At 49.5% G+C, this 70,933-nt stretch overlaps 2 protein-coding genes across 3 annotated transcripts; both read right to left on the bottom strand.

Moving 5' to 3' along the window:
• Positions 1 to 114: 114 nt before the first annotated feature.
• On the bottom strand, positions 115 to 5,527 carry PPP1R15B (protein phosphatase 1 regulatory subunit 15B). Its single transcript, XM_079697632.1, has 2 exons — positions 3,608 to 5,527; positions 115 to 418 (listed from the first exon to the last, which is right to left on the bottom strand). The coding sequence occupies exons 1-2, from the start codon at positions 5,510 to 5,512 to the stop codon at positions 197 to 199; spliced, it is 2,127 nt and encodes a 708-aa protein (XP_079553758.1). The 5' UTR covers positions 5,513 to 5,527; the 3' UTR covers positions 115 to 196.
• Positions 5,528 to 14,976: 9,449 nt separating this feature from the next.
• PIK3C2B (phosphatidylinositol-4-phosphate 3-kinase catalytic subunit type 2 beta) lies at positions 14,977 to 54,417 on the bottom strand (the record flags this gene model as incomplete). Of its 2 annotated transcripts, XM_079697791.1 has the most annotated exons (33): positions 14,977 to 15,165; positions 15,871 to 15,999; positions 17,607 to 17,713; positions 18,116 to 18,197; positions 19,509 to 19,626; positions 20,846 to 20,970; positions 21,444 to 21,645; positions 22,557 to 22,666; positions 23,008 to 23,164; positions 23,663 to 23,832; positions 27,710 to 27,846; positions 28,676 to 28,805; positions 29,629 to 29,721; positions 30,365 to 30,472; positions 31,364 to 31,544; positions 32,003 to 32,097; positions 32,235 to 32,328; positions 33,491 to 33,537; positions 33,622 to 33,679; positions 34,981 to 35,123; positions 36,514 to 36,625; positions 37,184 to 37,351; positions 40,775 to 40,897; positions 41,969 to 42,164; positions 43,004 to 43,037; positions 43,679 to 43,825; positions 45,301 to 45,364; positions 45,746 to 45,825; positions 45,977 to 46,088; positions 49,071 to 49,191; positions 49,407 to 49,561; positions 50,150 to 50,250; positions 53,485 to 54,417. In XM_079697791.1, 33 exons carry the CDS (start codon positions 54,415 to 54,417, stop codon positions 14,977 to 14,979), a joined length of 4,821 nt encoding a protein of 1,606 aa, XP_079553917.1. The 2 variants fall into 2 exon arrangements, with proteins under 2 accessions (XP_079553917.1, XP_079553916.1); XM_079697790.1 differs by having other exon boundaries at positions 33,491 to 33,679.
• Between the last annotated feature and the right edge of the window lie 16,516 nt (positions 54,418 to 70,933).

The following is a 70,933-nucleotide window of genomic DNA, read 5'->3' as shown; positions in this document are numbered from 1 at the left end:
TTTCAGGGCTTGGCTTCAAACCTGTACATTTCTGAGTGGGATATGTTGCAAAAAAAATATATTAAACTAGGTCACTGGATCCAAGTTGCATATCCTCCAAGAAAAAAGTCAAAGGACAGCTGCCAATTTTTATTTTTAAAAGAAACCTCTCAAGTAAGAGGTAGTGTCTGCTAAGGCCAGAGGCTGTCACATCATCTTAACATTGCTCGAAAACATTAAGTCCTTTGAAGCACATTTCCTGGAGTCTATTAAACATTTTTTCTCTGTGCTCAAATGTCAAGCAGTATCCAATAGCGTCTTCTGTTTCTTGAATTCGTTTCTGGAACCTGCATCCATCCCGTGCAAATTCTTCCCATGGTCCTTTTCGATCCTCATCACCACTTATATAATACTCAGTAACTTCTTCAAGGAAGGTTACCTATAAAGATATAGACTAATTTTAATCTCAAATATAACAGAAGCAAAAGGAAGGAATGAAGGGAGGAAGGAAGGGAGGGAGGGAGGAAAGAAGGAAGGGTTCTAACTGACTAGATGGCACCTGAATAAAGCAGTGGGCAAATGTCCCTTTAATTCCTTTCTCTTTCTCCTTCTCTCTCTCTCTCACACAACACACAACACACACACATAGTCCCATCCCGCATCCATTATCCGGTCAACCCCAGACTACCCCCTCCTGGTTTTGGTGTTAAAAATGAATCTAGATGGGTCAGTGAAATTCTCCTTATGTTATTAATCTTTACTTTTTTTTTAATCTTTAGGGAAATCAATTCTGTGATACTCTTCCAAATGACAAATGTTTCCAAACAAAATATTTCAGAAATATATTCCTGGAGTCAATGCTTTTATTACAACACAAAAGCTTTTAACAAGACCGTCACTTATTTCTATTCTTCCTTTTTCCAAAAAAAATTCACTTTTCCAATTCTTGAATCATAAATATGTAGTATTATTCTTATTACTTTTGTAATAAGAATACAGAAGAGAGTTACTTAGTAAACAAACTGCAGCAAAATTAACATATCTTTAAAGTTAGGTTACTATAAGAGAGACTGTAGTTAAGATAAAAAACTCTCTTTGTATTCCTCCTCAATATTCTATCACTAAATATACATGAAATTGAGAATATTACAATATACATCATCACATAGAGTGACAGTCCCTTTTAATCCCTACTTAATTTCTAATATAGAAGTTTCTTTTTAAGATATCAAACACCAAAAGTAAAAACTTGTTTTAAAATACGTTCAATAGTTACATCAGCTAATCCCACTGTGACCTACTACTTGCATTCCCTTTACATCACGCCAAGGAATGCCCCTGAGGACAATTAGTAGGTATGTAATACCTTAAAAGTTATTGCATTCTAGTGTTACTCATTGTGTCACCAAGATAAATAACAACAAACATTTATATAGTGGTTATCATATGCCAGGCTCTTTTCAAAGTACTTAGCAATTTTTATCTCACTTAATCATCATATCAACCCTACAGGGTATGTATTACTATCATCTCCATTGTACAGATAAGGAAATCAAGGTAGGTAGGTTAACCGACTTGTCCAAATCACACAACTTCTATGGGTGCAATAAGGACTCAAACCCTGAGTCTGGCTCCACAATCTGCACAATGTTATGCCATGACACAAAGCATTTTAAACTCCCAGATCTGAAAGCCTCATTCTAAGAAGTAGGCACTATCCATTATTCCCATATACCTAAAGAATGGCATGTAGTCAAAGGTTATAAATAATTTTACCATATCGCAGACATCTTTTATAAATGTTGCTTCTAGTTCATAGTAATGGTTGAGACACATCTACTTGACTCATCTCAGTCTTATTCAGTGAGCAAGCTAAAATGAGGCATGAGATTGGCCTGAGGTCCCTGAACAATAAAGAGCTACCATTTTACAATTTTTTTTTTTTTTTTTTTTGCGGTATGCGGGCCTCCCACTGCTGCGGCCTCTCTCGCCGCGGAGCACAGGCTCCGGACGCGCAGGCCCAGCGGCAATGGCTCACGGGCCCAGCCACTCCGCGGCACGTGGGCTCCTCCCAGACCGGGGCACGAACCCGTGCCCCCTGCATCGGCAGGCAGACTCTCAACCACTGCGCCACCAGGGAAGCCCAAGAGCTACCATTTTAAAGGCAAGGCAACTAACTGTGAGTTTTATCTACTCACCTCATTTAAACCGTACAATAATTCATACAATAGTTATTATTATTATTACTTCCATAAGATAAATAAGTGAATCAAAGCCATGAAAGGTCAAGTTACTTCCTAGCTCTGGCTGTCTTCCCAAATCTCTTGGCCCTAACTACTCAGGGGTGGGGAACAAAGGTCTCCAGGTGCCAAGTGCTCGTTCCATTGTCCCATTTCGCTTCTTATCTATTCACTAAATAGGTCATTTTGTCAGGGACCCTTTAAAGATATAGAGGATAACTCTTTGATGACAGCATTTACAAAAGTGTAAACTGAAATTTAATTTTTAATATGCCTTATTCTGCTTCTACGGCTAAGACATAAGATTACCACCATTTAGGGACATTTTCTACCCCTGGAAGAGTTTCAAAGTATTAAGCTGGTCATTTGGAGCCAGTGGATGGTTCTTTCCACTTGAAATTTTGATGCTGCAGAATCTGAGGTCAATAATAATTTACCTACACTTTTCTCTTTCCAAATATAAGTAAAGGCAACTGAAGAGACTTTCCCTTCACAATAAAAGATACCCTGTGTGTTTGGGGGGATCACTCTCCAATTAATAACTTCAGCTGAATAAACAATAGAGAAAACAAAAAAGCAATTCAAAAGACTCCCAAAATAAGGTTAACTTGACAATGTGTTGAAAGAGTAAAATAAAATGCTCCATGAAGTTTTAAGACTAGCCTGGGAACAGGAAGCAACTACTCAAGAAAACCAAATAAGTGATCATCATTGTTACAAATGATTATTAACCTGTAGCTGGCCAATGATAACTAGTACTGCTTTCTCAAGAAAAGGCAACACTGTTTTCTGTATTGTTTTTGACTGTCAACCAAAATCCCCAATGTCCAAAAGTTTTTAATACTGAAATTAGTATTTTCTTTCATGGCAAACAACCAGACAAATATGACTTGCTACTTGGTACCATCATCCCTTTGGGTTCTAATGGACAGGAATGAAGACACTGTTATCATGTAACTACAACACTAAGTGTCTGCAAACACCACATTTATTACCATTTAAAACTCTATGGCTATAATAGGACCTTCTCAATCTCTAGAATTAAATCGTGTACACACAAGGTTTAATTTTTGTTTCTTAAAAAAAAAAGTGAAAAGTTGAAGCTTGGAGGAAAACAGCCCAGAGCTGCCAGTCCAAAAGAAAACAGCACCTTCGAGCTAACATCTATACAATGGCACCTTCAACTCAGACAGGTACAACACTCTAATGAGGGAAGTGGAGGGTGGGGTGGGGGGGAGGAGGCTCATTTCTCAATCCAAGTATATGAGCTTGCAGTCCTTCCTCAAAAATATGCACTATTATGCCTCCAGGAAAGTCATGCTGATATCCTTAACCACATCAGAAAAGGCAATACAAATTATCAGGCATGTTAAAAGAAAGAAACAAACCTTTTTTCTCTGGATATGTGTGTGTCTTCCTCCAGAAAGAACCCCACCCTGTACCAAGTCTGGACATTCACTTTCTCGGCTCCCTGACAGTTTCACCTTACAGGAAAGTAAGGTGTGACACTCAGAAATGGCCACAATAGACTCAGACGGCCTCTCTGAGTCTAGACAGCCTTTCCAATTTTTCCCTGATGTTTGAAAAGGAGCCTTAAAATTTAGAAGGTTGTAGGGGTCATCGGAATTACAGAAAGAGTTCCACAGTTTGAGACTCTCTGCTTCATCTGCACTAGATTCCCAGTCATCTTCTTCTCCAGAATTATGGTCAGGAGACTCAGGAAGGCTTGCAGTCCGGGGAGGATTTTCTAAATTAGACTTGTCAGACAAATCCGTCTCTGAGTCAGAAGGGTCTCTGGGAAGAATTTTGGCAGCAGTCTGAATTGTTGCTGTGAAGTTTTGGGGATTATAAGGATCGACACTATAGAAAGAGTTCCAAAGGTGGAGCCCTTCTGAGTCTTGTTCAAGGTCTGATTCTGAGAGTGAGCTATCGCTATCAAAACCATCATCCTCAGCGTCGTCATCCCAATCCTCACCTTCTGAATCAGAACTTGTTTCCAGGTCACTGGCTGCACCTCCCAAAATGTAATCTATCAATTTGTTGCTACAGGCTGGTCTGGCAGAAATGGGAAGGTCATCGTCTATGTCTGAGGAGTCAACTACACTTATTTGGTCCTCTCCAGGCTCCTGCTCCGTAGGAACCTCACAAGATAGACAGCCTTCCGAGGTGCCCTGTCTTTCCAAAGCAAGGGGAACCTCTTTAGTCAACAATTCTATTTTCTCCTCAGTGGGCTCCTGAGCGGTGCCGGGAACGGCCCCAGCAGCGGGAACACACTGTGTTGCACTATCTCTGCGGTGCTTCAGATCCATCCGGAGCAGGCTGTGCTCCTCCTCCAGGCTGTGGTAGCCATGATCTTGGTCAGGGGTGGGTAACGCTTGGCCCTTGCTGGCCTGCTGAAGGAATTCCAGCCGCTTCATGCGAAGATGGTGGATTTCGGGCAGCCCTTCTCTAGAGAGAGGTGCACATCCCTGCAACGAGACGCAAGCCATCTCCGCGTTGAGCGGCTGGGGATGAGACGGGACCTCATCCAGGCAGCCGCTCTCTGGGCTCAGCGCCTGGAAATCGACCAGCTCGCCACTTCCAACGCTGCTCTGATAGCTCAGCTCTACCCGGGGCAGGCAGTCCAGATAGGAGGGGTTCAGCAAATAGGAGACGACGCTGGCATTGCTTAAGCGCTGAACGTTGAGAGGCCCGGAGGGCGAAGGGCCAAGTTCCCGGCCGGAGAACAGATTGGCTTGGAGCTCCACTCCCCACAGCTGCTGCTCTAGGAGAAAAGCGTGGGCTGCGGAGTCCAACGTTCCTCCCTTGGCTTTAAGTTCCAATTCTAGATCTGGGGACGAGCACTGACAATGGATGCCCTCCTCTAGCCAACTGAGGGGAACGGCGGCCGCGTCAGCCGAGGGGTCGAGCCGCAGCGAACTCAGAGATTTCGGCGCCGTGGGGGGGTCGGGTTCCTCCCGGGCCCTCAGGGCTCTCAGCACGCTGTAGCCTCCAGCAAAATCTAGCCATCTGGTCGGACTCATCCCACCGAAAAGCTGGCTCCAGATTAGCAGCTTCTGAAACAAGCCGGGGAGCGGCGCAAAGAGTTGGGAAAGCAGCTGCATCCACGAGCTGCGCCGAGCCTCAGGCGGGGGACAAGAAGCCAGTTTGAAATCCCCGGAGTGTTCCGGGGCAGGAGGTGCGGGGAACTGGGAAGTGCCTGGTCGCGAGCGCCGAGGGAAGAAGGGCAGCCGGAACCGGGAGTCCGCCCGCGGGGCGGCCCGTTCCCGCGATCCGTCTGCTGCCGGCTCCATCTCCGCGTTCTCGGCAAGTCTCTCAGGGAGGAACGCGGAGCTCAGCGGCGGGCGGCCGGGAGGGACTCCAAAAGGCCTACAGAGTCTCAGCCTTGCCCAGTGGCGGAGTTGATGCCCCAGGCCGATCCCCGGGCCAAGAGAAGAGCCACAGAGGAGAGCGGCTTCGGCCGCGGGCGGCAGACCACAGTCCTGAACGGCGGGCAAAGGACGCGGCGGCCGAGGCGACATCCATCCTGGCGGAATGGAGGTGTCCTAGTCCTCTCCAGCCCTCTCCACCATAGATGGGAGCCCTTCCGCGCCGGCGGCGGCGACTTGCCAGGAGAGACTGACCGTGGAAAAGCCCCTCAGCTAAGCGACCCCGGAAGGGCTGGGCCGGCGGGCGGGTTGAAGCGAAGCTCAAAATGGCCGCAGGGCCAGCGCCGAGGCAGGAAGCCTCCAGGCAAGCGGACGAGACGAAGGATGGCGGACGGCTACGCCACCAGCTCAGGGCGGCCGAACGTCACTCGCAGGATCAGGCGGGCGGGCCTTTCCGCACTCTTCCTTGTGGCCGCTGATTGGCCTCGCTCAGGTCCCTGTCGGCTTCCTTACTCTCGGTAGACGCAGCTCGCACAAGAGAGATTGCATCAGCCAGGCCCAGGCTCTACGCGTGCGCACTTGCTGCTCGGCGGTCGCCTAGGAAACCGCCCCCCTCCAACCCCCCTCCAGCCCCTCCTCCCTGCCCTTTGGGCCAAAGGGAGCGGCTTAAAGAGGTGGAGAATTCCCTGGAAGCCTTTTAATGGCCCAATACACACCCAAGTGTATACAGATATCTTAGACTTGCATATATCTATACAACACTGGGTTTCCAGTGTTGTTGAGTGCTAAGTAGATCATCAACCTAAGATCTTAGTATAATAAAAGTTGGGAAACGCTGTGTAGATACATATCTGGTGTTAACACTAGTAATGTGGAGTGATTAATAAGTCTTAAGTGAAAAATGAATCATTATGCATTCCTGCCCCCTCGGTTTTAGGGTTTCTAACCAACAGTTTAGCTCTACCTAGGATCTAGCTTTGAGGTCTTTCAGCATCCAACCCACATATGTCTCATAAAAAAGTGAACTCATGTTTCTCAGGTGGTGTCCCTGTTAGACAATTCCCTCGGTGGGGCAAACTGAGTCACAGAGAAGGAAAGAAACGGAGCCCCCAGAACTGTTTACTCTCTTTTATACTTCCCATTCAAGTCATATTCAAGTCATATTTGTATCCTGAGCCCACAGAACCACAGGATACAACACCCAAAGAAGGAAGCACAGACCATTATCCTTTGAAAAAATTATGTCTCATAATCTTAGTTGCTACATTTGATTCTCTCTTGTGAGTTTGGTCTTAGTCCATTTCTTTATTTCTGCTAAAACTTTTTAATCGACACCTCTGAAGTCAAGTATCTGTTACCGAGGGAGTGTAGCAGTTTTGAGCACTGGGGACAGCAGTAAGATCTTTTAGCAGCCAAGAGGAGGCCAGCTGCTTCTCTTTGTTGGGACTGTTCAGAGAACAGCCACTTCTTTCTAGGAAACTAAGAGGTCCTCGATTTCTGTGGTTAACCCCTTTTTATCTTATTATCCGTATCTCTGGAAATATCTCATTTAAAATCCTAAGAACTTCAGAACTTCAGAAAAAATGTATTAATAGTAGGAGTCAGTTTAATAATAGACCAAGAGATCCAAGTATGCAAATTAAATACTCAAAGCTTCAGTGGGTTGGTAAGTGAACTAAATTCCTAATATCGTGCCTACCCTCAATAGAGTAGGGGCACAAACATCAGCTAATATTTGTTATGTAGCAGCTAACAATTGTTTTACATCACCTGCAGAATAAAGGCTCTGTACAGTCTGTCCTGCCACTATACTTTTCCAGCCTTCTCTTCAGTAACTTCCCTTCATGCAGGTTATACTCTAGGAACACTGGGCTTGTTTCATGCCACTATTCACGCTGTTCCTCAGCCAAGAAAGACATCACCTCCTCTGTTATATACCTACTCATGCTTCAAGGTCCAACTCAAATGGCAACACCTTCTTGAAGTCTTTGCTGACCTTCCCAGTCAGAATTATATTGTTATACTCTATTAGAGCACTACACTATATATCCCTGTAAATGTTCTTCTCTCTTGCTGGTCTCAGCTCCTTGAGGGCTGTATGCCAGTAGTTCCCAAAGTATGGTCTGGGCACCCCTGGGGATCCCATTTTAAGACCCTTTCAGAGGATCCTCAAGGTCAAAAATATTTTCATGATAATACTAAGCTGCTATTTTCCTTTTATTTTATAAATTAATTAATTTATTTGTTTTTATTTTTGGTTGTGTTGGGTCTTCGTTGCGGTGCGTGGCTTCTCATTGTGGTGGCTTCTCTTGTGGTGGAGCACGGGCTCTAGGCACGTGGGCTCAGTAGTTGTGGCATGCAGGCTCAGTAGTTGTGGCTCGCGGGCTCTAGAGCACAGGCTCCGTAGTTGTGGCGCACAGGCTTAGTTGCTCCGCGGCATGTGGGATCTTCCAGGACCAGGGCTCGAACCCATGTCCCCTGCATTGGCAGGCGGATTCTTAACCACTGCGCCACCAGGGAAGGTGATTTTCCTTTTTTTTTTTTTTTTTTTTTTGTGGTACGTGGGCCTCTCACTGTTGTGGCCTCTCCCATTGCGGAGCACAGGCTCCAGACACGCAGGCTCAGTGGCCATGGCTCACGGGCCCAGCCGCTCCACGGCATGTGGGATCCTCCCGGACCGGGGCACGAACCCATGTCCCCTGCATCGGCAGGTGGACTCTCAACCACTGCGCCACCAGGGAAGCCCTGATTTTCCTTTTTAACTCTCACTTTCTCATGAGTATACAGTGGACATGTACCTTCTAGAGGATGTGGGATCTGGCAACAGACTGAATGCAAAAGCAGATATGAGATCCTAGATGTCTTTTATAAAGCCAGATATTAAAGACATTTGGAAAAAAATGTAAACAATGCCACTCTTCTTGCTAGACTTTTTTGTTTTGAAAAAAATATTTTTTCATTAAGAGTGTTATTTATGTTGGGGCTTCCCTGGTGGCGTAGCGGTTGAGAGTCCGCCTGCCGATGCAGGGGACATGGGTTCGTGCCCCGGTCCGGGAAGATCCCACATGCCGTGGAACGGCTGGGCCCGTGAGCCATGGCCGCTGAGCCTGCGCATCCGGAGTCTGTGCTCCACAATGGGAGAGGCCACACAGTGAGAGGTCCACGTACTGCCAAAAAAAAAAAAAAAAAAGTGTTATTTATGTTAACATGTAATGGGTTTATTATTTTTTAATATTTAATAATATTTTTTAAATTCCTCAGGTTTGAGTTCTAAAACAATAATTATCCATAGATATAATTTACATAAGCAAAAGTTCTTTGGGGTCCTCAACAATTCTTAAGAGTGTATAAAGGAAGGGGTCCTGAGACCAGAAAGTTTAGGAACCACTGACCTAGCATGTTGACTGGCACATAATAGGTGCCAGTTTGTTGAATGAATGGAAGCGTAATAATACTTTAAAATAATAGCATCTTCCTTGTGGCCAAGACTTTTACATTCTACTCTCAAATTTATCACTAACACCATGAGCCTCCCCCCAAATATTCCTTAAAACATCTTGAATGGGCCTTTCCTTCCCCATCTAGTCATTGGATACATACTTTTTATCTTCCTTACCTTGGAAGTTGCTCTAAAGGGAAAAAATGCAATCATAAAGTACTGGAAAACTCTAAGAATATGTGACTTTGCCTTGTCAGTCTCTGCAGGAAACTAAAGTGTGAACCATCTCCTGCAGCCCGCTATCAACCAGGCAGCAGAGGGAGGGCAGTTCTGTTCGCAGAGATAGCGCTGTGTTGCCAGGGCTGTGTGAGTGCTGGTGAAGACAAGAAGTCTTTAGACGGTCCAGCTGACTGGCACTTTGGCAGAAGATAATTTAAACCTCAGCTAATTATGTTTATTTTTAAAGATTTTGCAGGGCCTGAGGTAAAGGGTGTATACCTTTTCACTTCATTTTTCAGTCAGTACCACCTCCAAAATCTTTTTCCAAGTATACCACACTCCGGAAACCACCTCCTATCTTTCCAGCTCGCTGCCTTGGAATCCCTATTCAGGTACTTATCACCGCCCCCCATCCCCCCAAACCTCCAAACCATTGCCATTACTACTTTTTTGTGGTTCATCACCCTCCTTCACTTCCCTCCTTACCCAAGCATGAATTCCATGGTTCAGTATGAAGACTACCCCCTTGCAAAGACCCTTCATTCTTGTGCTCTACACCAATATTCTTCTCTGGCAAAACCCCAACCCTAGTGAAACCCAACTATCCACTTATTCTGAGCCTACCCCCTTGCAGCTAGCCATTGCTGGAGAAAAGCACTCAGACATGCTGACTGACTCACTTCCTATTTGTAATGACAAATTTCATCCATGCCGGGCATTCCTGGATAGTTCCTTTTTTTTTTTGGCAGCACGTCATGTGGGATCTTAGTTCCCAGACCAGGGACCGAACCTGCACCCCCCTGCAGTGCAAGCGCAGAATCTTAGCCACTGGACCGCCAGGGAAGTCCCCCTAGATAGTTCCTTAGCAGCTTTGCATCTCCTACACTGAGACAGTTTCACAATGTTTATTCATTAAGCTGGTGGAACACTCACATTAACATGGGTTAATATCACCTATCTTAAAACAAACAAGCAAACAAACAAAAAACAAAAAAAAGAAAACCTCTCCTGCACCTCCGAGTTTCTACACCACTACAGCAAAAATTTCTCAAGAGCTGTCTATTCCCACAGTCTCCACTTTCTCCACACCTATTCTGTCGTCAGGCTACTCCAATGTGGCTTTCATCCCCAACACTCATTAAAACAGCTCTTATCAAGATCACTAAGAACATTTTGCCAAATCCAGTTCTCTGACTTGTGGGTTGATGTGCACTCCCCTAAAAGATATTGAAGTCTTAATCCCCCAGTACCTACGAATGTGACCTTATTTAGAAATACGGTCCTTGTAGGGCCTCCCTGGTGGCGCAGTGGTTGAGAGTCCGCCTGCCGATGCAGGGGATACGGGTTCGTGCCCCGGTCTGGGAGGATCCCATATACCGCGGAGCGGCTGGGCCCGTGAGCCATGGCTGCTGAGCCTGTGCATCCGGAGCCTGTGCTCCGCAACGGGAGAGGCCACAACAGTGAGAGGCCCGCGTACCACAAAAAAAAAAAAAAAAAAAAAAAAAAAGAAATACGGTCCTTGTAAATTAAGATGAGGTCATTACGGTGGGCCCTAATCCAGCATGACTATGTCTTAACACAAAGGGGAAATTTGGACACATGCGCACACACAGGGAGAACTCCGTGTGAACATGAAGGCAGAGACTGGGATGATGTACTTACAAGCCAAGGAATGCAAAAGATTGCCAGCAAACCACCAGAAGCTAGGAGAAGGCTTGGAACAGATTCTCCTTCTCAACTCTCAGAAGGAACCAACCCTGCCGACACCTTGATCTTGGACTTCTGGCCTCCAGAACTGTGAGACTGTTGTTTAAGCCACCCAGTCTGTGGTTCTTTGTTACAGCAGCCCTAGGATATTGACAATACTTTTCTTTAGACTCCCATGACACCATGCCCTTGGTTTCCCTACAATTTCAGTGACTCCTCCTCTTCCTCTGAATGTTGACCTGTATCAGAGCTCAGTCACCTGTGTCTTTTTTTTTTTAGCCTCTCTAACCTAGGTGATCTCATCCAGTTCCATGGCACTAAATGCCAACTAAATGCTGACCTCCACTTCTAAACTCCAGACTGACCCCTCCATTGGGTTTCAGATTCCATCCTCCTACTTCTCTACTTGGATGTCCAGACATCTCAAACTTACCATGATCAAAACTCTTAATTGTGATCCACCAAGCCCATCTTCCCCATCCCATAATGCCCCTACAGTCATTTTCGCCCAGTTGCCAAGGCCCTAAACTTAGGAGTCATCCTCAATTCCTCTTTGCCTCAACCCCACATCCAATCCAACAGCAAATCCTGTCAGCTCTACCTTCAAAATATATCCAGAATTTAACTACCTTTCACTATCCCCATGCTACTCTCATTCCCCTCCTAGACTACTGCTTCCATTCTTGCTTCAAACAGCAGCCAAAATGATCTTTGAAAACATAAATTAGAGTGCTGCCGTCCCTTTCTCAAAACCTTGTAATGGCATCCCCATCATACTAAGAATGAAATCCAGAGCTCTGATGGAACTCAGTTCAAATAGCTCCCATTCCACCTGCCCACCCCTCCCCTTTTCCACCTTTGTCCCTGAGACACAGCACTGTAATCATCTGTTTCCATGTCTGCTTCCCTAGCTGGACTCTGAGCTCCTTGAGGACGGGATCCACACCTTTGTCATCTTAGTAGGCACAGTGCCTGGTACTCACTTGACCCAGAGAAGGCCGTTAGTGTTGTGGACAGACACCTCAGACAAGTCCCAGGCACCAGAATTACCTCCCAACTTAAAATGTTGCCTTGCTTTTGACTTTTCAAGTCCAGTCTAACCCTTAGCTCCCAAATCCTAACAAGTCCAGTTACTTCATTTTTACCACCTCAAACGCAGAAAATCCAGTCTCCTGGGCTTCTTTTGTTTCTCTTCTCCCTGGGCATCCCCTCTCCCCCAGCTCCCCAGCTCTCTCATTCCCACTCCCTCTGGGTGGTTCAGATTTCTACCCCATTTGGCCAAGAGATTTCCTTAACTAAGACTCTTGCCGGTTTCAAGTTCTAACTTTTAAAAGGTCCATTGGGACTTGCCCAGAACTGCAGTGACACCTCAAAACCACTTAGAAACACAGCAGGTAGGTTATCACTTACTACTGTTATTACTAAAAGTCCCTTGGAAACCCCACAAAACTTCCCAGCATGAAATATGACTCCACACTGGAGAGTTTTGAAAACTTCTGGGTAAACTGCTTGAACAAGGGTCATGTCACCTCCAGCTTCCATTTGGGGTTCAGTTCTGGGCTACAGCTCTGCTCTAACAACGTAATCGTTGCACGGCATCTCAGGGGTTGTTTCTTCTCTTATGAAATGGGGTTGGTTAAATATCACTAGGCAGTAAACTTCTCAAATGCAGAGAACTATCTTAATTTATCTTTGTAACCCACAGCCGGTTACCTGGTACAGGGCCCAGGGCCCAGCTCCAAGGTCTGTATTCTTTATGAATGGAGGCACGCCACCAGGTAGCACTGGTAAGCACAGTAAAAGTTTGTCGACAGAATTAACAAATGAGCCATGTCTACTTTCCAGGGTAGTTGCAATGAAAAATGACATCATGTATATTAAAACACTCAAGAGTCAACTAAACCTGGGTTCAAATTCTAGAGCCAAGGCCGACTGGCTATGTCCTTAAGCAAATTACTTAATCTCTCTGGGCTTCAGTTTCTTCATCTGTAAACCGGGGATGATAATACTCACCTGATCAAGTTGTTTTAAGGAAAGATTTAGCTGACGCGTGTGAAATGCCAGGTGCACCACACCAGTGCATATAAAAGTTACCATTTGTAGAAACAACACTACTATCATTATTATCTTCATCTTGTATGTCAGATGTTTTAATCTAAACATTTAAACATCAACAAATCTTGAAAATGATAGTTTTGTTTTTCTAAACATCATTTATTAGAAAATACAATTCCAGAGAAAGTAGGAGATAAAGGATGTCTGGGAAGTGGGTACAGTACACAGACCTCTTTAACAGGGGCATAGAGGGTCAAAGTAAAATGAGCTACAGGCAAAAAGCCAGTAACACATCTCTGGTCCATTCATCTAGAGAAGTTCCACCTCTGTTCTCCACTCCCCTAACCCCTGCCCACAGCAGCCAGCTTTATCCTTGACATTTTTAATTTAAAAGTTTAAACTTCCTTGCTGCTCTGTGGCTTCAATGAATGGAGCTTCTTTCTCCAGTTATGGAATGAGTCAGCGAAAGGGGGAATTTCTGATCCTTGGAGCTGGGGAGGGACGGTCCACATCGTATCCCCACTTAACTCCATTCCCCAATCACCGGGCACAACCAGCCAATTTAGAAAGTTAATAGCAAATTCAAAGTCTCTCCTTTTTTCAAGGAAGACAACCTTTCGGAGTAAAGCGCACGAGTGAATTTCAAATCCATTTGGTAGGGAATGAAGAGTATTAAGAGATCAGAGACCCAGTCTCTCCCTTCCAGCTCATCTCAATCCAGCCTCCTCAGAACCAAAGAAAATCACTGGAAAAAACAACAGTTTTGATGGGATCCCCCACCCGCACCCCTTTTCTTCAGCTGGGGCATCCCTTTGGCTCCAGACAAAATAGGTTTATGGCCCCATAGAATGAGAGAAATTCTTATTAAAAAAATGTGACAGAAATGGAGTTTGGGAGAGAAGCAGCAAAACAAAAGGAGTGGTGGGTGACGAGGAAAGCTTCCCAGAAACCACCCAACAGCCAGCCACGCTGGCACCTGCAGCCTAGAGGCCCATTCCTAGGGCCAAGACACCCTGAGGTGAAACCAAACCTAAGGGCTGAGGCAGCAGTTTATCCCACCAGAGAAAAATGAAGGGAGAGACCTATGGGGGAGCACCCAGGCGTATTCACAGGGACCAGATGACCCCTAGAAGAGCTGAATGGAGGGGTAGAAGACAGTATTCAGGGCAAGTCCTAGCAAAATAGGGGAAGACGAGAGGAAAAACTCCCCCCAAAAGAGCCCAGGTCCCTGAACACAGGTCCTCTGCAGACCTCCATACGGAAGGCCCTTCCTTACACACGTAGGTATCACATTGCTCTCCTTTGGAGGCAAAATCAGAAAGGCCCAGTGGCACAGGCCTCAGTCCAGCACACGCAGCCCTCCTTGTCCCTCCCGACCTGCCTCAGAGACGGAGGGCACTAACTGAGGGCCCACTGGGCCCCTCCCCAAATAATTCCTATAGATAGAAATGCAAAAACAACGAACAAACAAAATCCTAGGGAAAAGTCCAATAAGAACCTCAATCATACAAAAAGTCCAATTCCTCTTTTGCCTTCTGAGGCAGATGTGAGTCCCTTCTCACAAGGCTTCCTGTCCAGTTAGGACAACGTTACTATTTCATTTTTTAAAAATAAAAATAAAGATATCCACCCACCCTCCCCCCAAATGCTACTTCTACAGCCCACCCCACACACCTCAAACCAGGCGTTGCTCCCTTGACACAAGGTAAACTTAAAACTTTGCTGCACCCTCACAGCCTCCAAGGGGCTGCTCATCACAACCAACCCAAATGCAGTCTGCAGAGGAGCGGATAGCAGAGAGTATCTTTACTCTCCTTGCCTCCTACCACGAAGGCCCGATCCGCCGGGACAGAGGGAAGCCCCACCAAGGGCCCTGCCCCTACACAAGGAAGGGACAAGTCAAACAGGGAGAGTCCTCTCCCCCGTTTCTGCCATGAGCCTGGGGTCCTGGGCCACGGCTCCGCTGGGCTCATAAAGTCTCATGACTTCGAGATCCCAGTGCGAACCAGCCGGTCTTCTCCTGGGCCAGGTCCAGCTCTCGCAGGCGGATGTGCACCTCCCCCAGCAGAACGTTCTCCCAGAATCCTTGCTCACTCAGCACACTCAGCTGTAGCTCCCGCTGCTGCAGGTCTCCCTTGGGGATTCCATCATATACCAGCTGCAAATGCAAAATTGGGAAGAAAGGGAAGTAGTGAGACAGGGAACATGGAAGGGGGAGATGCTTAAGTCTGTGGTGGTGTGATCTGATCTGGCTGAGACCACTTTACCTCCCCAACCAGACAGAGCCCGAGGGAACAGAGAAAGCATACAGAACCCAAGGGAAGCTTTAAAGAACCCTGCTCTTGGGGGGACTTTCCTGGTGGCGCAGTGGATAAGACTCCACACTCCCAATGCAGGGGGCCCAGGTTCGACCCCTGGTCAGGGAACTAGATCCCACATGCATGCTGCAACTGCAACTAAGACCTGGCACAGCCAAATAAATAAATAAAAAATAAAAAAAAAACAAAGACCCCTGCTCTTAGCTCAGAGTTCAAGCAAATGAAGGCTTGTCATTGGGGCCACAGCTCATTATCAGCAAAGGACCAGCAGGCTCTTCCTCCCCACAGACCATGCCCCAGCTGTGGAGTCCCTACCCTAAGTGTCAGCAAACTTTTTTACATAAAGGGCCAAACAGGAAGTATTTTAGGCTTTATAGGCCATACATTCTGATCTATGTCAGGATGACTCAACCCAGCTGCTACAACATGAAAGCAGCCACAGACAAGACTTAAATGAATAGCAATGGCCACGTCCCAGTACAACTTTATTAACAAACTGGCACAGTCAGCCAACCCCAGCCCCACCCAGCACCTTCCCCACATACCATCTCATTGTAGGTGGGGTTGCAGGTTTTCCGGGCCACTTTGGTTTTCTTCTTAGTGGTTTTCTGAGGGTCAGGAAGGAGGTAAATCTTGACATAGGGGTCGGGATCATTCCCATCCTGGAGAAGTTGCTACAAAGGGAATGAAAACCAAAAAAAAAAGATAAAGGTTTTTCTATTTGTCTCTCTATCACCATTCCTGTGATCCCTCCCTGATCCAGACCCTCTTCTCCCACACCTAGCTTCTTGCAATGCACAATAATTTATGTTTCCCAGCTCATTGCAGTCTGCTAGAAACACCTACCATGGTAACATTAGGTGTCCTCCTAAAACATCTATCAGATTGCCTATGATATCCAGGCTATACTTTGTATACGAATGCTCGGGGCACGCCATAACTTGGTCTGTTCTGAATGAACCATCATGTCCCCAGATATCTCTGCCCAATATCTTTTGTCTATTTTGATCCAAGTAACCCCTAAGAGGCAGAGAAATGAGTCAGAGAAACTAAGTTGCTTGTTCAAGGTCAGCCAATTAGTGATTCACTCAGCCAGATCCTTTTAAAACTTAACTCAGATCTTGTCACGCCTCTGCGCAAAACCCTCCAAGGGCTCCCATCTCACTCACGGAGAAGCCACACTCCTGACTGTGGGACCAAGGCTCTGGTCTGCCCTCTCCAACCTCACCCTCTGCTGCAGGGGCTTCAGCCACACTGGCCTCCTCCTGCGGTTCCTGACATGCCCCAAGCAGGCTCCTGACAAGGGCTTTTGGGTTTAACTTCTCCCTCTGCCTGGAACAATCCTCCCTCAGATGTATGTGCATGGCTCCCTCCCTCACCTCCTTCCACCTTTGCCCAAATACCTCATCAATGAGGGTTTCCCTGGTCACTCTGCAAAATTGCTGCTAGCTTCATTCCACCCCAGTATTCTTTCTCTGCTTTATTTCTCGCCAGAGCACTTACCACTATCTGACTTGCCATATATTTAACTTAACTATTTGTCTGTCTGCTGCTTCCTACAAGAATGTAAGCTCCCTGAGGGCAGGGATTTTATTTTGTTTACCCTTGTATCCAGAGCTAATGTATGAGTGCCTGGCACATAGTAGGCAGTTGATGAAGAGTTGTTGAATAAAATGAATGAATGATTCTGTAAGAGTGAAACCCAGATCTCTCTGATTCCAAAGTTCATGCACCTCCTGCTACATACTAATGCCCCAACCTGCAAAAGGCCAGCACATTGCAGTATTCAGTAAGAGTTCCCTTCCCCTTCCACTCACAAGGTTCTTAGAATCATACCAAAAATGTAGTGATTATACTCTGCCTTGATTATGCTTGAAGGATGTCACATGGCTGCCTTACCTCTATAACCAGGAAATAAGCCCCTTGGGCCTCTCCCTTATAATAATCACCATAATAATAATACAAGGCACTATGTCAAGTGCTCTACATGCATTATCTCATTTAATCCCTATAACAACCCTATGAGATAGGTACTAACATTATCCTCATTTTAACGAGGCTAAGAGTAATTGGGCTACTTGCCAAAGACCACAGGTAGTAAGAAGCTGTGTCTAGTATTGCTTGGTCATACCATAGGCCTAGCATGGTAGCAGGCCCACTGGGTATTCATTCAGTAATCTTTGTGGTTACTCTCACAAGAGGGGGGCAGAAAAGGTCTGATCAGTCAGAAAAGTACCAGAAGAAAGATAAAGATCCAAATGAGGACTGTGTATGCACTTACCAAGCCCCGAATATGCATCACCATGATGAAGAGTTTGTTGTTTTTGTAGGAGATGGACAGCTTCACCTCTCCCCCAACCTTCCCGACCGGCCGGGCCCATGTGCCATCTGTAGGGACAAAGGAAACTAAGAAAGGTCATGAGGCCAGCCCTGTCCCCATCTGGTGCCAGGCAGACGTTTCTGTTTTCTTCTGACCCCCTGCCAGTAACTCCACGTCAGAGTCCTGATACCCCCATCGGGGATCTGCCAAGTGGCATCCGTGAACATGACTCAGAATTGGGTTGGGGGTGTCTATCCAATTCCAGTGTGTAAGGATATCCAGTCCCTGGGGAATCTGCTCAAGGAGCTGTGGACCCACAGCCTGAGTGGGAAACCAGATTCTCTAGCCAGTAAGCAAAGGAACAGAGACGAGTCAAGGAAAGAGAACTGGGAAGAGGCAGGGGCAGGAAAAATGACCTTTGGGAATGGTTCAGAGAGGTTGGCAGAAATGTCACAGAGAAGGCACTGTACCTGAGGACTTGGGAGCCAGGCTGGTGCCCGCAGTCTTCTCATCCCGGGACAGGGGGTGGAAGAAGGTGTACACCAAATCACACTGGAATGGAATCAGAAAACAGGGTCATTCCTCAGTAAGACAATGGCCCAGTGAAAAAAGGAAAAGGACTGTTCCACATTAAAAGAGACCTATGAAATGTGACAACCAAATGTAATATGCAGTTCTTGTTTGGGTCACGGCTCAAACAAACCAACTGTTAAAAGAATTTTGGAGATGACAGGGACATTTTGAATATGGACTATATTCTGGGTGATATAATGACAGTGTAGTTATGTAAGATTATGTCCTTGTTTTTTACAGATGCATAGTAAGTACTTAGGGGTAGAAGTCACGATGTCTGTGATTTACTTTAAAATATTTCATAAAAAATAGATGACTCAAACATGTCAAAATAACAACTGTTTAAGTGATGGATATATAGGCATTCATTATACTGTTTCTCTATTTTCCTATATGTTTTGAAAGTTCTCATAATACAAAAGTTTAAAAAAAAGAAAAAAAATCAAATAAAAGTAGGTCACATCAGGTCAAAAGCAGTCTGTTCTTGGAATTCCCAGGCAGTCCAGTGGGTAGGACTTGGCGTTTCACTGCTGGCAGGCCAGGGTTCAATCCCTGGTCAGGGAACTAATGCCTGACCCAGCCTTGGACAAAGACCATGAATCCTACTTTTGAGAATGTTTACTAAGCAATTAGGGAAAACAAAAACAAAACCCAAAATGTGTGAAAATACCCACTCTAGCATTAATAGTGAAAAAGGGGGGGAGGGGAATGATCTAAATATCTTTCAAGAAGCGAATGGTTAAAGAGATTATGGTATTGCAAGTTGGTGTATTAATTTGGTACACATATTTAAAGTTATGCTTACTATAAACACTTAAGTGAAAAAAGAACAGAATATAGCATTATATTTAAGCTATGACCACTATAAAACTATAAAAGTCACATTTATATATGGATAAATAGGAAGGAAACATGTAAGTGGGGTTAGATGGTTTTTTAGGCTGATGGGACTCCGGATGACTGTATTTGTCTTTATGCCCGTTATAGTACCATTTGTTTAAAGAAAAATCTAGGCGGATACACACACTCAACCTGCTCAAAACCTTCCATTTCCTCAGGCTCTTGCTCACTACAAGCACGTAACACGGACATGTCTCTCCGTGTGCCCAGCTGCATGTTTGTGTTTCACTGCATTTCTGTGCATAGTCCCGTGGGGCTGGAGCCATGACCCACCCACCTCTTCCAGACCCAGAAAAGCCAAGTTCCCTCCACGATTGCCACCCGCTTCCGTCCGCATCCCCCACCCCCCACCAGCGCCAGGGACAGCCAGGAACAGAGGCAGCCACCCACCTCGGCCACCTCAGGGGCTGTGTGGATCAAGTGCCAGATGTAGCCATTTAACTCCTCCCTCCGCCGCTCCGCCACCGCCTCTCCCCGTGAGCGGCCAATCACAAAGCGACTAGGGAAGCTGGACGGCAGGTGGGCAGTGGCAGGTGGGCAGTGGCGACGCAGGAGGGGGAAGATGAAGAAAGATAATGAAGAGGCAACAGGATTTAGTCACATTTCACTTGCATTTTCAGTCACCCGATCTGCATTTCTCACCAGCCTCCATTCCCAAGGACCTTTCCCCGACTCCATGCCTCCCCCAGCTCCCCAGGTCTGTGCCAAGGACACACACGCAGCATCTCACACCAGACAGTTCCTAGGACACCGGATGAGAAAACCAAACTGTTGAGCAGAGTCCTACAGCTCCCCAGAAGTGCCTCAGTGGCTCTGGAGCCCCCAGTTTTCCCCATCAAGGTAAAAATTCACTTGAAAAATCGCTTTTTTAAATTGTTGTGAAATACACATAACATAAAATTTACCATCTTAACCATTTTTAAAATATATATATATATATTTGATATGGACCATTTTTAAAGTCTTTATTGAATTTGTTACAATATTACTTCTGTTTTATGGTTTTTTGGGGTTGTTTTGGTTTTTGGCCACGAGCCATGTGGGATCTTGGCTCCCTGACCAGGGATCGAACCCACAGGCCCTGCATTGGAAGGGGAAGTCTTAACCACTAGACCGCCAGGGAAGTCTCCCGTCTTAACCATTTTCAAGTGTGCAGTTCAGAATTAAGTACACTTACATTGTTGTGCAACCATCACCACCATCCATCTCCAGAACCCTTTTCATCTTGCAAAACTGAAACTCTATACCCATTAAACAACTCCCCATTTGCTCCCTCTCCCTGGCAACCACCATTCTACTTTCTGTTTCTATGAATTTGACTACTCTAAGTGCTTCATGTAAGTGGAATCGTACAGTAGAATAATATTCCATTTTGTATATACACTGCATTTTGTTTATCTATTTGAAACATACTTTTACTCTTTAGAAGATTAGAAACTTGGAAAAATCTTCAGATTCAGTCAATCCCCTGCCTTTAGACCCAGGTTGCTTTCCTGGCAGGTGGACCCAAGCTTATTTTCAAGGCTGGAGGAAGACCTCTTGAGAGCCTCAGAAGAGCATGACAAGCAGGGGGAGCACTTGTCATCAAACTCATTGCCAGGAGGAGAAAGCCAAGGACATAGGTCTTTTCTCCAAAGGGCAGTATCTCACTCCTGCAGTCCTGCCCAGCCCCCATCCGCTCTCCCTCCCCAGTATCCCTCAGTGCAGAGAGTAAAGGCAACAGCTACCTGGGCAGGAGGGAAGAAGGGAAGAGCAGCCGCAGCTTATTGTGTAATTCCTGGAACTCCTCAAATGTCCTCTGGATGTAAGTGGCCTCATGAGCATTCTCTCGCATCACCTTTACCACATAAATCTGCAAAATCCAAATCTTAGAGAATACTCCCTGCCAAACCCTCTACACCCAATGAAGGGGGTAGGTGAGGGGACAGAAGCGTGTGTGTGTGTGTGTGTGTGTGTGTGTGTGCGCGCGCGCACGCACGTGCACACATGTGTGTTGGAGGAGTTATGCTTTCCAGAATGAAGAGGATAAAAATGTCTCTAATGGAGACAAAGATAATATACATATGCAGCAAAATGAAAGCAAAGATTAACAAGAATCCTTGTTTCACAAGACCCTTGACTCAGAGGGAACAGCCATCCAACTCAGCTCCCTGATTGTAGGCAGGCCACTTGGGCAGTGGAGAAGGAAGGGGTGTGTGACTGCTCCCAGCACAGGGTGCTCAGTCAACTCCAGCGCCCACAGTGTGGAAGGGAAGAAACAGTCAGAACCCCAACAAGCTGGGGCAGTGGGGAGCAAGGGAGGGTCAGATCGGAGAAAACACTTACGTAGCCTTTGTTGGGGTGGAAGATCTTCTCGTGGCGGCAGAGAAACACATCAGTGATGCGGCCAGAGCTCTTGAGAGTGTGCGTGCGGGGAGCAAAGGAAAGGGTCAGCCGGTCGTCTGAGCCTGTGAACTTCATCTGAGCCAGGTTATGAATGAAAAAATTGAGCTTTGTGGCTACACTGCCGAGGCTGGACTCAATCAACCTGCAGGAGGATGGGAAGAAAAGGATGTGACCCCGCACCCAAGTCCCAACTGCCTGGCAGAACTATCTCGAGAAATATCCCCTGACACCTGAGACTAATACTCAGCTCAGATCAGATCATTTTCCCTGTGTGATATCCTCATAGAGTGCATGACTGCACACAATGATCAGCATACAGTTTATTTCTGTGAACCTGGGGGTCTTATCTCCCCCCACTGCCCACCTGAGCCAAAGACAGTTAAACCAAGGTAGGAAGGAATTAGGGACGCCACCGTGGGCTCACCATGTAAATGTCTAAATACTGTTGTCAAACTGAGTTTCAAGGTTCAGTACAATGGAACCTCACCAAACAAAGCTCAATCCAGAGATTTTAGTTCAAAAGGAAAGGTACTGTATTAGACCCAACAGAGAAAATTTAGCTCGCTAAGTTCCAAAAAGGGTGCATAATAAAATGGACAAAACAGTAGACATTAGTATCCAGACACTTCCCTGCTTTCACACAAAGTGTGTCTAAGAACGTCAAATATGGGAAAACAGAACCATGGAATTCCATGTTTTGACAAGGGGGAAGGTTCTGATCCAGAGAGCTAGAAACTAGTACAAAATCCCTACTATACATTGCCCCATAGACAAAATCCTTGACCGAGACATGGTGAGAATGCAAGTAGGGGATCGCAATACCTCTATATAAAGGTCAGCACCCAAGTGCAGACGGGAGACTGAGTCTGAGAGAAGTAAAATAATTTACGCAAGTCAAAGGCAAAGTTGGGACGACTGACCTATATTGTCAACTCTAAGCTCTGCCACCGGAGCTAAGCCTTTCCCGTTTCCCTAGCACTGCTCTTCCCAATCCGGCAGCCTGGAAATTAACTACCCAGAGTGGGCAGCACTGTTTCGTATGGAGAGTTTTACCTGGTGAAGTAGGTAGTTGCATTGGCCTCTGTGTCCTGAGGCCTCAGGGCATCATACACATACTTGAGGTCTTCCAGGTCTGAGAGCTCAGGGATCCCACAGGACAACATCTAGAAGAGCAAAGAAGAAGAGAGGGTGCCTGTAACAACCAGGAATTCTTGCTTCTTCCTTACCATAAGGCAAGATTTTCTACAGCTAGGCTCCCTAACCCTTCTAGAGGGTGGCAGGCAGATGCTGTGGGCAGTGGCTAGCAGTCCACAGGAACTGGGGGGGCTGGAGCAGGAAGTCAGATACCTGCAGACACCATTGTCCCCAGGTGGTCTAAGCCCTGCCTTTACCTAGGGCTCAGAGAAGTAGATCTCCAGAAATCCTTTGAAGCAAGACAAGGGAGTCTTAAAGATGGTGCCAGATGATAAGAAGGAGGGGTTCGGAAAGGGATGGAGCTCCTCACCAGGCCCAGAAGGTTGAGGAAGAGGTGGGTGTGCTTGCGAATGAGGTTGTAGGCTTGGCAGCAAAGGTCAACAAAATCATGGAAGCGGCTGGAAGGCTTGTCACCCCCGTTGATGACATACGCCATGTCCGAGGTGAAGACAAAGGGGGCACGGTCCCTGGGCCAAGGGGAACATACAGGTAGAAGGTCAACATGAAGGAGGAAGCCCATTTTGGGGGCTGCGTCAGGGGATGGTTCTCCTCATCCCTCAACACCTGTGTGAAATGGATAGATGTGGCTCCTCTAACATTTTCGTTTTTCTTTTCCTCCCTTAATCTTAAAAAATCCCCAAACACATCCTTCATTGGTTCCTTGCCTGTGACCTAGTGATATTTTCCCTGGATATCTAGTTGTATCCCGTTTTGCTGTGGTTTGGGCTCATTTCCCTTTGCTCAGTCCTCAGCAGGGAGGGACAATGGCTGGTGCCTGCCCTCTTCTGCAAGGCCCTGAAAGGACTTGACCTCTTTCTCAGTCTTCTCTTCTCCAAAGCTGCTCAGCCCAGGGACCACACTCTGCAGTGCAGGCCCTCCCATCACGGGCTCGTGTTCCAGCTCCGAACCATTTCCGCTGACCTCCCTGGCCTACACGCACATCCTGGCTTCAGGAGACCACTTACCGCTTGATGTTCCCGAACATCTGGGCGTGGCCCAGGAAACGGCCAAAATCTATGTGGAACATGTGGCCAGTCGTCTTCAGCATGATGTTGTCATTGTGACGGTCACAGATGCCCAAGACGTACGTGGCCACACAGCAGCCAGCACAAGAATAGATGAAGTTCTCTACCGCCTGGGAGAAGGAAGGCAGAGGGGAGGAGGGGACATAAAGCTGGTGTGGAGGGACCCCAGGGGCACAGCCAGACTGAATTCAGCCAGCCCTGCCCCTCTCTCATGAGTCCAACAGCTCTCATATCTGCCTGTTCAGCCTTCATCACATACTTACACACTGATGCACACAGAAACTTCTCTTGTATCTTATGGGGCAAAAGGAGATGGAAGGCTTATAAAGTATATCTCCACCACGTTATCTGCAATTCACCACCTTCTGCACCTTTCTTTCTCCTTGGGAAACTGGTTGTAAAGACAGTGCACTGATCCGGGAGCCCAGACTTGACCAGCCCATAATCAGGGAAGACTGATGTTTACAACTTTCCCAACTGTTTGTGGTGACCTTAACTCAAGCACAGCAAGGAGGCAGCTGACTTAAGGGCCTCTTCCTGACCCTGCTCAGAATTCTTCTGTCCTTCTCCCTGCCCCCAGTATGACTCCCATTTCCACTGTTCTTGGTAACAGATGAATGCTAATCTAATTAGTCACTTCACTCCAAGGAAGAGCTGAGGCAGCTTAACACTTCTAGGGGATGTTTTACACTCGAAAATCAGACACCTCTAGCTGGTAAAATGTGTTAGAGCAATTTCTGAGTTTAAAGCAGGAGGGCAGGGAGTAAGGGGTTGGATCTACCTTATTTTATCTGGTCAGCATTTGCCCCCTTATCTGTCTTTCCAGTAAAAAATGTATGGAATTAGTGAATAGACACCTTTCATCCTCTAAATCCTCTTTGTGAGGTTTCTGGAATTCCCAAGAACTCAAGAAAGACTCATCAGCAGAGGCAACAGTTGTCACAGCCAAGTAAGAATGGACAAAGTTGGGAATGAGAGAAATCTTCATAGAACACATGCCCTTCCCACCTCCCTCTGCAAGCTTCCCCCCAGCCTTCAAGGACCTTCCTTGAGCTCCACACCTTTCCCAGATCTTACCAGCCTGCACTGACTCCTCCCCATTGAGCCCCTACAGGCACCATTCACTCAGAACTTAGTATTCTCACTTTCCCAGGGTCCAGGGATCTTATCTCTCAGCAGCCTCTTGGCTGTTCCACAGGCTTACTTCAAAACTAGCTACACACAGGGCTTCCCTGGTGGCGCAGTGGTTGAGAGTCTGCCTGCCGATGCAGGGGACAAGGGTTTGTGCCCCAGTCTGGGAAGATCCCACATGCCGCGGAGTGGCTGGGCCCGTGGGCCATGACCGCTGAGCCTGCGCATCTGGAGCCTGTGCTCCGCAACGGGAGAGGCCACAACAGTGAGAGGCCCGTGTACCGCAAAAAAAAAAACTATCTACACACAGAAATCCCCTGGCTACTTGTTAAATTAAACCAGCTGACTAATCCCTAGGAAGTTAAGAATAGAAAGTTTGTAAAGAAATCACAGAATGTACCTTCTGGAAGAAAAAGAGATTTCTATGATAGGGAAATATATAATTGAAAAGAAACCACTCAATAAGTATAACCCATCAACTCCCAGTCTTAACCATCTCCATCAACCTGTCTTCGTGTCACAGGTGTTCTTTCTACCTGAAAGGCATCCTATTTTGACTTACAAAGCAGCTATATGCCTGTACTCTGCCACAGAGTAAATAACTAGCCTCATCACCTAAGTTATGCAGGGTGTTGGCTGCTTACTGGCGGGAAGTCTCACTGTATAAAGAGAGCTCTCCTGATTTAAGGGGTTTCACTTATAGGATGGAGGTACTCTGTTTGCTGAGTAGGTGGCCAAGAGACAAGTATCTCTAGTTCTTTCCTCCTGGAAGGCACCATAAGAAACTACCAGCATCATTCTAACAGAAAGACTAGAAGAGCTGAGAGCTATTTTTGAAAGACTGATATTAAACATTGAGACACTGAGTTAGCTTCTCTCTATGTGTATTCTTGTTGTACAAGCTTTTATAATATTTATTATGACTCTTTATTACATTGGCAAGGAGTAATCATAATTCCAGCACCAAGCACAGTGCTTCTGTATGGTGGCTGCTTAATACCTGAAAACTACATGTTAGTATAAATAGTATATAGGGTTGAGGGAGGGAGGAAACAATATCACTCCTTTCCAAGGGTAGAGGACCTTAACATTTACAACATACAGGGGATGGGTTTTGAGGGATGGGAAAGGGAAGAAAGGGCTTTCCAGGCAAAGGAAATACTATCGTCTAAAGGTATTGAAGAAATGCAAGTAGCTCCCTAAACTACAGCATAAATTATCATAAGATGAGGAGGTGCAGTGGATAAGATCACAGGGGCAGGCAGGGCTGGATTACAAAAGGCCTTGCGGCATTGTTGTGGATGACGGACTCATCTTTTAGGACACAGGGAGCCTTTGAAGAATTGAGAGCAAAGGAGTGACATGAGCAGTTTGCGCCTTATTTTAAAAGACTCTGGGGGCTTCCCTGGTGGCGCAGTGGTTGAGAGTCCGCCTGCCGATGCAGGGGACACGGGTTCGTGCCCCGGTCCGGGAGGATCCCACATGCCGCGGAGCGGCTGGGCCCGTGAGCCATGGCTGCTGAGCCTGCGCATCCGGAGCCTGCGCTCTGCACCGGGAGAGGCCACAACAGTGAGAGGCCCGCGTACCGCAAAAAAAAAAAAACTCTGAAATCCAGCAGAGGATGGTAATGGAAGGAGGAGAGGCAGTCCAGTAGTTCAGGGGACAGAAAGCAAATGGCTGAAAGAAATGGTAAGAAGAGGACAGATTCAAGAGACATCTGGGGAACAGGGCTTGGTAAAGCAGAGGAGAGGCAGAAGGAAACATCAAGAAGACTCATGGCTCTGTCTTGGGTGACTGCACAGAGAGAGTCATACCATCCAGAAACACAAAAAGCAGGTTTCAAGAGGACAAGGAGAGACAGAAAGCTCGGTTTTGCCTATACTGAGTTTGACGTACAGGTGAAACACAAGCGGAGAGGTCCGGCAGTCAGGTGGTGAGAGAGGGAAAAGGGAATGGCTTTGGAAGTCATCGGTAAGTGGGTGGTAAAGTAATAAGAGATGATGAGCTGGCACGAGAAGAGTACAAAGAGCACAGCAGGCCAGGAATTAAACCCTGGGGAATGCAAACATTTAAGGCCTCGGAAGATCATCTAATTACATGTTCACTAAACAACATTCTGATTATAATTTGGCTGCCCACGTAGGTTCTCCTTCAGGGATAAAAGCCATTGATCAATATAAGTTAGTATATGGATCGCTTCTGATTTATGGTCATTCTCTTATGAGCTTGGTTATTATGATTTATTCCTTCCCCTAAACTTAATTAACCCAGAGGCAAGAGCCATGAAGCTGTGGACCAGCCACAGAACACAGCAGGTCACCAAGGCCCTACCACCCAGTACAGACCCGCCTGAGGAAGGTCAGCTACCTTTTCTATCATCTCTGTCTCATATCTATCCTCAATCCTGGCTTCGGGTTACATGCTTGTCACAAACCAGCTCCATAACTGGGAACAAATGAGTGAGTCTTAATTCACGTCTATGAAAAGAAGAGTTGGATAAAATGATCTCTAAAGACTCTTCCAACTCTTGTTCTGCAAAGCACCACTGGACTCCTTTCAGGACACAGGAGGACCTGAATAGGTTCGTGACTAAGAGGGCCCCCTCCTCCAAACTCAATCTGCCAGAGGAACTCAGCGAAGGCTTCCCAGTTGGATACCAGGGGATGTTCTTGGTCAGCTTACAAAAGTCATTTGACCCACCTCTAGACATCTGGAGGCACCAGCCAACCAAGAGTGTTTCTTTCCTCCCAATACAGCTGAGCTGTCTTCTCTGTGCATGTGTGGGCCTTGTGGGAACACAGTGTGCCAGAGTCACGCACATCCCACCCCAGCTTCACCCCCACGCTTCAATCCTACCTTCTCGTACTCGTCCTCCCCAGGGTTGTGCTTCTGCAGCCAGTCGGCTAGGGGCCGGTCCTTGAAGGAGCCGGTCACCCCGTGCTCCACCTGGATCTTGCGCAGGGTCTCAGAGTTGGGGATCATCTCTACCATCCCTGTGAGGGGAGACATCAAGTCACTCTCCAGAGCAGAGAGAAGGTGTCTGTCAGGAGAGGACTACAAGAGCTTTGCTGGATGCTTCCCTGTAAATTAAGCTCTAGGGCATTTGGACAAAGTCTGATAATAAGGGGAAAGATCATTCCCCTGGTTTCATACTCCATGCTGTGACTCTTTGGTCCCCCCAGCTCATAGCCATGATCCTTTTTTGTTTTAACTTTTACTATGGGATTTTCAAATACATATAAGAATAAAGAAATGGTATCATGAACTCACACAAAACCAGTTTCAAAAATTATCAACACTTTGCTAATCTTGTTTCATCTATTTCACTCACCCAGCCCTGCTTCCCCCTCTTCTCTTCCACCCTCCCCCTACTCCATTCGCAGCTGGAGTATTTTTAAGTAAATCCCATACATGTCATTTCACTCATAAGTATTTCAAGTATAACTAGCAAGGACATAACCACCATGCCATTATCACATCCAAAAATTCAACGACCATTCTTTGATAGTCTAACCCAGTCTACATGCAAATTTCCCCCAACTGTGTCAAAAAGTATCTGTTTACAGTTGGTTTGTTAGAATTGGGATCCAAAGTCTACACAGTATGCTTGGTTATGTCTCCAAGTCTGCTTTATTTTACAATAGTCTCTCTCCTCTGCCTTCTTTTTTAAATGCCATTCCACAGCTTCTAATGGGATAATCTTGCCCTTTTCATTTTTCTGGAGAAGGACACAGTTCTCGTCAGGGAATGGCAAAAGGGCAGTAAGCAAGAATGCCCCCCACGCCAGCTGCCCAGTCAGAGCCCTGCCCACTCCCTACTGACCTCTCCCACGGCCAGTGGAGAAGCAGCGGAAGAGGACCATGCGCATGTCCAGCCCCTCCTGGACCCAGATCTTGCTCATGATGCGAATCATCTGCAGGGTCAGCATGTCCTGGCGAAGGTCGTCCCCACACTGGATGAAGGAAGACAATGACCGGAACCACCTCCCCCACTTCCTCCGGCTCCCAGATCTCCCAGGAGGGCAACCTTGGCCCAGACTAGTGACCAGGGACTGCTCAGTTCTCCCACCTCACACTCAGATCTGCTCACACCAGGTCAAACACCAGAGATGGGCCAGGAACCACATTTTGCCCGTGTGGTGTTCCAGCTCTTCCCCCAACCCCACGTCCCCATTTACACTGAAGTCAGGGTCCTCTTCTTCATGCAGCCTTCCTGACCATCAAAGCCTTAAAACTTGAATGTTTACACCTTGGATTTGGAACTTACACACAACAAATATATGTTACTAAGTCATACATGCCTTTCATTTCCCCCACTGGATTGTCCGCTCTGAGACTATCCTTTATTCCTCAGAATCATGGATGTACCAGTTAGAGGCACCTTAAGATTCATCTAAGTCCAACCTGCACCTGATTTATGAATTTCCTCTTCAGCACGCCTGCCATAGTCATTCAGCTTGAATACTCCAGGGACAGCCAGGTCAGCACCTTATCCATTCCATTGCTGAGGTAGCTCTGCCTTCTAGAAAGCGCTTCTGATATTGAGCTGTCAGTTACCTCCTTACACATCCCAACACTGTTCCTAGCCCTCTGGGGCCACACATAATTAATCTATTTCCTTTTTCACCCGATAGTCTTTCACACACTAAAATGGCAGCATCAGTGTGGACCAGCAGGAAGAGAATGGCCCTGAGGCTGCTTCTGCCACCCTTGGATTCCCACCTCTCCTTCTCTCTACCATCTACATTCCACCAGGCTTGAGAGACGTGTCCTCACCTTGAAGATGACACGGATGTTCTCGCCCAGCGGATCCACATTTTGGAAGGAGAGCTTGAGGGGGACTGCATTGGAGTTGAAGTAGGAACAGTCCTGCCACAGTAGAGAGGGTAGTGATGAGGGTCAGGGTGGCACAGGCCCAGGAAGGAAAACGGCCTCTCCAACTCTCCACCAGCTGCTGCTCATTGTTTCTTCCAGATTTCTGCGGAGCCCATATTCCTTTCCTCCCTCCCTACTGCCATCACCCTGGTTCAGTTTGTTATGACTTCAGCTCCTGCGCCTGGTCTCTCATCCCTTCAGTTCACTCCACACACAACTTACTAGTTGTGTGACTTCTGGCAAGTCGTGTGTCCCACCTATAACTCAGTTTACTCCTCTGTAAAATGGGGCTCACAACAGTACCGACTTCGTAAGAGTCGTGAGGATGAAATGTGATAGCCAAAGGAAAGCACTTAAAACAGTGCCAGGCACAGAGGGTGTGCTCGATGAATGACAGGTGGTAGCATCACCAGCCTGGACTTCAACCCCGACACCGTCAGCAGAGGCACTTACCCAGCCCCCAACCCAGTTCCTCCACCCCGCAGAGCTGTCGAGTAAAAGTCCATACACATTAGCGTTGGCAGGAGGCCCCACATATGCCTTTCTTCCTCACCTCTCTCGATAACCAGCTCAGTGAGGACCTGGCTTCCACTGAGCCCTCCCCACTCCGAGAGCCCCAAACCTACCAGTCACTCACCCTGGGCACGATGCCCTTAACCAGCAGACTGGGGCTAAGCGGCAGGCGGCAGGAGCCATGGAGGGCAAAAAACTGCCCCACCTCCTCCAGGCCCGTGCGGAGAATCCCCTGGTGGGGAAAGGAGAGCAGGGGTGAGGTGAGGGGCCCATAAGCTCCACTCAGAGCCAGGCCTCTCCCAGGGGCGGGTGCCAGTAGTGGTTGGCATGGAAATAGTCACCCGAGAGACGTGGACAACCTCCTGGAGAAGGTGAAGAAGGAAGACTGCCCCACCCACACCACAGCCTGGGCCACAGCCCAAACACCTATAGAGACTGGGTGGATGACAGAACAGCTTAAAGCAGCCCACGGTGAACTGAGAGGGTGGGCTACAGGCCAAGGAGGAGTTGCCACTTGGGCCGTTGCCAAAAAAGCCAATCATCTAGACTTCACAGTCTCCCAATTTTTCAATGTTAGCAACCAGGATCACTAATACTGGACTAATACAACCCCTTTGTGCAAACAGATAAAGGTGCACCCTCTGGATGGTAGCAGCCCTGAGCCGTGGCTCACAGCACAGTGAACAAAGTATGACTGAATTTTAGCCCTCACTTGCCCCCCTCTGGCTGGGTGCTCTTTTTTTTTTTTTTTTAATTGGTTTCTGCTTTATAACAAAGTGAATTAGTCATACGTATACATCTGTTCCCACATCCCTTCCCTCATGCATCTCCCTGGCTGGGTGCTCTTGTGCAGTGAACAACTTACACAACTGGGCTTAGCCTTTAAGGTAAACAGTTAAATAAAAATTTTAATACTTCACAAGCCAAAGAGAACACATTCCATGGGCTGTATCCAGCTTGCAGACTGTCAGTTTGTAGCCTGTAGGTTAGGGAGACACCTCTTTCCAGCCCCTCACCAGAGGTGGTTAAGTGCCATCCTGCTGGTCAAGATGCCTAAGAAGTTAATGACTGGCTGCAGAGGCCCAGAACCGGAAATGGGTAGAGGCAGCCTCACCCCACTCACCGGCCGTGCAGACGGGGCAGCCTCCCGGACCTGCTGGGCCAGCTTGGCCAGGGTACTGACAAGCCAGCACTGGCGGTTAAACTCCTCTCTCAGCCCCTTGCCACAGCAACACAGCAAGGCTGCCAGCAGATACTGGTAGCGGATGCTGAACTGAGAGTCCTTGAGGCCGTCTTTCAGCAACCTACCAGGCAAAGGGAGGGAGGAAGTCAGAACACTCAAAGGATAACAGGCAAGGGGGGGTGAGGAGTGGTCAGACCCAGCTCCGACTCCCTGGAAAACCCACCCCAAACTTGGGAAGGCAAACAGGCTCTGGATGCAAAACTTATACAGAGGTGTTCAGCCATATCTCAGTCTGCCCATGCTGTCTTTAAATAGGGCTCAGAGCCCTTCTGCATCTGGTTTCTCCTTGTATTTCTGCCGTGCGTGGGTGGAGGGCAGGGCCAGGGATGAGCCCCACTGTGCTTATATGCGGGTGAGCTGAGAGCCCCTGAGGAAAAGGTGCTGGCCCAAGGCCACCTGGTAAGTCAGCCACATACTGCAACCCACATGGCTCAGCTCCCCACCCTTGCAGGCTTAGAGTAAAACACTCCCAAGTGAAGGAGATGTGTCCACCTCTCCTCTTCCTGCACACAGTTTTACCAGAAGAAGTAGTGAGTCACTCTCAAGTCAGAGACAGCTCGTTTCAGGAGGAAGCGCACCAAGGGGCTGTCCAGGTAGCACTCATACTTTAAGGCCTGTGTAGGAGACAGGGAACAGGAGGCTTTGTTGATTGCCTGTAATCTACACCAACTGCTATCCCTGCAGGATGCAGTCTGTCTTGGGGTCCTGGGGGTGGGACCATCAGAACTGGAGGGAAGGCCAGCTCACCCACCTGCACGAGCTGGGGCAAGTAGTCCAACAGCTCAGCATCAGAGAGGGAGCCAATCCACTGAACGGCCATACGACGCACCTCCTGGTCTGGGAACCTGCAAAATAGAGCCCAGGACCCTGACAATCCAGCCACAGGGTCTAAGGCACAGGAGTGAGCAAGCACCCTCACACATGGGCCTCAGAGCCATGGGTGAACAAATGGCAATGACTCCCAGAATCTGCCAAAGCCACTAGAAGAGTCTTAAGCACCTTTTCTGGATTGCAACCATTGAGAATGGCCCTGGCCCATGGTCAGAGTCAGCCTTGGGCCATGGAAGCCACTCTCACTCCCTGTATGAGTTCAAGAAAATGGGACAAAGTCCTCAACCCCACTCCCAAAGATCTCTTCCTTGACTCCCACTGTGCCAGAAATCCCACCATCAAAGAGCCCACGTGAGGGTCAAAGCATTATCGTTTCTTGGTACCATCCTTTTAATGCAAAGCTTGCCAGGCAAATAACAGAGATCATGAAATTATATATAAGCCAGTACACCTAGCCAGAATTAGTTTAGCAGAGATTAGCAAAACCTTTGCCTCAATAAGTCCTGAAGGCAAAATACGTGGATCAGGTACATTTTAATTACTAAGAGTGGTAGAAAATAAACCAAGAACATTGGGTACCATCTAGGGGTTTGAGACTGGGAGCCTGTGTCCCCAGAGGAACGAAGGGAGAGAGGACTGTAAGAGCAGAACTAAGTGATAAGGTTTGGGTTACACAGGTGTGTGCATATGTCAAATCTCAGCAAATGTACACATAAGCCTTGGGCACTGACTTATATGTAAACTTTGTCTCAAAAGAAAAAAACGTAAACAAACATTGAGCTCTAGTTAATGTTATGCTTGCTAAAGTATTTAGGAAGGAGTTATGATGTCTCAATTTACTTCAAAATGCATAAAAAAATAAGATGTATTGATGGACAGTATATACACAATAAAGCAAATATAACAAATGTGAATGGTTAGAATTTAGGTGGTGGGAATATGGATGTTCACTATTAAATTCTCAGTCTTGTTGTATGTTTGAAAAATGTTCATAATATAACATGGGGGGTGGGGGTGGAATAAAATAAAGAAAGAGAAAAGGAGAAGTGGAAAAGCCCTGAATTTCCATGCCCACTTGACCATTCTCCCCAGGGCTGGCCAGGTCAGTGATGGGCAGTGCCAAGCCCTGGCTTCTGGAAGGACACGTGGTCAGGAAAGGTGGGTGTTACAACTCACGTGGCATGCAGGAGCCCCAGGGCATCCTGGTGGTTCATGTGGGTCCACTGCTTCAGGAGAGCGTAGATGTCGGGCAGGCAAGCCCACTCCCAGCTGGGGGCGCTAGCGAGCACCAGGGGGAGTGAGCTCACCTCCAAGTGGCAGTAATACCGCTTCTCCCACAGGCTCTTTTTGTCAGCATCAGTGAGCCTGGGGGTGGAAGTGGTAGGGGGAGGTGAGAGAGACAGCAGAGTCAGCCAGAGGGTAAGGTACTCACGTTCCAAGAGAATGCTACACACTCCAGTTCAGTAGTTGCCAACCTTTGCTGCATGTTACAATCACCTGAGGAGCTCTGTAAAAGCCTCTTGTCCAGGCTACACCCAAAACCAATTAAGTCAGAATGTCTGGGGAAGGCAGGCATCGGTAATTTTAAAAATATCCCTAAGTGATTGCAATGTGTGAAGCAAACTCTGGGAGCCAGGGTCCAAATCGCATCTTTGATCCTTGACTCAGGGACATCTCACACAAAGGCAGCATGCAGGGGCCAAGGGCACCGAATTTGCTACCCGTCCTGAGGATGCCCTTCGGACATCACTCCCAAGTAGAGCCACCAGAGGGCAGTGGTCCCCACTGCTCAGTGTCTGGGCAGCTGAGAGGCCTCCTGGGGCTTCCTGGGGCCAGCTGGAGGTTTTATAGGACCTGCAGCTAATTGGGCCTTGCCTGAGATCAGGTGTCTAATGGGAGAAGGGAGCTGAGGGGCTAATGAAGCAAGGGGTCAGCAGAGGAGTGGGGGCAGGGGAGGTCTGCAGTCACTCAGTGATTCTGGCTGCCCTGGGTGAGACACGAGGTAGAGAGATGAGCCCCATCGCTCTCATTTCCCCCAACCGCCACATGCAAGGGCCATGCAGGAGCCAGAGAGGTATAGGAGAGAGCAGGCCGGGGAGGAGCCCAGATCCCACCAGCTCCTCCAGCCTCTTCAACCCTGGTGAGAGAAGCAGCCCCAAGGATGAGATCAGCTTGGACTCGCTTACCCCTGACAGCTGCCAGCTTGCCTTGACACCTGATCCTTTTTGGAAAGTGACAGGGCCAGAGAAATGCAAAGGCTGTGGGTGTGGAAGGGGCAGGAGGTGGGGGCAGGGTGGTAAGCATAAGGGCCAGCTGCCCCAGTGGACGGCAAATAGTACACAGCTTATCTGGGGGTGGGGCAAAGCTCTGGTCCTCTTGGCAAGCTGATTCTGGGCCAAGTCCCCATCGTGGGGATGGGTGTTCCCAGATCTAATATCCTGACTGTGAGCTCTCCACTTTGCCTAAGGTCAGCTCATGAAAAACGTCTGGGGGCTGCAGAGCCCTCTCTCCACCACTTCCTGCCTAGGCAGCAGTGCCCACCCTATCCCACCTCGACTCCCAAAGCAGGAGGACAGGGACCTGCTGGGAGGTAAGAGAAGGTCAGTTAGAACTCGAGAGACTTAGTGGAGGCCCGAGTCACACATGGGGGATGCCCTGGGCCTCACCAGTACAGGGACTCCTTCTGCATGATGCTTTTAAGCATGTGTTGGTCTTCCTCCCGGAGGCTGCCAAACTCATAGCGGGGGCTGAACTTGTCTCCAGCGGGGCTGGTGAACTTGATGTCGAAGGCTGAGGTGGGAAAGTCAATCTGGGAGATGACATCAGGGAAGTGAGGAGAGAGAACAGGAAGCTGGGTGGGGCTGCCACCTACCTGGGTCTCCAGCTCTTCTTTTACCCACCAGCCTTCCTGCCTCCCTTCCTCCCCCCTTACCCTCAGATTCTTTGTCTGTAAAATAACCTTGTTGGACTTGGTGATCGCTAAAGTCCCTTCCAGCTATAACTTCCAGCGAAAAATGAGAAGGAAACAAAGAGAGAGAAAGAAAAACGGTCAAGTGAGGAAGGGGTTGGGCTGAGATGCATCTAGGTGAGGGGACTGGCCCCAGGCCAAACTCTGAACAGAAGCATCATTAGGCTGAGCCACTGGGAGCCTCCACGCCCAGGTTGGGGAGCCTTCGGTGTGGTCTTGGAGGGCACTACTGCCTGATGAAAAGTGGGACCACATGCCAGGTGAGAGCTCTGCCAACTCTGAAGCCTGCCATGCTGGGTTCCCTTGCTCTCTGCTGCCATGTTCATCCTTCTAAAATGGATGTAAGAGCTCAGGGAGCCAGTCCTCAAAGGGAGTTCCACATTCTTTCTTTCAAGAAATGTTTATTGAACCCTAATATGTACCGAGCATTGTTCTGGGCCCTGGGCACAGAGTGGTAAATAAGACAGATAAAAACGCCTGCCTCGGGCTTCCCTTGTGGTGCAGTGGTTGAGAGTCCGCCTGCCGATGCAGGGGACACGGGTTCGTGCCCCGGTCCGGGAAGATCCCACATGCCGCGGAGCGGCTGGGCCCGTGAGCCATGGCCGCTGAGCCTGCGCGTCCGGAGCCTGTGCTCCGCAACGGGAGAGGCCACAACAGTGAGAGGCCCACGTACCGCAAAAAAAAAAAAAAAAAAGAAAAAAAAGAAACGCCTGCCTCTTGGAGCTTTCATTCTGTATGCACTTCGATATTCCATATTCCGTACAAAAGCATCTCATGACCATAAGAAAAGGAACCAGAAACGGTAACTAGACCTCGGACCTGACCAGCTCCTCCTCCTGTCCCCAGAGAATGGGTCCACCCCACTAGAGCACTGAGTGGCTGTGGGGAGGGCTTCCCCATGGGCCCCAAGAGGGGATGGCTCAGATTAGTAATATTAGGGTTCAATACAAGGAACTCTGAAGAGCTGAGCCCTGGTCGGCAAGGGTCTCAGACCCTGCCTTCAGGCTCCTTGAAATCAGTTAACCTCAAGGAGATGGGACGTAGCTTCCGCAGAACTTGCCCTCCCACTCCGGGTCTAACCATGTTCACCTAGTCGCTTCAGCCTCATCACCCCACGTGCAAAGTTCTGCACTTTCTCCTACTGCCCCAGCCCAAACGTCAAAGGGAAAACATGGAGCCAACTCTGGAGTGGTCCTGATGGGTCGGTGGGAGGGAGAGGCTGGGGTCTCACCTGCAGGATGACACTATCTGGCTGATGGAAATTAGGTGCACTCCAACGGGTACTGGGGCTTTCCTGTGTTGCTGGCCATAAGCCCAGAAGCTTCCGGCCACAGGTCAGGACTCTAAGGAGGATGGAAGGTGGGATAAGCCAACAAACCCAGTCGCTAAGGAGATGGTTCTCCTCCCGCTCTCCCTATCCAAAACTCTGCCTTTTCTGCTTGAAGCCACTGCCCAACTCCTCTCTCTCATTCTCCCCACAGACCACGGCCTTCTCTTTCTTCCAAGTCCTATAAAAACCCACCCCCTCCAGGAAGCCTTCCTAAACTAACCACATCCTCCCTGGTCTGGGTGACCTGGTGGCAGGGATGCCTTCATGATGTAGAGAGCTGGACTGGATGACCTCTAAGTTCCTTCCAATGACAAGACCAGATGATGCTGCCTGAGCATGCATATCCATGCCCCTTCCCACCAGTCCTGCCCAGTAGCTCTTGATTACATCAATTGTGCTGGCCACCAGTCCTGTGCCTTGGTCCTCTCCACCAGGGCTGGGACCCTATGGACTCTGCCGGTGAGCCCCACCTGGCCAACCTGCCCGAGGGGCATTGGCCCACGCAGCGGCCAGGCCTCCTCTCCCTATCCCCTCCTCCCTGCCAAGGCCAAGCTGCCCTGGGCCCACATACTGCCTGAAGTTGAAGAGCGGAGCAGTGACCCAGCCCAGGGCTTCGGGCACCCGCCGCTGCTTATTGGACTCCGAGGAGCTCCCGGGTGGGGGGATGGGCAGAGCATAGAGAGTGGCACACAGCAGGGTCTCCCGAGGCAACCGGTTCACCTGCACAGGGAAGCAGATCCTAGGGAGGACAGGAAACCAAATCAGGAAGTGCCACCCCTGTGGCTTCCAGGGCCAGGTGGCCCAGGAAGTCAAGATGAGGCTGAGAACTTGGCCTCCCGATATGCTCCCTGGGTAAGCCTTCCTGCAGAACCAGGACAGATCCCAAACTGCAGGCAAAACCTCCACTCGATGCCTGCAGGAGGACAGTCTATATGTCTTTGCAGCCTCTTGGTAGAGTAAGACAAACATCCTCTGATTTTAAGGCTACCCACGGTGACCAGACAGAACTCACTTGGCCAGAGTCACCTAGAGTTCAGGTGTCTACATGCCCCATACCGTCAGCCATACTCCTTCCCTTGTTTTAGGATTTCTGCAGAGTCACCGAGAAGTTGCTCCTTTTGACAGTCCTTCTCCATTGAACAATCCCCAACCCTCCCCCACCTCTTACGGCTGAGAGCAGCCAGGAAGCAGCAGCATGATCTCTGCCTTCAGCGCACCCTCCCCCACGGCCCTCCCACCTGTCTGTCCTCCCGTGTCCCCTTCTTCTCCTAACCCACTGGACACAAATAGTTTGTTCTCACCCCGAAACATTTTCAAAGCCAAAGGGATAAAAAGAAGGGGCTCCTCCAAGTCCCTGGGTGGTGAGAAAGCAAACTGGCAGGGCCCAAAGAACTGACACCGAAGCCCTTGCCAGTACACAAGCCCAGATGGTCTCTCCCGTTCTCCCACGGCTGAATCACACCCGGCTACTCCCTCCAAGTTCAGGATAAGGGCCTGGGGTGGGGTGGGTGGAGAGGGGAGGGGAGCTGTGGGAAGAGGGAGGACCCACATTACCTTTCGGGGAAGCTGTCCCTGGGCCAAAGTCCATACTGTTACACCCTTCTGGCCACAGCCCAGGGCCCAGCAGCTTTTATGCCAGAGGGCACAGAGGCAGGGCGGCCACCCCCAAGGTTAGCAGTTTCATGATCAAGCAGCCTCCCTCCACCGCTGCCCCTCACTCCTCCAGGGGAATCTCCACGTAAGTGAGGTACTCCCTCCTTCCCGCCAGACTGGCAGGGCCCCGCTCTGTCCCAGCTGCCTCTACCATGGGGGCCCACAGCTATAATTAGGACCCCGCCAGCAGCCAGCGTACATGTTAGGCCAGGGCTTGGCTAGAGTGGCCGAGTGAGGCTGCTGGGCCTATTTTGAGAGTTAGCTGACCCCATGCTGCTACAGTGAGGGAGACAATCAGCTGACCCCACAGCAAAGAGGAGACGGAGCTGGTCCTGATCCCTTTCTTTTCAGCTGGAAGAGCCTTCCAGCTGGGCATCCAGAGAAAAAGAGAGTGAGGAACCTTTCTAGCTGAAACCGTCAACCAAGGCTCCTTCTCCTCAGCCCTTGGGTATATCTGGTATTCTAAAACCTCCCCCACGGACCTTCACCTGGGGTCAGTCAGGACAACCAGTAGGTTAGCTGTAGCCCTAAACTTCCTCCCTTCTGCAACCCATTCCTTAACAGCGCATCACAGGGGCTGACTCCTCCGGGCAGCGTTCCTGGGATGTGCCGGTTCCAGTCCTGGTTCTGCCTCTCACAACCTTGGGCAACTACTCACACCTCCGTGCCTCAGCTTCCCCATCAGTGAAAAGGGGGACGTGGCTTCACTTGTGTGATGTGTGTATATACTGGGTGCTTTTTGCTATGTGACACTGTGGTTACTGCACTGGAACGGAACTATATACATTTAGCACTTTCATGCACAAACATCCCCATGTGTCAGTCACTGCGTCAGTCACTTGGAACGGAGAAACCCGAATTGAGAGAGCTCAGAACACAACAAAGATGATAAAGAAGAAAGCATTTATCACGTACTAGGTATTGTGCCAAGTACTTTACTTGCAATGTCTCAACTGCTCTCAAACAACCCTATAGCGTAGGCCCTATGACCATGTCCATTTTGGGTTGAATGACCTGCCCAAGGTTGCACCTACAGTGAGAAGGAGAGGATGATGGCACCCAAAGACTGCACTGCACTGCCTCCTCCCACATGCCTTGGTCTTGATCATGAAGGTGCCACGGGGCCTCTGGAGGGGCAGCGCTGACATGACACCCTCCACAAGGCTCTAGGGAGGATAGCAGCCCTATGGGATTTGAGGCAGAGATTCAGACAGGGAGTAGAATGAGATCACAGAGCAGGCAGCTTGAGGTGGGACATGCTGGGCTGCTTCCACACCTCTGATACTCCGTGGGGAAAGGGTCTAAGGCTCATTGTGAGGTCTGCCTGGGCTGGAGAGCTGTAAAACACATAGTAATTGAGGCCAGAGAATCCCAAGGGGATGGTGAAATTTGGGAGCCGTTTAATGCAGCCATCCTCAGCCTCCAAGGAGTCTCTCCTGCTCTGGTGATTGTTTAATTAAAGGACTTTATTTACACCTTTATTGCTCTAAGAATCATAAACGTGTGAAGACAGGAGAAAAGGTCTGCCTCTCCCACTGGCCGTCTGTAAAATGGCCCATCTCTCCCAGGATTTCCACAGACTCTCCATCCACCTATTTTGGTATCCTTGGCCTCCCCAAGGACCCTCCTCAGTCTCTTTAATCTGCACTCCAAATACTGAATTTGCAGTTCTGCTTTGCACATAAGGACCCAGAGATAAGTCAGTCTGGGGAAGTAAGCTGCAGGGAGCAAACAAGGTGCTTTCTGACTGTCTGGAGGGAGGATGGAGCAGCACAGAAAAGGCACAAGGCACACAAACTTCTACAATGTCACCATCGAGGCACCCTGGCCTCCATTTCCTTCCTGTTTTGCTTGGCTGATGGCTACCTTCCGGACAGCAAATTACTGTTAATAAACAGTGGTTAATACTATCTTGTGCTTGTGTTTTCATGTTTATATTTATAACCTGTCTTACCTCATTTCAGTGCCACAACTGCCTCTGAGTTAAACAAATGTCCCCATTTTACAGTTTGAGAAACTGAGGCCCAAAGAGGCCAGAGAGAACATATGACTAGAGACAGAGCTAGAAATAGAGCCTTATTCCTATAGCTCTAAGCCCATTAGTCTTTCCTCTAGACAGCCTGCCCTTCCAGATTTATAAGGGAGAAAGCATGGTCCCGTCTCCCTCTTCCTTGGGAACTTTGGGAAGAAGGGAGAAGATGAGACTCCCTCAGACTAGTTAAACCTTTTAAGGGAGACAAGATCAAAACAATGAATTATTATTAAAACTAATGTTTATATGGTCCTTCATGGTTTACAACAAGCCTTTATGGATACTTCTCATTGGAAACTCATAACAACTTGAGAGGTAGAAATTACACTTGTCCCCATTTAAGAGTTAGGGAAGTGGAGTCTCAAGAGTCTGAATGGCTTGTTTGGTTAGGGTTCGTGACAGAGCCTGGTTTAATCTGGGCATTCAGGAGGCTGAGAGGGTCTGCAGTGGGCACTGGAGCTTGGCGGGAGGCCTTACTGCTGGTCCCAGATGATGAGGTGGAAGAGGTACTTGGAGAAGTGAACCCTTCGGGTCTGCAGGGGGCTGCACAACTCCTTGCCGCCATGGCTGAGGGAGCAGGAGAGGTAGAACTCTTCATAGCTACAAGAGAAAGGGCGTAGGTCAGGACACTCAGCTCCCAGATCTCATCTCAGTCACCCGAACTATGCCAAACTCCATTTCCCCTGTAAGACTCTTGATCTGTGGGACTGGAACATGGGGTCAAGGGACAGGACAGCCAAATCGGATTTGCGGAAGTGTGCTCCGGGAAAAGCAACTCGATCTGGATCTCTCTGCCCAGTTTCAGGTTCCATGCTGAGCCCTTGGTTTTTCTCCCTTCTTTATTGGGAAGCAGCCATGCAGCCTCCTTCTTAGAACCAGCTCCAGCCCATGGGGTGTCTGGGGGTGCGCCTGCGCACATGCGCATGCGCAGGTGAGAAGCGTGGGGGATGAAAAACGACATATGCTGAAATGAATGCCAACACATGGGAGTCCCTGCGGCTCGTGACAGGTGCCTGACAGAAGAGGTCAAGGAAGGCCCTGGTTTCCCAGGCTGCCTCCTTTGTTCTCCGCCAATCGCCCAGAGGAATACATTAAGTGAGGAACAAAGAGAGAAGGGGAAGGGAGGGGGAGGGGGTCTGGGAAGAGAGGGGCGGGGTTCGGGTGGAGCCAAAGGCCTATTCCCCCAGGCCTGGGATGCTGGGGGACCCTGAGAGGAGCTCAGGATTACCAAGTTAACGTCCTCCTCCACCCACCCTTGCAGGCCTAGGGAACTCCAGACAAAGGGTCATCTCCCACCTCCCCGCCCCCTCCCATTGTACATCTGCAGGGGAGTGCAGTCATTGGCCGTGAGGCATGCACTCAGATCTGGGAAGCGGCCATCTGTCGCAGCAGCGTCTCCATCAGCTGGCCTGGGATAGGAGGGGGCAGGGATGCCTAAGCAGCCATCACTGAGAGGGAGTGACAAGATCTGACCACTGCTGCCTTTCCTCTCTCCTCTGGGATGTCCCAGCCCACGTCGGTCTCCCTCTCAGTGGGCTCATCCCCTCAGCCACAGTGCACCATAATGCCACAGAGCCTAAACTTAGGACAGTGGGGTCACATGCAGACAGAAAAAGCCATCTGAAGTCTAACTCAGCTTGCTCCCTATAGGCCATTCAGCCCAGTGCTCACCTGGTAGCCCAGATGATGGGGATGCGGTGGGTGGCATAGACCGTAAAGGCCAGGGGCCCAGAAAAATGGCAGGCCTCCTGGACCAGATCATGCTTGCGGCTTCCGTGCACTGCTGTCTGGAAGTCTGCATTGAACGTGTTGCAGTACAGCTCCACCAGGTCCAAGATGGCAGCTGTCAGGGCTTCCACGACCTTCTCTGTGAAAGGAAGGGGACAGAAGGAAGAATAGTGAGGCTTCAACAAGCCCCATCTTGTTGTCATGGCACTGGCTAAGATGGGACACCCTAGGACAGTAGTCCCCAAATGGCAGGCACCCATCTGTGATGAAATGAGGAAAAAGCAGGAGCATGTCATGAGCTTCTCATAAAATGATACTCAATTTTAAACATTGTCCTTATTTTTACGTATTGCTACTCATTTAGTGTAAAATGTCCTTTCTTTTAGGAAGTAGTGGGAATAATAGTTACCAGTTACTTCAAAGAAGTCATTGCTTAGTAAAATAAAAACTGATAATTCTATGTTGGTCCCAAAATAATGCTTTTTGGTCCACGAAATCTGAAACATTGGGAATCACCGACCAAGAATCCTAGAGATATGAGCTTTGTAGGGCAACATTCTGCTTGAAAGACTTAAGGGGGAATCCTAGGGAAAAATTCTTTATCACCATCTCTCCAGGCCCCTTCAAAGTTGGAAACACAGGGGTTATGAGCTCACAGCCTACCCAAGTGAAAGTTTTTCCATCTGGAACCCAGGGCTACCTCTGCCCCACCACGCCTACCCTCACACTTACACCGCCTCATCACCATCTCCCAGGGACACCATAGGAATAACTAGTAAAAATAACTAGAAAACATTTTGTGGAAAGAAATGTGCTCTCCAGCTGCGTCCACGCCTCATATAGGAAAACACATACACACATACACACACAGAGGCAGACCTGGACCCATAAATCACGGGGGCCAGGGAGAAAAAGGAATCTGGGCAGAGACTGCAGTTTTCAGCTGCCCCTTCTGGATGAAGGGAGCAGCTCCCTTACCTCGGTTTTCCCTCACAGCCAAGACGGTGGGATCCTATTGGGGAAAAAGGAGAGGGAGGGGAGCTTCAGGGCCATGGCCTTTTCCGTCACAGCTGGAAGAAGGGCTTTTCACAGCTGTGCTCATCTGGACCAGACTGGACCGAAATTTGAGGAGCAGAGGTTCCCCAGGGAGGATAGAGTAACAGTATGTACCAGATTCGTGTGATGGGACAGTGAACCAGACCAAGGATAAAGTCATCGTGTCCACCCAAATGAAACACGCCAGCCCTCAGGCTACCCCACTACAGATCACAGCACCTATCGTGCTGGCTGGCCCCATCTGCACAGCACACAGCCCTCACTGCGGAGTCCCAAATCCCCGGCTCGGGGCAGATTTTGGTCTTGCACCCTGCTGGGTACGAAAACTGGCAGGCAGTGCCTCAGTGACTGTGAACAAAGCCTTTGCTGGCCTGGGATCCCGGCAATCAGTCCCAGGGGCAGATCCTAGCCCACTCTCATCCTCAGGAAGAGGTGACAGACTTGGCATCTATTTCCCAAAAACCCTGTGACTAAATGTTCAAACATAAAAGATGGAGGTTGAGAGAAGAGCCTTTTAGTAAGTGGACACCTAGTCAGCTAGTTTCCGGGGAATATTCCTCTCCTCCTTCCCCACGCTAGTGCTCTGGGCCCCGTTACCTTCTGAATTTTAGGCTTCATTCGGGAAGGGCAGGGGGGCAGCTGGTTGAGAGCGTTGGTGATCTCAGGGGTTTCCACAGCGGCTAGGGCGTTGCAGATGGCCTTGACGGACTGGACCACCCTGTCGGCCTTCAGTGGAAAGTCCCCCTGTGGGAGGCGGCACAGTGAGGCTGGCAGGCTAGCACTCAGCCTCCAGCACCCACAGTGTTGAAGGAATGGGCCGGGAGGAGTAGCGGCTCATGACCCTCAGGAGTAACCAGTGGAATCCATGCTTTATTTTCAAACATCCAGCGTTAGTGAACCACACACAGCTCCTGCTGAATTAAAAGAGCCAAGCCCACGTTCCCCAGCGCTTCCAGCCATCCTGCCTGAACCTCCTCTTATTCCCAGCCTCCCTCTGTCTGCTACAGTCTGTTTATACTATACAAACACATGCAGGGTCTCCCCCAGAGACATGCAGTTTTAATAAAATCAATCCACAGGGACTAGCAGGGGGACCAAAGAGATCACCCTGGGGGCCCACTTGCCCACACAGCCTTATTTCTCCTACTACTGTCAAGAATGTCCAGATAGGTCTCATCTCAGACCATGGCCATGTCCTGCCCTCTGCACTTTGGCTCCTGCAGTTTTCTCATTTGGAATCCCCTTACCTGTCCTACCCTGATTACCTAAGTAAATGCAAATCACGGACCAGCTAAACTCCACCCTCCTTCCCCAAGCCTTCCCTGGACAGTCCCCCTCTCTATCACTCTCCAAAAGCCCCTGATGAACTCATTACCAACCTGTTCTGTCTACTAATAGCTTTACGTTACTATTCCATTTTTCTGGCAGGAACACAAGCTCCCTGAAGGCTAAGACAATTCTTATGCTTCTCCATCCACAGTAGCCATTAACAGAGGGCCAGACCAGTGCAAAAAAAGGTGTTCAGAGAACTTCCCTCTCATCACAGTAAATTTTCAAGCAGAGGCTGCTAGAGAAGGGATTCTGGTAGTCGGTGGAGGGCTGAGCTAGATACAAAGCTGAACTCTCCCAAAAGGATGCCCACTATAACAGGATCAGTGAGACAGGGATTGTTTTTGAAGATCACCGTCTGATTTTCTTCAACTTCACGACATGCGGAGCAAATGTTTATTCTCATGGTTTTGAGGCTTAAAACTCCATGTGAATCCAAGTAAGGAGAGTCCTGGCCCTTCCCTACCTTTGGGACCCTCCACTTCCTGACGGTTTCCCACCTGTGACACCAGCACATCAGAACCTCTCAAATCAGAGGTTCCTGGGCCTTGCTCACAGGATGCACACTCCAGTGCACGTTCCAGTTCAGCAGCGGGGCGACAACTCTATGTCCCTTAGCTTTGAAGATGCTCTACTCCAGAGATAGGATCAGGGCACGGTTCCTGACCTACTTCTACAGAGGAGCAGAACCCTTCTATACACACTTGCCAGCTGCCCAAGAGCTGGCAGTCTCGGTTTGCCCATGTGCTAGGGGAATGAAAAAAAGTGCTCTGCTAATCGATTTTCAGTATCTACTCCAGATCCCTTTAGTGTTAGCTGATCCCAGGAGGACTGGAGGAGAGAAGGGAGGAGCTTTGGGCAGCTGGGCCAGCCCCAGAACTTGTACTCACATCAGCCAACAGGAAGGCATCCACCTCATTGTGGTAAGTGTCAAACAGAAGACTCAGGGCCTGCCTGGGGAGTCGGGGACAGGGAAAGGTCATAGAAGATGTCAGAACAGACCCAGTGTACTGAAAGACCCATCCTCTCCCTCCTTCTCCACAGCTCAGGAATCAGACTCTGGTTTAAAGGGGTTCCCACTCTTCCCTTATGTCCCATGAAGACTGAAGGCCGGCAAGTCCTTTCTGGTTGGCCACCTTCTACATGGAGAATGTGGCAAAGTACCAGAGGGAAGAGATGTAACATACCCTGAAGTGGGGATCTTCTCCTCTAAGACTCTTGGGCCCCAACAACTGCAAGAACCCCTGGCCCTGGCATAAAGGCAAGCAAGGGTACCCGCTAGGGTCCCCTCACGGTTCCTGCTTGGGCCACATCCAAGATGGTACCCACTCTCACCTGCTGATGGTCTGCTTCACTGGCCTCTCTTGCAGATGGATGAGGTAGTTCAAGGTGGAGGGGCTCTGGTCATCATTCACCTGTGTAAGAAGTGCCCTATTCAGAGAAGGGTGGTGCCTGTATCACAGCGCAGTGCTACTACCCCATGTCCACCCAACGTATTCCATATCACCCTCTGCCCACTACCTCCCCATCCCTACGCAGCCATCAGCCTCCCCACCACACACGAACCGTCCGGGCCAGGTCACCGCGTACAGCTTTCTGCTCCATCAGCTGTAGCCGAATGTCGATGTCAAACTTTCGACAGTACTGAATATACTCGTGGCTGCCCAGGGCGTGCTTGCTGGTGGGACAGGGGGACAAGGCCATTAGCATTCTGGGGACTCACTGGGACTTTCAAGGGAAATGCATACCTTAGCCTCAGGGAGAGAGAAACAGGAGGAAGGGGGAGGAAAGGTGAAGGGGGAGTATACCTGTGATGTACCCCCACCTTAGCTCTTGGGAGATGTCATGGTAGAGCTTGGGGAAAGAAACAGAGGTCTGTCTAAAGAAATGCCACCTATTACATTTAACCCTTGGTTTGTACAAAAAATGACTTTCCTAGGTATTTATTACCATTATCACTGATTCACTCTAGGGGTGGGAACTTCTGGAGGGAGTGGGGAACAGAGAGATTTCTCAGGGGCAGTGTTTAAACCCCATCCTCTTGGCTTCGGCACATAGGACACAACAGAAGCCAGCCTGTGCTCAGGCTCAGGTGTGGAGCTCAGTGGGTGACACTATCCCCCCAACACTGTGATCCTAAGTCTCACATCCCCCACCATTACCAACTGGGTGCTGAGACCAACCAACCAAACCCACCAAGATTCCAGGTCTATTATCCCCAACCCATCAAAGTTCTGCTTCTCACCTCCCTCTGTGGGTCCTGCGATTGTGAATAACAATGTAAATCTCTACAGACTACCAGCATGCTATTCCCACTGCTCAGGTGAGACCCCCGCCCCCCCCCAACCAAGTTTCAGAGAAGGGGGCTTAGGGAGTCCCTCGGTGATCCAGCCCCTTCCTCCCTCCAGATTACACCTTAGTCAGAAAGGAAGCCGAGGAGAAGGGGCAGGCTAAGTCCCACTTGCAGGCCAGCCCTGCAGGCCTGGGCCATGTCCCAGCAGCTGGGTAACAGAAGCCGGAAAGGGACTTCCTTCCTCAGCAGAGCTGGGAATCTAGGCCAGAAATGGAGAGGAAAGGAGCAAAGCATAGGGCTCTGGGCAGAAGCCGACAGAGGTGCCTGGGCCGGAGGCCAGTCCAGTCCAGCTAGGACGTAAGTGGGTTTTCCACATCCGGAGGCGCCAAGTCTCTGATTTAGACCCCAACCTGCTAAGACTGAGCTGCAGCCAAAACCTGGGGCTGGGAGAGGCTGGGCTGTGGGGTGGGGCTGGTGGGAGTGCCCCAGGAGGAAGGAAGAGTGCATGCGTCGGGGGGTGGGGGAGGTGGCAGGAAACCCAACCCTCCCCGGGGACTGTCTCAAGGTTCTTATCTGAGAGCAGCCTGCATCCTGGACCCGCCACTCCCCCTCAGCGTCAGCCCCTTTTCTAAGCAGGGGTAGGAAACACAGGGCCTCCTTGGGAGCTAGCAGCTTTCTGGAACCCCCAGAGGGTCCTTTCCACCCCCACCCAAGGCAGCCATCTTGTGCTCAGGGGTCTGGGCTTTTCTGTTGCGTGGGAGGGGAGAGAAGAGCCTTGGCGGAGGAGGGGGCTCCTGGACCAAGAGTGATGGACACAGGTCCCCCAGGGACTTGCTTGACCTTCTCTGTGGAAGGCCTTCCTCTGTGTGCATTCAAGTGAGAGTGGGAGAGGCACGACCCTAGGACCAACAATCCTTCTCCACCTCGCCTGCAACACTCCACCTGGGTCTTGGCAAGATGTCAGAAGCTGACGGCTTATCTACCACCTCTGGACTTGGGGGCTCAAGGACTAGGGGGCTGCAAGGGAAATGACAGTATCCATCTAATCTGCATCCTCTCTTTGGACTGGTCCTTCCCTGGGAATATTTACTGATTGCTCATTGGGTTATTCTCATATTTAACCCTTGCTACATTTTACAGAAGAAGCTGAGGGTCAGAGCTCCACAACTAGCAAGTGGCAGCTGGAACCCAAAACAGCTGTGTTGATGTGACCCATTATGCCCCTTGCTCCCTTACAACAGTGGCAGGTGCTCTTTGCCAGGAGCCCCTGAATCTGGGGCCCCTTCTATTCCTCTAGGGGAGAGCGATACACATTTGAACCGTGCTCCCTGGAGTTGCGCCACGTAGGGCCCTGCCCCCTTCTTTTCTGTCAGTTTTCCAGTTGAGGGCACAGAGGCCAGGAAGGGCCCACAATATCCCTAAGGTTAAAGAAACCAGCCAAGAACTGATGTAGCCATAGATCAACCATCCTGGCATCTAGACCTGCATATAAGAGAAAGAGCAAGTGGTGGCCCTCATCGCGCACTCCTCAGACCTGAGATACCAGCCTCTCCTTCCCCACTCCCGAGATCTGCTTCACCAAGTGGCCAGTAGTAGTGGGCAGTAGGCAACTGGAAGCTTAGGGAGGAAAGCAGCTCTCTTTATTTCCTTATCCGCTGCCCTCTGGCTGACTCTACAGCCTGCCACACAGCTGTATCACCTGAGGGGTACAATCCCCCTACCCACCACCCCAGCACCCCAGAGTCCCAGGGCAGTGGAAAGGGGATTGCTGCCACTGGTCCACATCAGACTTTCCAGGGAGGCTTCTCCCTGCAGAGGGCACTGGATGTAGAGGAGCTGGAGGCGAGCCTTTGGTAAGGAGGATAACCAGCTGCACATGCCAGTGGGGGAAAGGCTTGTCGGCAGGGGAAGGGGGAGGAGAAAGCAACTGGGATTTTTTACTGCTAGTTCCACAGGGTGCTTCTGCCCAGTCCTCCTCCTGCCCTTGGCCATAAAGACCCCACACATAATCTAGGGCGGGAGAAGCTACCCCACACAGTTGCCCCGCCCCCATACACACATCCCTCCACACGCAGAAGTCTGCAAGCAGATACGACTTAGTCTTTGTCTAATCCCAGTTCCAAGCTCTTTCCACAGCAGATTTGGCTCAGGAAGCCAGCCAACTGCGCTGGAAGACTGAGCTCCTGGGGGAAGTACGACGTGGCTGACAGTATGCCCAGAAAGCAGGAGTCCTGACTGTGGGATTGGCAGGGAGCTGCCAGCCCCAGGCCTCGAGCCCAGCACCACCCCGGTGAAGCCCCCTCATAATCCTACTACCTAGAAGGCAGGTGCCACTTCCTGCCCACTTGTCCCCACCAGTGCACTCACTTCTGCAGGAATTCCTCCAGCCCACAGGGCTTTAGCACGAAGTCACCCACATCGACACCCCTCAGTTCATCATGGGTATAGCACAGGGTCTGGTAGATGAGCAAGTCTACAGTGGAGGAACCTACAAGGGGCGAGGCAGGGGAAGCAATGAGGGCGTGGGCCCTGGGGCAGGTGGGGCTCATCCTGATCCCGTCCCCCAGAGCCATCAACACCCTGATAAAGCAGACAAACACACAGTTTGGGGCTGGGAATCAACGGCAAAAGACTCCACAGTCAAAACACCATCACCCCTGCCCCACCTTTAGGGATGCTCACACCGACTCCCCACTAACTTACAGTTGCAGGTAAAAGTGAGGGGCTCCCGCAGGCTGTCACACAACACGGTCACCTTCAGGTTAACCTCATCCCCGAGGTGCTCCGGGCTTGGGGTGACAGTGCTCCAGACATACCCAGTGAGGGAGTAGTCTTGGATGTCAGAGCCAGATCGGAGGCTGTGCAGGAAGAGAGGGAGAAGGACCGTCGCTGTGCCTTCAGAAGAGAATGGTCAACAAGAGGCCTGCTGGCACCTCCCGTCCTGAGGCCCAAGGACCCCTCCGTCCCCACTCAGCCCGTGGGTCTGTGGGCCAGGATGGGGGCAGTGGGGAAGCAGCTGGGGGAAACCCTGTTCTTGATACATCTGTTACAGTTGCAAAATGTTGCCCAAGCTGAGTTGAACATTAAGGATAGTTTTAAAACCACACAGCTTTCCATGGAAAACTTTTCCACTTCCTTTCTCTTTTAGCTCCAGATAAGATTACACTCTTATCTCCATCTGGGGTGTGTTTGTTCGTAAAGGCAACCGAGCCTGAAGTGATTGGAACAATTTGACTGTTAGATGGAGGTTTCCTGAGTTTTGTCCAAAGTGTGAAACTTCTAAGATTCCAAAAAGCCTGCAAATACTGGTTGCAGGAAGCATCCCATAGTTGTAAACTGAGATGTATTAAATATGGCTCTTCTTCCTCCCTAGAAAGTTCTGAAAGGGGTGACTCTCCTCCCCAGCGCCCGCAACCCTCCCCAACCCCCCAGTCTTTAACTCTTACATATCCAGCATGTGGCAGAACGCAGCAACTTCCTCATCTCTCTCCTCTGAGACCTCAAACAACTCATGGCCATTGGCGACGGCATGGGGCCGGGAGCCCACCTTTAAGAGAAGAGCAACTTACTCAGTGCCTTTTTCCCTCATGCCATCCCCTTCCCGCAGGCTCCTAGGCCTAAACTCTTAAACTCTAGGTGTAAAGACTTTCCAGTGAAAGACGCATAAAAAAAATGTGGGAAATCCAGGAATATATTTATCTGCCATCCTGGCAGACCAAGAGCCAAGTTGAAAGAGTACTTGACGCCTTAGCTGAGTCTGGAAGCCTGGGTGGGATGGACATGAGTGTGGCCGAACCTCCTTCCCGAGAGGCCAGTGTCTAATAAGCTCAACCCTGCAGGTCAGGTGGTTCCCGGCACGCTGGGCCATGGGGCTGGCTTTCTGGGGGATGCTCCCAGAGGCGTGGAGCGGAGCTGAGCAGACAGCTGTTTCTCCCCGTCCCACCACTGAGGCCAGAGCAAGTGGGTTGCCCAAACAGTCCCCAGGGAAGCTGAGCCCCGGGCAAAGCTTCAACATCCACAGTAAGCCCCAGGGACCCAACTCAGAGACCGAGAGACCATGAGTGGAGGCAATGACTCAGACACACGTGCCTTCCCAGTAAGTACCACTTGAGGAAGAAAGCGTCAAAGCAGCTTTCTGGGCAGGAAAGAACCGGGTAGAAGGCTTAGCTCCTCCGGGCTCTCAAGTCTTCTGGTCCCCAACAGCTGGAATGTCAGGAAGCCTGCCTGGGCCCCACTTCCTGTCCAAGAACATGTGTGTGCTGGTGGGGATTCTCACAGACAAGACCTCAAACTGTCTCCCACCACGGAGCTGTTTTCAGTCACCCATGAGGAGTTCTTTTTTTTTTTTTTTTCCATGAGGAGTTCTAAAGCAGCCCTCGAACAAGGCCTGCAGGACGGCCTGCAGGACAGCCGCAGGGAGGAGCTGGTGCATGGCAGGTTTCGGCCTGCCTGCCCAGAGCCACCAGGGAGGCCACCGCAAGGGAATGAGGCGACAGCTCTGATGGAGTGCCGGCCTGCATCCGGTAAAGGCGGTTACTTCCGGGGAGCCAGGCTGCACACACGCAAGGCCTCACCTCTCAGCCTCCCCCTGGCTATTCCCCTGTCCTCCCCGCCCCCTTGGGGCAGATGGCAGCAACTGAGCTCCTCATTTGAATATCCAGATTGTTTCCTCTGAGTGACCCTCTCTCATTGGCCTTGCTCCCCTGGGTGAGCATGGAGGGGGTGCAGAGAGGGGAGGGTAGCCGTGGGGGCAGTTGGCATGGGAGGCCCTGGCTCTGCCAAGTTCATGCCTGTGTCCCAGTCAAAACAATAGTACCACTGTCAGCAACTAACCCACAAAAGTGAGAGCGATAGAGCGACAGAGACAGACAGAGACAGAGAGACAGCGAGAGGAGGGGAAGGCAAGGAGGGTGGAGAACAGAGTGGTGACTGAGGGCCATTTTCATGCCTTTCAGTACCACTCACTGGCTCCATAAGAAAACAAAAGCCACTTACGTTTGCCCTGCTGGCAGGCCCCGATGGCATCGCCCGATGCTGGCTGGGGGGATCTGCGGGGCAGAGGCTGGCAGCAGGGGTACCAGGCTGGCATTTGGAGCCAACCATTTCCTTAGCTGGCTCCACAGGCCTGGGATAAGGTGGGTCCCTCCGGCTGGAAGCCCGGCGAAGGCGGGGCGGCGGTATAGGTCGAGAGCCCGAGGGGCCCCCCCTCCCAGTGGGATGAGCGTCTGCACCAAGCTGGGGTGGGGAAGACCAAGGCCGCATTTCCCCCTAAGAACTGGCAAGGGCTTTTTGCTTTGCCCTAGCTTCTTCAAGGAGACTCTGGACCAAGCTCCCTCCCAGAACTCTGATAACAAGACAGGGGATGGGGGAAGGGTGAGAGAGTGGGGGGGAAGCAGGAGAGCGAGCCACAGAGGTGACCACCTACCAGGGTGGCCTGCCGCTGCGCAAGCAGGCCCAGCTGTGCAGAACAGAATCTCCCTGTCCCTATAAATAGCAGGAACAGCCCCACCTCTCAGAGCAAGTCCTTTAAAAAGCCCTGCGCTCTAGAGCTGTGACTTAACCCAGGAGCTGCCTCTGCCCTGGGGGACTCTCTTAGCCGAAGCACAGGAAGGAAGGACCACGTGGCTTTTCCAGAGTTGTGAAGGATCCCAACTGCTGGGACACAAGGTGGGAAAGCCCCAGTGTCCCTTAGACAATGGAATAAGGAGGAAACAGGGAGGGAATGAGGTGGAAAGCTGTTAGGACAGAACTCATCAGCCACAGGGGTGCCTCTCGACTCCCCTGGGGTTCAGGGTTTCCAAGTGCAAAACACAAAGCGGGCTTCAGGCCCCGCCCATGGAGATGTTGCTGACACTTTTTAAACCAGAAAAAGATCAAAGCTGCTCTGGAACCTACGCCATGCTTCTGGGCAGATAGTTTGCTATTTTATACTATATACTGATAAAAGTGAAATAATTACTGTCATACTGCATACTTTTTTCTTAACATTTTCACTGGGAAAACAGATGGATGATGGTGAGGATTGCACAACGGTGTGAATGTACTTAATGCCACTGAACTGTATACTTACAGTTGGTTAAGACAGTAAATTTTATGGTATGTATATTTTATCACAATGAGAGAGAGATGTGCGCGCCAGCACACACACCACGAGGACAGGGAGGAGAGAGACAGAGGGGGAGAGACAAAGGGAGGGAGAGAGAGACAGAGGGAGTAACGCAGAGCGAGCGAGCGAGCGAGCGAGCGAGTGAGAACAATGGAGCTTTGGGATGAGACAGAACAGGGCTGCGCCACTGCGGATCATTAGGCAGCGTTGCTGAGGGGTCTGGACCAGGTCTGGGACTTAGTGAGCACTAAACATCGGTTAGTATCATGACTGAACCTCATCACCACGCAGCATTTTTGGCAGAGCAGAAAGTCAGAAAGCAGAAGGAACCCCCCCACAGTGCACAAGGCCATTCGGCCGTGCAGTGAACAGTGTCTCCCCTCACCCCAGTTCTGTCCTTATAGCACGAAGTGGGCCTTCCAGAACGCCTGCCCCCAGAAGGACCATTTGGCCAAGATACACAAAACTGACCCTGAAAAGGAGCCTTCTCTACTAGTGTCCCTCTTCCCTCCCCCCCCACGGCCCGGGGGGCCCAATGTCAGAAGCAGAGGGCAGGAGAGGACTGAAGGGGTGAGTGTGGAGCAGACTGTGATTTGGACAGCAAAGAAGAAAGGGAGACTCTATCTCTGAATGACAAGGGGAAAGGGGACAGAAGAAACACAATAAGGTCCTCACCGGAGCTGCAGAAATCTGGAGGTTCTTGCCAGGTGTCCCATTTTTCCGGTTGGCATAGCGGGAGGTGTAGGTGCGGGGGGGCACCTGAGGGGGCATGGTCTTGCTCCGGGCCACAGGTTTTCCAGGAGTGTCCTTGCCAAAGTTCAGGAGTCCCCGGCCCTCCTTCCAGCCCCTGGTGGCGTCCCGCAGCATCTCTGCATCATAGGTTGACTTCAAGTTGAGCCGTGTAATGGCATCATTGATACCGTCATAGTCCATGGACCCCAGGAGGCGCCCTGGACCGCCACCTCCCAGCTCCTCTTCCTCTTCTAGGAGCCGATGCCCCAGCAGTTTGCCTGGAGGTTGTTCGACCAAAGAAAAAGTGTTGATGTCATTGGGCTGGGAGATCTTGGAGGATGAGGGGGACCCCTTTCTGGGAGGCAGGGGAGGAGTGTCCCAGATAGAGACTCGGGGAGGCAGAGGAGGTGGGGACAGTTTCTTAAAAGAGTCATCTGTGTCCCCCGGTCCTGGGGACAAAGAGAGCCCCCCATCTGAACCATCAAAAATGTAGAGATAGTCTCCAGCCAGGGAGCCTTTGGGCCAGGGATCTGGGCCAGGCTGGGAGCCCTGGGAGGTAGAGTGGTTGGGCAGCCCTTCCTGTGGGGAGAGCGAGTTGTAATTGAGGGTAGGGTCAGAGCCAGAAAGACCACGTAAGAGCTTGAGGTCCTTCCGCCTTCCCGCTGGCTTGCTGTAGAAGTCTAGGACGGGCTCATCCCAGCTGATGAGACAGGGGTCTGTGTTCTGCTTGGCTCTGCTTTCCTCCTTGTCGTGCCGAAGCTGGGACAGAGCATCATACTCCATCTGCAGGGCTTCGGCCATGGCCAGCTCTTTGCGGCTGATGCCCACAGACTCCAGTGACTTCCAGTGGTCCCCACTGCCCTGAGTCGAAGACATGGTGAGGATGGGGGACAGAGGAAACAAGGAAGTCTTCTACTTCCTGGCAATGTCAGTTCTGCAGGGTTGTGGCATGGTGTCTGGGCACCTGCAAGTGAGGAGGAAAAATATCAATCATTCAGTCACAAAAAGAGACGTGTCAATAATCTGATTGGGTGACATAATCTGGGCCACTGCCTGTTTCTTGAGTGCCTACAACAGATGGAAAGAAACAGAAAGATGGAGAAAAAAAGAGATACCAAGACAACTTTGTTTATCTATTACATCCATCCACCCGTCCATTCATCTATACATGTTTCCATTTCTGGTCCCTAAGTCCCATCCTCATCTCGCTCACAGGTACCCTGAAGAAAGAAGGAGGCACCTTGTATCAGCTAAGAGGAAAAGATGGAGATAAGGGCTCTTCAGTCAATTTAAAGAGGACAGCTCTCCAACGTGGATGGACCTAGAGATTATCATACTAAGCGAAGTAAGTCAGACAGAGAAAGACAAATACCATATGATATCACTTATATGTGGAATCTAAAATATGACACAAAGGAACATATCTATTAAACAGAAACAGACTCCCAGACATAGAAAACAGACTTGTGGTTGCCAAGGGGGGCGCAGGTCGGGGGAGGTTTGGGAGTTTGGGATTAGCAGATGCAAACTATTATACATAGGAGGAATAAACAACAAGGTCCTACTGTTATAGCACAGGGAACTATCATCAGTATCCTGTGATAAACCATAAGGGAAAAGAATATGAAGAGGAATATATATATGTATACCTGAGTCACTTTGCTGTATAGCAGAAATTAACACAACATTGTAAATCAACTATACTTCAATTAAAAAAAGTTTTTAATAAAATAAATAAAGAGGACAGCTCTCACACACTGCTGGTGGGGAATGTTAAATGGTACAACCACTTTGGAAAATAGGCAGCTTCTTGAAAAGGTAAACATCCACCTACCATATGACTCAACTATCCCACTCCTAATTATTTACCCAAGAAAAATGAAAGTATATGTCCACACAAAGACTTGTACATGAATATCCACAGCAGTCTTATTTGTAACATCAAAAAACTGGAGACAACCTAATGTCCATCAGCAGGTGAATGGATTAAAAAAAATATGATATGTCCACGCAACTGAATACTACTCAGCAACAAAAAGGAATTAATTATTGCTATATGCAATAACATGGATGAATCTCAAAGTAACTATGTTGAGTAAAAGAAGTCAGACAAAAGAGTATGAATGTGTAGGATTCCATTTATATAAAATTCTGGAAAATGAAAACTAATCTACAGTGACAGAAAGCAGATCAGTGGCTCTCTGGGAAGGGGTGGAAAGAGGGTTACAAAGGAGCACAAGGACACTTTGGGGACGAGGAAAATGTTCACTGTCTTGATTGTGGTTTCATGGGTATATACATATGTCAAAATTTATCAAGTTGCACACTTTAAATATGTACAATTTATTATATGTCAACTATACCTCAATAAAGCTATAAATGAAAAGTACAGAAAAGCCCTATGAAACAGCTACTCAGACTGCACTAAGATCCTCCCAAGATGCGCCAATATGAGCAATAAAACAAAGCCTGCCAACAGGTGAGACCCGGGCACCTGATGGAGTACAGGTGTGCCGAAATACTGATTTCCCTCAGCCCTTAGGAAGCCAGACAGGCAGATAACACCTGCCACCTGCCAGCCAGCTGCCTGTGGCCACGAGCAGCCCCTTCATTCGCTCCAGTGTTGGTACCCTTTTCCTTTAGAAGCCGTGACGTGAAAAGGCACTGAAGGCACGGTTGCAACGACAAGGCTAGCTGGCCCAGTGGTTCTCAACCCTGGCTGCACATTAGAAACAATGGGGGAATTTTTTAAAAGTACTGAAGCCCAGGTACTCTCAAGAGATTCTGATTTAATTGGTCTGCAGTAGGGCAGTGGTACTTTTTAAAACTCCCCAGGAGATTCTAGTCTGTAGCCGAAGCTGAGAACCATGGACTTGTGTGTGTATGTGTTTCAGATTAGGTTGGGGCAGGCGATTGTTTAGTAAGTGGTTTCTGACCCTTCTCACCAGCAGCTGCGAAGTTCACGATTTCATAAAATTATCAAAAATCCTTCATTTTATTGTACTGTTACCCAGCAGGTAACAAACATATGAAGCACGTCCTTCCTCGTGATTAGAAAATTGAAATATCAATAGGAAAAAAGTTCAGATAGATTCGTGGGTGATAAGTTCCATCAGACCCCAAACGAGTTAGGACAAGAGTATCCCTTAACCTGAGGTGCCCTTCCAGGATCCTGGTGCATCCATCAGGCACAGCCTGGCTCAGTGAGTCTTAGGAAGTATTTTCCCCATAATGGAATAGTCCAAGCCCAGCTTCAGGGCATAACAAAGCTGCTCTCTGCTGATTTCTCTGCCTGCTGAGTTTCTCCAGGCTTCAACAGCTCCTTATAGATTACTTTTTATCCACAGAGGGTAAGAGGGAGTCTTCTTATTTAAAATTCAAAGGAATTGGATGCGCAGATGAAGATACCCAGAACTTGGCTGCCCAGAGTTGGGAAACGGGGCCCAGGAAAAGGAGGGCCTAGTACTTTCGATGGGAGACACAAGATAAATGCTCAAAGGTGAACTGAGATTAAGCCTTTTAATCCAGAGAACAACTGTATTTTCAGCCCCAAGCTGGGACAAGCAGAGTAGTAACACTGGTCTTAGCCAGGCACCACTGTGAAGAGAAAAACCGAGGCCGTTGGAAATAATCTCTCTCGCCTTCCTGCCTCTCTTCCCTACTAACTTAACCACACTTGCATTTGGCCTCCCTTCCTTTTTTTCTTTTTTCTTTATTTTATTTATTTTTTGGCTGCGCTGGGTCTTCATTGCCGCGCATGCTTTCTCTAGTTGCGGCGAGCGGGGGCTACTCTTCCTTGCGGTGCGCGGGCTTCTCATTGCAGTGGCTTCTCTTGCTGTGGAGCACAGGCTCTAGGTGCGTGGGCTTCAGTAGTTGTGACGCATGGGCTCAGTAGTTGCGGCACATGGGCTTAGCTGCTCCGCGGCATGTGGGATCTTCCCAGATCAGGGCTCGAACCCGTGTCCCCTATATTGGTGGGTGGATTCTTAACCACTGTGCCCCCAGGGAAATCCCTGGCCTCCCCTTCTTCCTTTTGGTCTCAGGGAAAGCAGGTCCCCGCCTCCCACTGAGGTAGAAGCCTCCAGAGCCTCCAGGGCGCTTGCCCCACGCACTGGATCTCCTCCAGGATGATGCTCCACCAACTTCCCTTCCCTCTCCTGTACTTTCACCTCTTCTCCTTAACTGGGTCTCTCTCTTCAGCACATAAACACGATCAAGCTTCTTCTAGCCTTAAAAAGAAAAAGAAGAAGGAACAAAAACCAGAACCCTACACCCTAAGTCCCCTCTCTTCCCTTTCTGTCCTTCAGCTCATACCCTCCCTGTTCTTCCTTCCCTTCCCAGTCAAGCTTCACAGAAGACACACGATGTTTCTCAATTCTCCCTTATTTACTCTTCAACTCACTGTAATCTGACATCTGCCCCCAACATTCCACTAAAATGCCCCAACAACAATGCCCAGGCCACCCAGTTCCACAGGCATTTCTATCTGCCCAGACATTGCTGCTGCACTTGGCTCTCAGACCATTCCCTTCTTCCTTACATCCTCCACCCCCTGGCTTCCATGACATGACTTTTTCGTGTTCTCCACCTCTGTCATTGCCCTCCTCTTCCTTTGTCCACCCCTGAAATATTGGTGTTGGCTCAGGACTCCATTCTCAGCCTCTGTTAATGTGACAACCCCACTGGTCAGTGTCATCTGTTCTCCCACTCACATCACGTGTGTGTTGATGATTCCAAATGTGTGTCTCCCCCGTCAAGTTGATATGCCCGCCCATATCTCAAACCCCAGATGTCCAAAACTGAACTATCACCTTCTTATTTCCTTCCCACAACCTTCTCCTCCTTCCTGGTTCCCCATCTGGGTGAATGGCACCGTCCAGTCACCCAAGCTAGGAACCCGACAGTCATCCTGGATTCCTCCTTCCTTTTCACCCCATATCCAATCACCAAGGCCTGCCAACTTTTCCTCTTAATACTTCCCAAATCGAGTCCTTCCTTCTATGCTAACCGCTGCTGCCCTAATTAAACCCGTATTTTCTCCCACTTGGGCTATTACAATAGCCTTCAAACAGTCCTTCCTCCTCCTAATCTTTCCTTCTTTAAAGCTTGCTCCCCAGAGCAGTCAGAGGGCTCTTTCTAAAGTGTAAATCTGATCATCTCACTCTCTGCTTAAACCCCTTCAAAGGCTCTCTATTTGATTCCTTTACAAGGCCTTTATCACCAGCCCCCATCTCTCTCTCATCTGCAACCATTCAGAACCACGCACTTGATACCTCCGTGATTTCGTGCAGTACCTTCCTGCTCCAGGGCACGCCCTTCCCAACTGCCAACGCTCTTTGCCTATGTGATTCTAACTGCTCAGACTTTGCTCTGACATCAAGTTCTTCAAGAAGCCTTCTCTGAACCTCCAGATCCAACAACGCGCCCCACCTTCATGCTCCCAATAGCAACCTGTATATACCTCAAATATCATCTTGAAAAATTTTATTCAAAATTAAATGTGTATGGGGCTTTCCTGGTGGCACAGTGGTTGAGAGTCCGCCTGCTGATGCAGGGGACACGGGTTCGTGCCCCGGTCCGGGAAGATCCCACATGCCGCGGAGTGGCTGGGCCCGTGAGCCATGGCCGCTGAGCCTGCGCGTCCGGAGCCTGTGCTCCGCAACGGGAGAGGCCACAACAGTGAGAGGCCCGCGTACAGCAAAAAATAAATAAATAAATAAAATTAAATGTGTATGAATCTGTCATCTCCCACTAAGATCCTCAAGTTCCCAAATCACCTCATTTCCACTGAGGAAAATGTACTTCAACTGGGATATAAGGGTGGAGCTTTCTGGTGGTAAGAATTCTCAGACATAGAGATGTGTGATCAGGATGCAGGTGGTGTCCTTCCCTGGGGATCCTTCAAAGGTAGGACTGGGTTTCAACTAACAGGACCAGGTTTGGCATCTGTAAATGCAGGTGGGTAGATAGACAAGACCCCCACAGAAAGTGCCTTCCAGCCCTGGGATTCTTTGATTGTGACCTATTGATTCCCTTCAGTCACATTTCTCAGAGGACGCCAAAGTTAGCCCTGGGAGGAAAGAGAAGAAAGGCCTGAGCGGGAATTCCCTGGTGGTCCAGTGGTTAGGACTCCACACTTTCACTGCTGAGGGCCTGGGTTCAATCCCTGAGCTAGGAACTAAGATCCCACAAGCCACACGGTGCTGCTGAGGGGGAAAAAAAAAAAAAAAGACCCGAGGGAGATCCAGCAGGCCCAGCTCCTAAGGCTCTTCCCAGACTGGAATTCAAACACGGAAAGCTGAGCCACCCCTCTCTAACCACCGGCCCCCTGGCTCCCGGCCAGGACACCACCAGACTGTCTGTCAGCTGTGCAGAGGAGGCCCAGCCCATCTTGCACCCAGGGCTACACCGGCAGCTGCGCCTTCCAAAAAGTGCAGTGCTCTGCTGGTTCTGATGCTGAGGGATCCATGGTGAGGAGGCAGGACAAGCAGCATCCCCCGCAGGACCAGGACACCAGGACCGGAAGAGCCACCCCTAAGGGGGGGTGAAGGTTCAAGGCAGCAGCCAGGCACAGGGGAAATGCAGAGAGGGAAAGAGGGAAGGCAGGAGCAACCAATCCCAACCACCTGCAGCTAAAGGGAGCTGGCTTCCACTAAGAACTCAGCCCCGAATTTTATCTTCCGGGAGGGGTGGGGATACACAAAGTATTTTAGGAATCAGAGCCTCATGTTTCTTGCCTCCCCTATTCTCTTCCCCAATTCAGTTCCCTCCCTGCCAGGCTCTGCTGAGTTGACAAATTCTCTATTCCCTGAGTCCTCAAGGGTTACTAGGGATTCTGTAAAAAAGCAAATATCCATGTAGGTCCCAGGAAAGAGTTGGGGTGGACGAGGGCCTGGGTCTTTGCTACTCTGCAGCTCATCCAGGAAGAGAAGCTGGGGCCAGTACCGCTCTGTCGCACAACTCCACGGAGCACCCACACACTGTACTCTACACGAATGACACCCTCTACCACAACAAAGAGAATGGTGCCTACTGGAGTTGTGCACCTTGGTGGCCCTAGCTGTGTTCTCTTCTAGTATCCATCTCTCAGAAAGTAGATGGAAACCACCTGAAAGACCGTTTTCAGCCAGATTCCTTTCACCACCTGCATGCACTAATTGTTAACATTTCCCCACATTTGAGCATATTTTCTCCTTCTCTGCTTAACATTTTCAAATGTTAAGATGCAAACACTTCACTTCTACTAAATACTTCAGCCTGAATCTCTACAGAACTAGGACATTCTCCGATGTAAACACAATGCCAATTAGCATACCAGCTAAATTTAACATTGACAATACGTTAAATTGGAATTGTTATTATTTAACAATAATATTATCTAATAAGGGTCCACATTTGAATGTTTGTAATTATCATCTGGAAAGTTCTTCAAACATACAAATTCCTGGCCCCTCTCCTGGAGGGTTTGATTCAGTGGGGTGAGTCCCTGGATTCTGAACATTTCAAAGCCCCTCAGGCAATTCAGATGTGCAGCAAAGTTTGACACCAAAGACTAGGGTTTCAGAACTACCAGGAAGACAGGACAGAACTGGGGAAAGGAACCCCAAAGAGCACCAGGCAGTCAGCTGGTAAAGGAAGAGGGTATGCTTATGACCAAGCAGGTCGGTGCCAGGGTCTAGGCGGCACCAAACTCAGCCCACACAGCTGCCAACAGATGGCTGGAGGTCACGGGGGGAGGAAGGGGGTCAGGGCAGAGCCACACAATGGCTCAGAGTCAGAGCATGGAGACAAAGGAGAGGGCACTCCCTCAAGTGAGCTGGCTCTGTTCCATGCCTGTGCCAGAGAAGGGGGGGCCCCAGGGTCCAGCGATGACACCAGCTGTGGTAGAGAGGGCTTCCTGTTGTCTTGCTGGAGGGCACCGTATGAGAACTACCCTGCTTGGGACAGACTAATGGGTCTCGGTCACCTCCCCAAATCCTGAGCCACAGAGCTGGATTCTAATGGGCGGTGAGTACCAGCTACGTGCCAGGTACCATGCTAGACCCAGAAGTATTCAGATGACCATGGCACAATTCCAGGAAGCTTACAGTCTAACAAAGGTGACAGATGTATCATAAATAATTCAATCTCCCCTTTCGGGCACAAAGCAGGGAACCTTGCACGTCTTGACCCATCTTCACTGAGCAGGGGAAATAGAGAGCTATCGAGAAAGGTGGTGAAAAATATGGAGGGTCTCAAGCCCCTAGCCTGTTAGTAGTTTTTACTAAGGGAAGATGACTCAGATCTAGGACTGCCCTAGGAAGAGACCTTCAGTACCTCCTCTCAGGACAGAATGGTTCAAGGGGTTAAGGACTTAATCCCTTTGGCTCCCAGAGCCTTCTCTTCTGAGAGGACCCTGCCCCTATCTACCCCCAGCACCCACACTTACCCAGACCCCAAATCCCACTGGTTTTGCAGCCAGGTACCCATCCCCCACCCCTCACTCCACACTCTGCTGCCCAGCTCCACCTCTCCCCTCCCACAGCCCCAGCTCCAACAGGGAAGTCAGCATGCCCTGTGCCAGGAATACGACTCCTCCAGCAGGAAGGTATAACAATAAGTCAAGTAGGTCAGCTCCCTGCCTCAAACAGATGTGCAGCTGATCCCTGCTTCCGTATTGAAAACTTACAGGTTTTATACAGCTCTACAAGCTTCTTTGATGTCAGGCCCATCACTGAGTCACACTCACCAACAAAGTCTTTCTCTTGTTTAACTATGTTCTGTGTGGTTCTCACTTAATTCCAAATGTGAGGAGACTGAATATAACTGCTTGCATTTTCTTCCCAATCATACAGCCCCTCTCTAGCATCCTCTCAGCCAAATTAAAGCAGCCCCATGTGGTTCAGTTTTGCTACTGGAACTTACTTTCCATTTCTCTCTTTCCTGGGCCTACCCTGGACTCTCCACCAATTGAAGCCAAAGTGGACACAAGAGTTAATAAAGGGCTCTCTGGGTCCTAAGAGAGCAGAGGGACAGGAGGCTGTGTGACACAGTTACATCAGTTGGGTTTGCATTCAGAGTCCTGAGTCCCCGGTCCCGGCTCAGAAACCATTTGTGCAGCTGTTCTGTTCACACACACACACACACACACACACACACGCACACACACACACACACACACACACACGGAATCCCTGGAGATCACAGCTCCTAGCACACACCCTGTAGATTTGGGATCTGGGTATGAAGAGAGTCAGTGATGGAAGAGGTGAGGCAGCTCGTGGCTCCTCTCAAAACTTTCCTTCCTAGAGTTGGCGATTAAGATGGCAGGGACCGGGACCAGGAGCTGGCAATCAGCTGAATGGAACGTTTGGCAAAAAGCAAAGAAAGGTCTTGGCCAGGAACCATCCCAGAAGCCAGAACAGCCACATCTCCCCTCTGTCTGGTCCACACTTCCTGCTTTTTCCACCCCCTTCCCTCAGCCACCACAGCCCCAAGAACCAGGCCTTCTAATTCAGATCGGCCGGGTTTCCTCCAAGGAGCACGGTGGTTAAGAATTACTCTTCCAGTTTCCTCGACCCTCCAGAGAAAGGCGGTGGACAGGACGGCAGAGGAAAAGAGGAGCTCCCAGGATGACCTTCCCTTAATAATCTTGGCCTCCAGTTGAGAGGACTCCTGAGGAAACTTCTTTACAGGCAAAGTTCACACCAGCCCACCCACATGAGAAAAACAACCTGACATTTCCAAACAGCAACATCTAGGAAACCTTAGCCTCTCTGAAGGTCCTGCAGACTCCTGAAGCATAAAGGAAGCCCCTCTGGGAGGAGGATGTAAGAAAGTGGGTGGAGGAGGGCATGGGGACACAGCAGCCCTTCTCGGTGCCACTTGCTTGCTGCAAACCAAGGGCTCCTGCAAGGCTCAGACTGTCGCCTCTGTCACCTCCAACTGAATCTCCAGTCCAGCTTCCCCGGCTCATGCCCTTTGGAATCCAGTTCTCCAGGATTCCTTCGTGGGCTGGGAAAACTCGCTAGAGAAGGCCAGCCCATTAAGCAGAATCCAGAAAGCAGGTCACAGCTGTTCCCGTCCAGCCAGGGCACCAAAGAGAGGACCCAAAATGCCAGCAAGGCTCTGCTCTGCCTGGAGTACTCACTGGAGGGGAGAGATGAGAGGCAATGTCCTCCACCTCACGGCTCAGGTCCAGACTCCCCAGGTCCTCACAAGCTAGGTGGGGCTAACCCATCAGAGTCTGCAAGGAGGAAGGAGGCAGCCCTGAGCAGACTTCAAATTACAGCCCAACCCCATTGCAAGGGGATGGGGATGTATCTCAGGGTAACTAAAGAGGCATCAGACTAACCAGAGTCTACCGAAGAATGCCAATGAGACCATCCTCCAAAAGTATGACATCTTTGCTGGGGATCAACACTCTGATCTTTAGGGAGTGTCTCCAATTCATTCAATTATAACAATTCTTTGGTTATTTTCTGGTAGCACCTTTCTTAGACATCTAAAAGGTAATCTCTCTTCTCCATGACAGGGTCCTACTGTCTAGTAGAATGAGGCCCACAAAGGGTCAGCAACTTTGCCCTGGGTCTCACGGTGGAGCCACGGCAGAGTCGGGAAGGGCCCACAGAACCAATGTGGGGAGGCTACTTGGCGCTGGTCCTCAGAAACAACCATGGCCCCGGTCCTCAGAAACAACCATGGCCCCAGCCCTGCGCTCCATCCCATGAGTACACACTTGGCACTGATGTGTCAGTGGGACGAGAAGGACCGAGGGACTTGGTCCCCAGAACAATTCTACAGAGTAGAGAAGGTGGGGCCAGCAGCCCCAGTGTAGTGGCACTGCCTGTGCCAGGGGGCAAGGACAGGCTGTGTGGGCAGCTGACAGCCACCTGCTTGGCTCGGAAGAGGGTAAAAGGCAGTCAAGCAGAAAAAGACTGAGCCAGTCACCCATGGGAACCTCGGAGGAGCAAAGACCAGCCGCCACACCATGCCCAGGGCAAGCTCCTTCCCGCCCTCCTGGTAGGGAGGCTCTGCGCCACTGTCCACAAGCCCTGCCCACTGTCTCTCTGCCACCACAGTCCCTAAACTAGCAATCTTGACATGCTGTCTGATAATAGAGAATATCTGCAATTAGTGCTAACTCCCCAAATCAAGAAAATCCCTGATAGACTGCAGTCACTCCCAGGGACCCAAAGCCACAGTAATCACACAAACTGCACACCTTCCCGCACCCTCCGACTCACTCCCTCATTAGCTCCCTAAGGGCAGGAGAAGAAGCTGTCACCTGACAGGTGTCACCTGTCACCACGAGGTAACAGCCTTAGTGCCACTGGCAAAGAAGCCTGAGAAAAGTAGACGGAAAGTTGTGTTTTTTTTGCTTTTTTTTTTTTTTTTTTTTTTTTTTTTTTTTTTTTTTTTTTTTTTTTTTTTTTGTGGTACGCGGGCCTCTCACTGTTGTGGCCTCTCCCGTTGCGGAGCACAGGCTCCGGACGCGCAGGCTCAGCAGCCATGGCTCACGGGCCCAGCCGCTCCGCGGCATATGGGATCCTCCCAGACCGGGGCACGAACCCGTATCCCCTGCATCGGCAGGCGGACTCTCAACCACTGCGCCACCAGGGAGGCCCTTGTTTTTTTTTTTAAACGATGAAGTATTTTTTTTTCTTTAAGCTTTTAAGTTCAGACTACAAATCTTATTCTATCTATAAATCTAATAATTTTTTTCCCACAACTCACACACACACACACACACACACACACACACACACTGTATTTTATTTTTACAAGAGATAAATAAACTGACACCAAGCATTGTAAATGGATGACCACAACAAAAGCAACAATGATTGCAATTACCAAACACGAAACACACTCATACTATGTCATAATATTGACATTCAGTCCAGGAATCCTCCACTGTAACAGCTCCTTTACTTTGCAGTGAAAATTGATTTGTATATTTTTTGCCTCTGAGTAGATGGAAAGTTGAACCAGAAGAAAAAGGAAAACAGACCTCTAAGCTCCAGGGGCAGCTCTGGGCCTTCCCTGTCCACATTCCAGCATTCGGGGACAGGCTGGGCCAGCAAGGAGAGCACCGGGGAGGGAAATGCCAGGGAAGGAGACTCCAGACACAAGAGCCCAGGAAGGCCTTTGCCCAAAGGTCACCTGGCTTCTGGACAGCCTCAGGGACAGGTGTTATTTCCTAGGTCAGGGCAGAGTGGAGAAGCCCTGGGGTCCTCACAAACCAGGGTGGGAAAAGAAAGGGGTGTCAGCTCTCAAGTAGCCCTCTTCTTTCAGACCAGAAAAACACACACACACACAAAAACAAAACACCACCAAACATCTGATACTAATTTACACAGGGGTGTTAGAGGCCAAAGTGTTAGTCCCTCCCAGGGACGTTTGCATTTAAAAAGCAGAGTCTGAGGCGAAGGGTGCTCAACCTAAGGGAACCTGGAAGTGGTAAAGGAAATTTCTAGTGGCACTGGGAGAAATGACCCATTAAAAGGTAGGGGAGGGCTTCCCTGGTGGTGCAGTGGTTGAGAGTCCGCCTGCCGATGCAGGGGACACAGGTTCGTGCCCCGGTCTGGGAGGATCCCGCGTGCCGCGGAGCAGCTGGGCCCGTGAGCCATGGCCGCTGAGCCTGCGCGTCCGGAGTCTGTGCTCCGCAACGGGAAAGGCCACAACAGTGAGAGGCCCGCGTACCGCAAAAAAAAAAAAAAAAAAAAGGTAGGGGAGGTGAATCTCTGGCATAGGCCTTGCCTGTCCATGGCCTCCCCTGGTCCCAGTTCCTGAGCCCCAGGAATCTCTTGCCCCTCTCCAGGACACAATTCCCCCAAGCACTACCCATCAGGCAGCTTGTCCCTTTAAGTCACTGACCCCCCAATACTTGGCCTTGGCTGCTGTTAGCCTGGCCTCACCCAGTAGCCATGAAGTTCCACTCCACTCTTCCTGGTAGCAGGCCAGAAGGATGTCCTGCTCCGAGTCAGCCAAGGACACTGAACCCTGGGGGAGAGAGACCACGGATTCTCTCTTACCAAGGTCAAAGGAGAAACCCCACTCAGGATGCAGGGCCCTAAGAGGGAACTGAGAAATGAGATCCTCTTTGAGATGGCCTCAGTGTCCAGAATCCCCAAACCACAGGGAAAGGGATACTGAGATGGGGGGACTGGGAAGAAGGCAGTGACACTGACAGTGCTAGATCACTGGGGATCCCAGCCAGGGTTCCCCTCAACCTGGTCACTCCCTAGACCTGTCATAGTGGTAGTTCCAGTGCCCTGGTCTAGACTCCCCAGTCCTATTGCCCGTCCCACCTGACTCTTAGGGCCTGAAAAGCCATGGATGCAGCTGGAGGCACTTTTCTCTTCCTCCTGCTTTCTCTCTCCTCTTTCCACCCCAACTCAAGATCCTCAGAAACCTTCCCTGGTCAACCCTTTCAAACTGTCCTTTCTTCTTTTACTCTCTCAGTGTCTCCCAAACACTCTGATGCTGCGTGGGTGACATGACTGATTAAAATGGGGGTACCGGTGTCTGGGGCACAAGAGCAACACATTCGCCTTGGATGGTGTTAAAACAACTGTTCTGCATCTCTGCACATGGAGGAGTTAAGAAGATTTATTTTCTAAATAGGAAGTGACCTAGGGGATGGGGGAGTAGACGAGGGGTCATGTCAGTTTCTGTGTTGCCCTGTATATGCCCTAATGCCTTTCTCCCATCTGCTATGCCCCACTCACATGGGAAGGTCCCAAGGGAGACAGAGCCCAAGTCTATACCCAGCATGGGGACACTCAGCAGAAGAGTGGACCAGCTGCCCACCTTGCTCAGTGTAGCACACTCACATCCCACCAGCCCCACCTACATGGGGTCCCTTGCCCATGTGACCCTCAGTCGGGGTCTACCAGGGTAGCAACAGTCAGAGGCCATTCTCAGCAGGGATTAGCTGCATGCCTGCAGCTGGATGAGAGTAGCCAGAATGTGACTGAATGTTCAGGCATAATGGAACTAACCATCCTTAGCTACCTTGCTGAAATACCATTGCAATGTATGTAAACTCCATTACAAAGTCTGTCAAATTAGTACTACACGGATATGTCCACTGTCGTGCCTGGAGTCAGGGTATCACACTTTGTTTTGGTGAAAAGAAAGAGAAGGTAGGTTGGGGTAGCGGCGGGGACAGAGAGGGAAGCTAAGTGAATACGAGCATCACAGAAACAGGAGGAAGGAAACAGACCTCCCCCACCCACCCCAGCATTTTGTGCCAGGTATTGTCTTGTTTAATCCTCGTGACAATCCTTAACTGTGCATATTATTATCCTTATTTTATGAAAACAGAAAAGGAACTGAGTAATTTGCCCAAGGTCACACAAGTAGTAAAAGATACTGAGTCAAATTGTTGTAAATCATCTACACTTCAATAAGCAAATAATAAAATAAATAACATTTAAAATCAGAATAAATAAATAAAAGTTAAACTGAATCTTGTTTGAGGCCAAAACTGTTTGAGATCTTTTCCCCATCCTGCCATGGAGACCCAGGCATACTGCATTTTATCAAAGGTTCAAGCTGATATTGGTGACATTCTGGTACACCCCAAGCTCTCCCCAGACACCAACACACTGTGTCACTGTCTCAAGCCACTGAAAAAAACAAGCAAATAAATAAATAAGCAAGCAAGCAAACAAACCCTAAAAACCAGACCCACAGTTTTGTAGATAAGAGAACCAAAGACCGCAGGGGAAAAATGACTTGCCTGAAGTCATACAGGTAGTCAGTGGCAGAAGTGGAATGGGAAGCAGGTCTCAGACCCCCACTCAAGTGCTCTTTCCAGACTGAACCACAACCAATCTTGTCCGTTCCCAAAATCCTCCAGGGAAGAAAGTCCCTCAGCCTTTCTGTTCTAACCTCTCTCAAATTGGTCCATTCCTTTCCAAGATTCTGATTACTTTCATTAAGTGAAATAACCTATAGAAAGCACACCTTAAACACCAAAAAATTATTATTCCTTTCTATTACCTGACCATTAGAAGAGCATCCTAGCTAGCCTCTCTGTCACCCCTGCTGACTCCTTGAGGTATCTGCACTCTGGTGCCAGGGAATCCTGCAGCACAGCTCTGATCATGTCATTCTTCCAATAAAAACGTTGTCTCTCCCCTTCCTTATCAGGTACCCAAGACCTCCCACACTGAGTCCCAGCCCAGTCCCCTGCATGCCCCCCAAAACGCTGATGGTTATTAACCATTCTCCAGGGCCCCATGTTTTCCCACAAAACTTCACTCATGCTAGTGCCCTCTACAAATACCTGCTCTTACATTAGAGCCTTCTTTCATCTCCTACGACTGAACGTGACTTTGCTCTCTTTCGGACATCTGTAAAATTTTTAATGCATCCCACTGCATTTATACTGTTTTGTATTACCCCACTGGTGATTAGAATGAAAACAACCTATCCATGTAGGTACTTTATAGTTACAAAGCACTGTATAGATATAAGCCCATCAATCTTAAGAAAAAAATTACCTCCTATTTATCTTTGTCTTCCTCACGACACTCTATACAATGTTTTACACGTGGCACAGAGCTGTTAAATACTGTGTTCTGAGGGTGGTCTGACCAACCCAGAGAAGAGTTATCACTTCCCCGTTGTAGCATCAGAGATTCTGAAGCTGAATGAGGAAGGCAAAATTGTCATTGGTTTTTCCAGGTTGATACTCCATAGCATTTATTAGATTCTCAGAATTTAGAGACCCCCAAAATATTAAGCACTCTAGTCCTAGCTTCTATACTTTTATGAAATGCTACCCAAGATTACAGCAACTCGGGCTTCCCTGGTGGGGCAATGGTTGGGAGCCCGCCTGCCAATGCAGGGGACGCGGGTTCGTGCCCCGGTCCGGGAAGATCCCACATGCCACGGAGAGGCTGGGACCGTGAGCCACGGCCACTGAGCCTGCGCGGCCGGAGCCTGTGCTCCGCAATGGGAGAGGCCACAACAGTGAGAGGCCCGCGTACAGAAAAAAAAAAAAAAAAAAAAAAAAAAAGATTACACCAACTCTTGGGGCAGCCACAGGACAAGTGACTCATATTGAGCTTATGGAATTACTGCACTACGTAAAGAAACTCATCCATTCACTTGCATTTTTTGGAGTACAATGTGGTTACCTCAAGGTCAGGGGCCATACTGAACTCAAGTTTATATCCCTAGGGTTTAGCACAAACCTGCTATTGGAAGATGATAAAATAATTGTGACCACCACCATTTACTGAGCCCTTGCCATGTATCAGGCACTGTTCCAGGTAATTCGTTTTGTCTGTCCTCTTCACTGCTGTGCACTGAGGAGAGCGTCAGGTTCATCACGTACATTCAATGCATAACGGGTGATGGATGGATGAGTAAAAGGTAAGATGCAAACTCCTTCAATGCCTCTGGCCAAATTAAACTACTTTCCCTCCACCTCTTTCACCACTCGCTTCATCCCCCATCCCACCCCAATGCCTACTCATTGTTCAGATCTCAGCTAACATTTCACTTCTTCCAGGAGGTCTGACCGCCCTAAGTGCCCTGCTTACAAGTTCTCAAAGCACCCCATACTACCCCACCCCCTACACCCAGCCTACTCACTTGTCTATGTTCCCAGCCCAGCAATATGTTCTGGAAGGCTGTGTGTCCTAGTCACTGAAAGCACCTAAAGTCATAAGTAAGCACTCAAGACATCTGTTGAATGAACGGATGAGCTCTTTTTAAACATTATCTGACAGACCTTCATTATTCTTGTGATCATTTCTTCCACAGACGACTTTAAGAACACTTGCTGCTGTCACCTGGCTCTTGGGGAAGTCCCATCTCATGCAGAACTTGGGCTTCGTTGACACTTTTTCCTCACAGGTCCCTCCAGTGTAGCACAGAAGGAACACAGGTTCTAGAGGTATCCTGACCTACACTCAAACTTTGGCTCTTCTTTCATTAGTTGTACAATCTTAGCCGTGTTTCTTAATCTTGGTTTGAATCTAAACCTAAGCTTAACCTCAGTTCTCCCATCTGCAAATGGGGATGAGACAATTTCATTATCATCCATTTCCTCCAAGGATTGGGGGGGCGGTGTGGAATTAAGATAAAATTTGAAAAGCTACGGGTAGACAGACACTCAGTGCTGGTGGCTATTCTTCTTTATCACATGCTCTTGCCTTTCTCGGTAGTTGAACTTTTCCTCAGGTGGCTCCTTTTTGCCTTCCTTGTTGGGATCATCTACAACAGCATAATCAAAATTGTACTTCAGAGAATTGCCAACCCTTTGGAACCACTCTATCTTTCAAAGTCTCTTGTCAGGGAACTGTATCCATCTTTTCTCTTAAAAGAAAGGAAGAAAGGAAGGAAGGGAGGAAGGAAGGAAAGGAGGAAGGAAGGAATCAATCTGCCTCCT

Source organism: Hyperoodon ampullatus (assembly GCF_949752795.1).
Source record: "Hyperoodon ampullatus genome assembly, chromosome: 2".
Classification (NCBI taxonomy): Eukaryota; Metazoa; Chordata; class Mammalia; order Artiodactyla; family Ziphiidae; genus Hyperoodon; species Hyperoodon ampullatus.
Note: the sequence above shows the minus strand (reverse complement) of the source record. Positions and strands in the feature narration are given on the sequence as shown.

Excerpts from the sequence above, each read along its gene's own strand:
- PPP1R15B (XM_079697632.1), bottom strand. The coding sequence starts at position 5,512 with ATGGAGCCGGCAGCAGACGGATCGCGGGAACGGGCCGCCCCGCGGGCG. Across the intron at positions 419-3,607 it reads CACATATCCAGAGAAAAAAG|GTAACCTTCCTTGAAGAAGT; the intron begins GTTTGTTTCTTT and ends ATATCTTTATAG.